The sequence below is a fragment of the Taudactylus pleione genome, unplaced genomic scaffold (assembly GCF_031769625.1).
Source record: "Taudactylus pleione unplaced genomic scaffold, aTauple2 ptg000454l, whole genome shotgun sequence".
Taxonomy (NCBI): Eukaryota; Metazoa; Chordata; class Amphibia; order Anura; family Myobatrachidae; genus Taudactylus; species Taudactylus pleione.
This window is the reverse complement of record NW_028284856.1, coordinates 8,413,583-8,484,347: the sequence shown is the minus strand read 5'-3', so window position 1 is coordinate 8,484,347 and position 70,765 is coordinate 8,413,583. Positions and strand designations below refer to the sequence as shown.

Below are 70,765 nucleotides of genomic sequence, written 5' to 3'. Positions count from 1 at the left end.
GCACTGGGGTTCTGGATTTACAGGGACAAATTTGCGAAGGGTCTCCCTGTAAATCACAGAACCAGCCCTGGACCCTTTCTAATGGGGGACTGATGCCACAGCCAGGCAAGCCCTATCACCGGGCCCCCCAGCCACAGCATCAGCCCTGACCGCTAGTTAGCCCAGGCCAGGGATCCCTGGGGAGTTGGAGACCCCTTAAAAAAAGGGGTCTCCCTCTATAGGGCACCCCTGGCCTAAGCTGATAGCCCGGGGCTATCCCCGCCACCCCTGGTCGGTGGGTGGTGGGTTGATTGTGTGAGTGATGTGTAAAAATAGAAGTAATAAAACATTGTCTTTCCAGTAGAACTGCAGGTCCCAGCAAGCCTCCCCCGCATGCTGGTACTTGGAGAACCACAAGTACCAGCATGCGGGGCATTAAGGGCCCACTGGGACCTGTAGTTCACCTGTAAAGAAATGTGGAAAAAAACACACACACCTTACACAGTATAAGTTTAATACATACATACACACTCACACATACTCATCTATATTACCTCGAGTGGTCCCCTTGTCCAGAAGGCATCCATGGGTTAAAATAAGAAAACAAGAACCCCGACCATCGCACTAAGGAATAATCATTCTAACCAGAATGATTGTTCCTTCCTGAATGAAGCGCACAAACGCGGCTTCCTCCTTTGAAGCTCCGTGTCTGTGCGTTCATTGGCTGAGAGAGGTCAGGCCCTGCCTCTCAGTCACTGAACGCACAGACACGGAGCTTTTCCCTGTAAATCCAGAACCAGCCCTGCTTCCCATAGCCCAGTGCTGGTTGTAATGAGTACAGGGAGACCCTATGTAATTTTTTCCCTGTACTTAGTCAACCAGACCTGGGTTTCAGCAGTCCGGGGCTGGTTCTGATTTGGGGGGGGACTTCACGTCAATTTTTTTTTTTCTTTTAACTGTTTAATTACTTTTTCCAGTCAGATACATGCAGGCATCTCACTGATGTTTGCATGTATCTGTGACAATCTGACCTGCTCATGCTCAAATCGAAAGCATGAAGCAGGTCTATTCTATTGGGGATTGAAGTTCTATTTGAACTCCGATTTTGAGGTCGATTTCAAATCGAATTATAGTAAATAAAGGTTTTGTGTGTTTGGCTATGTAAAAGTACCAATGTTTTTCCAATGGTCGATTTGAGGCCGATTTGACTCAAAATTCTATTTGAAGTCCAATTTTACATTCAATTTGGCCTTTAGTAAATACCCAAAAGCAAAATCAAATACAAATCAAATGAAAACCGCACCTCAAATCACTCAAAATGCCAAATCGACCTTTAGTAAATTTACCCCTAGTATATGTTGCTTTCAAACTAAACACACAGAAGAAATGCCTATATATTGACCCATAGAAGAAAATACCCTAGCGCTTGAATACAACACTGAAACCTATGTCAAGGACAGACCTGCAGCGGTGTGATAAAGGGGAATAATTGCAACCCCACAACACTAAACAAATACAAAAGCACGCACACCGCGCTGGCATGAAATAAATATGAATATGAATAGAAATATAATAGAAATTTAATATAGGCAAAAAATATGCAAATGAGATGGTAATAAATAGAACATATATCAGAATGAACACATATAAATGACAAAAAATCAAGGATAAAAATAGTAAAAAGGTGAATAACTAGCACATGTACACATAATAATAATGGTTGTACTGGTTTGGAATCAGAATTGACGATTCCTGCATTGAAAAGTTCTAAAATGAGCATATGAAGGATGTTTTGACACACTTGGCTAGTTAATCCATAATTTTGAAATTAAGTAACGCTTGTCTGCAAACAATGGCCCTGATTCAGAGCCGTTCGTTAGAGGCAGTACGCTCGTTGCGTTCCGATGTTGAGTAACCGCGCATGCGTCGGTGTTACACTGCGCATGTGCGTACGGCAGATTGCGAGTTTTTTTTGTCTCGTTCGTCAAATAGCGTACAGGAAGTGACATGTCAAATGTGATTGACAGAACAGGCCGTTTTTGGGCGTTGACGGGGGTGGAGATGGAAAAACGCAGGCGCGGCGAGGCGTTTTTGGGGCGTACATACATTAACAAATGCGAACGTCAAATGTGTTCGTACCAACTCATACGTCACTGGATGATCCTCTTTCCCTTCAAAATGCTTGCACAGCTTAGGGGCTGGATAACTCGACCACAGTGGCGATGGCCTTCTCCTCCGTCCCGGCACTCCACGATGTTGCATCGATTAATCACGGCTTGTCAGAAACTCAATTAGTGTTGGATTGAAAACCGGCTTGGTATGTGTTTGGAAAGCAGTTTTTTGGATAGCACAAAACCGAACGCAGGTGGAAATCATAGCTGCTAATGTCAGGATTACACAATCAATTTGCGTACATTTGTGGGGGTGTATTTTGGCCGCAATGTGTTCGTTTTTGGACTATTGTAACAATAATGTCATCATGTTTAGGTTTGGTCCCTCATTTTGTGTTTGCAAGGTGTTTTTTCCTCCTTAGGTAATGTTTTAAACGTTCCTTAACGAGCACTTTTTTTTCAATGTGTAATTTTTTAGTTTGAACGTTGTTGGCTTGTGGGCCCGGATTAAAAGTAACTCATTTTTTCAATAATGTCAGAATACAAAGTCGTACATTTCTGGTAAATTTATTGGTATCCACCCAAAAAAAAATACACATATTGAACTCCAACATTTTGGGCAGTGTTCCACAATATTTATTAATTGTGCAAACAATAATTTTTGGGTAAACGTAAATGCAAAAATTAAAAACAATTCACAAGAAAGGAGAGGGAAGTTTTGGCCAGAAAGGAATATGAGGCAAGCACAGAAGGAGTGTGGGAAAAGTAGCCAATGGTGTCACCGTTTTTTCGCCCGTTTGGCTGGGGGAGGGAGGGCGCCAGACCGGGTCCGGGATGTCATCGGGCTGGCCTGTCCAGAGGCAGATGTTGTGGCCTCTGGACTAGGCACAGGGCTAGGCACATTTGGAGGATTGGCTGATGTTGTGCCAGAGGTGGAGGATCCTGATGTTCCGGCAGGAAGGGAGGTCGGCTCCACCATGTGCTGGCGAACGAGCTGCTCCAGGGCAGTGGCGATGCGGATGTTGGCCCTGGTAATTTCCGCCAGGGCCTGACCAATGGTCACGTTTGCCGCAGCATTTTGCTCCAGGGCCTCAGCCACCCGTACCAGACTGGCGTCCATCCTCTGCAGAATCTCCGTATGGAAATCCGATTTAAAATTGAGTTCTGTGAGGAGGGACACTGCCTGCGAGGGGGATTGCCCTGGACTGGCTTCTGCAGGGTCCTCAGCCGGATGTACTGGTTCCTCCCCTGCAGAGCCAGCAGAAATTCTGCGGCCAAGGCTCCCCTCTGGAGCAGACTCATCCGCCTGTGTCTCTGTTGGAAAAATGAGAAAAGACTCACATTAGAATCTACATATTGGCACAATAACATTTCACAGTTGGTGACATCACAACATTTACCTGGGACAGCATGAGGAGCCGCAAAGTCTGGCATGTCCGTATCCATGTTGGACACGCCAAACACCTCCACAGGCTGCACACACCCCTGTGCCAGCTCTTCTAAATCCGTCAACTCCAATGACACAGGGGTGGGACCTCCACCTGTCCCCCTTGCATGCCTAGCCCTGTCTGCCATTTTTTGTTTCAGGCGATATTTGAAGTCTTGCCATCTGTGGGTTAAATTGGAACCATTACTTTTTATTTGATTTGGTTTTTGGTTTTAGGGTGGTCAAGTGTTTACTTACCGCCGTTTGACAACCCGGGCTAGACGGACATAATCACCCGCCCTATTGACATCCACGGCTACCTCTTCCCACATTCTCCACTTCTGGCTTGCACTCATATTCCTATCTGCCTGTGGCAGGATGTCCACACACTTCTGAATCAAAACTTCCATCTCCTTTCTTGTGAATTGTGGCTGCCTTTTCTTTTTGGCAGCTTTGCCCGGAATACTGGGCCCAGCAGCCTCTTCCATGTCATCCTCCTCACCTATTTGGGTAAATTTGCAGAATTCTCAACTTCACAACTTGCACAATATTATGTTTATAATTAATCATTGAGTCAAAATGCATGAAATACTTACCGCCTGACTGTTGTCCATTGTTTCCCTGGTCTGTAGCCATGTGTGATGTTCAAACTAGAAATACACCAGAATTGTGTTTTTGTCTCGTGACGTATTTATACATGCGTCCTTATTTTGCGGCCGCATCATTGATTGTGCGTTCCTCTGATCCTTCCTTAATTTGGGCGGGAAACGAAACACTATTTATGGCTTGGGGCGTCTCGACTTGAGGTGGCGTTTATTGAATGTTGGAGGTTACGTTGGTTGGAGTTGATTGTTGGCTGGTTTTTCGGAGATTGCGTTTTTTGTGGATTTTTTTTTTTCTTCGGTTTTTCTTTGTTTTCCGTTCTTTTTTTCCATTTTGAATTTTTTGGTCGTTTCCAGTTTTGGTAAGTTTGGGGAAGTATAACTTTGGGTCAATTTGTCTCTCATTCTGGTGTCGATTTTTCTAATAAGTTTTTCCCGTCATTTCATCTCTCTTAGGTTTTATTTTGGCTCTGCCCCAAAGACATTTTGGTCCGGTTTCTTATATATTAGCTCTTGGTAAGTTCATGTGTTAAACTGTTTAGGAAATGTTCTTGTTTGTCTGTACGCAACTTTGGTTGGCCTTCCACATGTAACGTTTTTTTTTGCAAATTCGAACTCTGTGTTTTTTTAACATTATTTATGCGGCGTTATTGTGCCTTGTATTTGCGAACTAATTAGCGCATTTTTACTACTTCCTATTGTGCCATGTATTTGCAAACTAATTAGCGCATTTTTACTACTTCCTATTGTGCCATGTATTTGCGAACTAATTAGCTCATTTTTACTACTTCCTATTGTGCCATGTATTTGCGAACTAATTAGCGCATTTTTACTACTTCCTATTGTGCCATGTATTTGCGAACTAATTAGCGCATTTTTACTACTTCCTATTGTGCCATGTATTTGGGAACTAATTAGCGCATTTTTACTACTTCCTATTGTGCCTTGTATTTGCGAACTAATTAGCGCATTTTTACTACTTCCTATTGTGCCTTGTATTTGCGAAATAATTAGCGCATTATTACTACTTCCTATTGTGCCTTGTATTTGCAAAATAATTAGCGCTTTGTGAAATGTGTATTCATCCCTTAAAAATGTTTTTTTTTGCCTGGAGCATTGGTTGCTTACATTTGGCCTCAATTTGACGTAGTGTGCGCAACGTCGTTTTGCTCTTTGCCCAAATGTGTGTGTGTCCCCTTTTATGTTTTGTCTTGCTTAAATCTGTGATAATGACATGGCCAGCATAAAATGATGTATATTTTTGATGTTATTATTTGCAGTTACAACATATCATGACAATACCCCGGCATGTAAGCATCAATGGATGGTATTTTCAAGCAAAGTTACATGTATTTTTATTGGGTGGGGTAAAAAGGCTGACATTCCAATGTTGTCATTTCAGGTTGATATGGGTCGGATTGTTCTGGCCCTGCTCCCGGAAGCCGACCAACCTCAATCTCGTCCCAGGCGTAGGCATCGTAGGCGTGCAAGGCCCCAGATATTTCGAACACGTGTCACCCTTTTTGGAATGCCAGATGATGAGGTTTTAAGACGATACCGTCTTCCTCCAAAAATCATCATAGACACTTTCTCATTAATAGAGTGATCTTGAGCGGCAAATTGACAATCCTACAGCAATTCCACCACTTACGCAATTTATGGCGGTGTTACATTTCTGTGCCTCAGGATCGTTCCAAACAACGGTGGGAATAGTGGCGGGCATCTCACAATCCTCCTTTTCCCGGATCCTGAGGGCAGTGATGGAGGCACTTTTCAAGCACCTCCATCATTTTTTTCAAATGCCTTTGGATATGGGTGCCCTTAGTGTGGCCAAGGCCAATTTTTACCAAATAGCTGGCTTCCCACACATCATAGGGGTTGTGGATGGTACTCACATACCACTTCAGCCTCCAGCACGGCTGGAGGCAATATTTAGAAACCGGAAACTCCCTCAATGTAATGGTGGTTTGTGATGCCTCCCTCCAGATCCTGTCCTTGAATGCAAAATTACCAGGAAGTGCACATGACTCCTTCGTCATCCGGCAATCAGGAATATGGCACAAATTAACCAACCTACAAGCTGGTGATGCGTGGCTTCTGGGTAAGTGGAGACCTTTAGTACATAACAATGTTAAGATTCATACAGAGTGAGCCTGATGTTGACTTTTCATTTTCACAGGAGACAGTGGCTACCCTTGCACGCCCTGGCTGCTCACTCCTTATTTGGCTCCCACACCAGGGCCACAAAGTGAGTATAATTCCGCACTTACAGCCACCAGGCAAGTGGTGGAGCGCTGTATCGGCCTTTTAAAAGGGCGATTCAGATGCCTCCACCGCTCTGGTGGCGAACTCATGTATTTGCCGGATATGGTTTCGAAAATTGTGGTCCTGTGTGGGATATTTCACAACATCGCCATAAGGAGTGGGGTCAATGCAGCCAGAGGATGCCTTACCTGAGGATGGCCCCCCCGAGGTTGGTCGGAGGTCAGTATGTGGGGGGGCCATACGCAATGATGTGGTGGCCAGATTTTTTAGGTAATTATTTGAAAAAAAACAGTGTTGATACCTAATGTGGTTGGGTTTGTTTGAGAACATCTAATTTTTGGCTAATTTTTTTCTCCCTCTTCTGTTTTTTTACATAATCTTTGGCACTCCAACGATGACTACTTCCTGCTACCCTTACAAAACCTGTATGTGGATATTTTGTCGATATATTCTGGAACCCTTATTGCCACGCCATATATGTGGAATCATGTTGGCATGGTCCTTCGTCAACCAGTTCTTGATTATTTTTTTGTGATGTTGGTTTTTTGGTATGTGTTGTATTTGAGATTATCACTGTGTGTTTTGTTTGTGAGTGACCACTTTGATTTTTCAGTTATGTTGCTAATAAATGTTTTGAGAGTGAAATGTTGTCCCTTTTTTGGAACGTTACCACCAAGTGTAACCAGGTTCACACACGTTACATTTGACTAAGGGGTAATCCAGTACTGACGCCATTTGAGCAAAATTTTTTTCTTTATTCAGGGTCCAAACCAACACCAAAAGGAAGCCTGTACAATCCTTTTGCTTCGTAATATTGCCCTAAGCTGCTTGCACACCAACTAGGAACCTGTAAAATGTAGAAATATCTAATTGTGACTACACCAAAAAAGGGAAATCAGATTTGTACTGTTAGGTGTTTCTTGTGGCTGTTTGACATAAAAATCCAACACACACTCTTATTGACAAAAATTTGAAATCCTTGCAGGAACACTCTACTTATGTCAGGGTAAACAATATGTGGTTTGGAAAAAACGAATGAGCCAGAACGTAACTTCAAACAAAATAATTTATTTACAGAATGGGCAAAAAAAAAACAACTACTCCCTAAGGAGGACCGACATACGGTCAAGGACCACCAGCACCCCGATGATATTGCTGTGCATCTGGGCCACACAGGCGGATAAATTGGCCCGAAGCCTCTGTTCCTCTGTGGGTGAGAAAAGTGTGGGCATTAATACAACAATAGTGAAACCACATTTAAAAAAAATAATAAAAAAAAAAAAAGAACAAAAAACATTTTAATAAAACTGCATTAAAACTCATCACACTAAAATGGCGTAGGGCAAAAATACAAGGCCTATGTCCAAATTCCGACAGGTGTGCTATGTGTATGTTGAAAACAGCAGTAACAGGTTACGGCAATCGCCCAAAACCACTTAATTTTGGAAAATAAACACAAAAAAGAAAAAGAAAAAAGAAAACATACAAACAGTTTGTGACGATAAAAAACTGCAAAAAAAAACTTCCCGGAAGACACAACGCCAGCTACAGAAGGCCCTCCATCGTCCTCCTCGGAGGTGGGTCCATTCCCCAAAGATCGGGGCGGTGTAATGACCGACTCCGGGGAGGGGGTCATTCTAAGAGGGGTGGTTGGAGGAGAGGGGGAATTGGGACGGAGGGGAAGGAGTCCAGAAAAATCTGGCTGAGGGTGTAGGAAGGCTGGGGAGGAGTGGGGAATAGGGGAAGGAGTGGAGTTGGAGTGTTGGCTGGGGATGGGGGAGAGTGGCCGTGATCGTCGTCTGGCGGGACGCTGACGGCATAGTCTTCGCTGGGCCCCTAAAAGATGGGAAACAAATTGGGGTTAGTCCCAACACAAATCCGCGCACAAAAACAATTTCAAATGCACCCCCAAAAACAAAACAAAAAATGATATGAGGAGAATGAATAAATATGAAAGACAGGGAAAACATGGCCATGCAGATATGAGGAGAATGAATAAATATGAAAGACAGGGAAAACATGGCCATGCAGATATGAGGAGAATGAATAAATATGAAAGACAGGGAAAACATGGCCATGCAGATATGAGGAGAATGAATAAATATGAAAGACAGGGAAAACATGGCCATGCAGATATGAGGAGAATGAATAAATATGAAAGACAGGGAAAACCTGGCCATGCAGTTAGGGCCAAAAAGACAAACATGAAAACCACAATCCATTAAACTTACTTTCAGCGATCTGCATGCGAAAGCATGCCAGCAAGCGGGGCGTCCGCCGTTGCAGGTCCGACCACCTGCGCTCCAGCTGCCCGATATGGCGGCGTGAGCCGAAGGAGCGCAGGCGGGCCCGAACCTCCGCATATGCGGATCGCTTCTCGCGGTTGGTGATGGGTGGAGGCTGGCTGGTGATCCGCCTATCCATCACCTCCGTAAGCACCAGCAGCTCGCGCCTGGTGAATGCGGAGGCTCTCATGATGGCAATGGAGTTTTTCATAAAAATCATTTTTGATAAAGTGCTCCCAAATTTTATGATTGGCTAATGTATTTAGGAAATTAACAGGAGCAATTCTATTGGTTAGTGTATGAGTCATGTGTTCGACAGGGCCAGAAATCTGTGGAGACTTATGATAGGCTTAATGCAGTGACATGCGTAAGCACATTTACATAAAGAAATGAACTCCAGGAAATATGCGGGTATCAAAACAAATAGACCAATTATTTAATAGGGGCTAACATGTATTTTGACAATTAAAAGCGAATGTTTAAGCCGTACGTATTCTGCGGGTAAACACAAACACGGACATAAATAAAGTTTATTGCATTGTGTAAAAAAAAAAAAAAAAACAATTAAGCTAATTGATATATTGATTGGCATGTTACGATTGAGGGAGGTAGGCAGAATAAACGAGCAGTTAATCGAAATGTCACAGTCCAACTTCCGGGTAGTACTAGTGCGTGCGTTCCCTTCAAACCACTTCGGGGATGTACGCTCGCTATTTGGCACGCTCGTTAGTTAGAGGAGGGGTCGCCTGAGTTTGGGGAGGATGTTTTGATGCGAACGAAAATACGAGCGTGTGCCTGAATTTAAATATTTTTTTATACGCTCGCCCAACGTACGAACGGCCACTTGCGTCCGGGTCTGAATGAGGGCCAATGTATCAATTAAAATATCCACAATAATAGAAAAATCTGAAACTTGTGTAGCAATAAATGGCTTTGAGTGCTTGAAGTGTTAACCCCGTCGGGCACACAATGCTGAAATAATAAAAGTACTGGCCAGTTCCAAAGGTTTCAATCAATTGCAAGGAAAGAAATAATATAGTGTCTCACCGGCTAGTGTCAGTGTATAGCTGACCAGGTCAGAATAACTCAGAGACGCGTTGTCTCAAAGATCCGGTGCAGTGGCTCTCCGTCCGGCTACATAGTCTGGATACCTGCCGGAAACCAGGACCAAATGAACACTGAGAGGAGATCCAGGTAAATGATTGAGCGCGGCCGCGGCTTGTGGATTCTCCTCACGCCGGGATCAAACACTGCGCGCCGGGATCAGACACTGCGGACACTGGCAGCACTTAGCAGGAACAAGTTGCAGGACAAGACACTTTGAGTAGGTAAGGACAGCAACGCGTTTCGTCCCGTTCCTGGGACATTTTCAAGCTAGAGGTCAATTCTGATTCCAAACCAGTACAACCATTATTATTATGTGTACATGTGCTAGTTATTCACCTTTTTACTATTTTTATCCTTGATTTTTTTGTCATTTATATGTGTTCATTCTGATATATGTTCTATTTATTACCATCTCATTTGCATATTTTTTGCCTATATTAAATTTCTATTATATTTCTATTCATATTCATATTTATTTCATACCAGCGCGGTGTGCGTGCTTTTGTATATATTGACCCATAGTCATCATCATCAGTAGCTTCATCCAATGAGACATTGGCCTAAATTTACTATTAGTCTTGGTTGTATTCCAAAACTGACGGTTAAGCCGGGTACACACTAGTCGGTATGTCATCCGATCTGTCATATAGGAGCGACTTATCGGGCACAACGTCTAGTGTGTACCCGCTATGTCGCCGACGATGCACTTTCCCACGCGTCGTCAGCGACATCGCTGCCGCCATCAGCAAGTGTGTATGCACTTGCTGATGCCAGCACCCCCGCCAGTTGTACACACTAGACATCATCATTAGTGTACCAGCCTTTACCTAGAGATATAGATGGCATGTTGCAGTTTATAAAATGACTATCATCCATCAGGTTCAACTTCAACTTAAACCCGATATCCGTTATTTTTTACAGTTCTAATGTCCATCAGTTTTGACCTTTGCGATCAAAACCGATGGCGAATACAAGTTAAAAAATGTCTGTAAAAATACGGGAAATACTTCCAAACAAAAGACTTGCCTGTGCCCAACGTGTTTTGGAGAAGCACTGCACAAATCACTATGATCTGTGCAGGCTTTGTTAGGTTTTTCGAAAGAGTTACAAACATTTAAAAAGAACTCTGTGTGGTCCCCCCCAAAATCCATAACCAGCCCTGGACCTCTGAGTCTGGTCTGTTTGGGGGTCATGACATAACCCCGTTTAATGACCCCCGATACCCAGCAATCCATGGAGGACCTCTCCCATTTGGTTTGGAAGTGGAACAGACTAAGTCCCATTTTCGATGGAGAAAGGCAGGAAGCCACCTTGTCAAACGCTAGGCTTCTCTGGCTTCTTGGGTCCTGAGCGCCTACTGGACCAGTAAATTTACTTTGCTGTCAGGAAATGGCCTACCTCCGAAAAGTTGAACTCTGTCCACCAGCCTGTCTGAGATGGGTAATTACTGTGACTTGAGCAACAGTGCATGAGAACACATCTGTAACATGGTGTCAGGAATCGTGGTACTGCGCTGCAGATCTCACCTTCACGCTAGTGCACTGGCCCGCACAGGTCATCTATTCAGGCTAGCTCTTTCCGCTTCCTGCTCTGCGCAGCTGTTCTCAGTGTACCCCATCTTCCCCTGGCTGCTGTAACCCCACTGGCATTCCCGCCATCTCCGGACCTGGGCGCCGCCATGACACCTGTGGTCAGCTGACCGCTGATCCTCAAGTCCCTGGACCAGTGGTGATCATTTGACTCTGTGCTCCTTTCAGTGTGGATCGACCTTCGTCCAATCGGACAAATCGTAACGGACACCTGATCCACTCAGCCAATCTGCACAGACCAGGGGGGATAAAAGGATTGCGCACTGACTAGCAGGGCCGTAGCTAGGGTACTGCGGCCAGTGCCATCGCACAGTGCACCACAGGTCAGGGGGCGCTGTTTGGGCCTGTCAAATTTCTGTTTATTATCATTCTTGCTTGTAGCTTCCTTTTATTTCAACCCCAGCATCTCCTGGCCTCTCCTATCTCTTCCCTGGCCCTTCCCCATGAAGCCATGGCCCTTTTTTGGGTGAATTATGTCCCTTTGAAAAATGAGGGGGGCGCCAATGCTCTTTCTGGCACAGGGCACCAAAAAGTCTAGTTACGGCTCTGCTGACTAGTAGTCAGTGCCTTGGACAACATGTTTCACTCCTGTGCTACGTTACTAGGCTCCAGACTTCTCCTTGCTATTATAGTAGAAGTACTTGTACCATTGGTCCATATCCGATACCAGCATCATCGGTTCCTATCCGATACCAGTACTAGGGGTAAATTTACTAAAGTGAGAGTTTTTAGAAGTGAGTTTTAAAAGTGATGTTGCCCATAGCAACCAATCAGATTCTGCTTAACATTTAACTAACACCTTCTAGAAGATAATAGTTAGAATCTGATTGGTTACTATGGGCAACATCAGGGGCTGGCTGGCAACTTTTAGCCTGGGGGGCAAGTCCAAGGCACTGGCCCATAGGTAACAGCGCATCCTTAAATGGAGGTGTTTGGTATAATACATCTTTATTAATATAATAAATATGCCTAGTGATAATTATCCCAAGTGTAAAACAGTGCTGCTAGCATACATATGTGTACATGTAAAATAGCGCTGCTAACATACATAAGTGTAAGTGTAAAATAGTGCTGCTAACATACATAAGTGTAAAATAGTGCTGCTAACATACATAAGTGTAAAATAGTGCTGCTAACATACATAAGTGTAAAATAGTGCTGCTAACATACATAAGTGTAAAATAGCGCTGCTAACATACATAAGTGTAAAATAGCGCTGCTAACATACATAAGTGTAAAATAGTGCTGCTAACATACATAAGTGTAAAATAGTGCTGCTAACATACATAAGTGTAAAATAGCGCTGCTAACATACATAAGTGTAAAATAGTGCTGCTAACATACATATGTGTTAGTGTAAAATAGTGCTGCTAACATGCATATGTGTTAGTGTAAAATAGTGCTGCTAACATACATAAGTGTACGTGTAAAATAGTACTGGTAACATACATAAGTGTACATGTAAAATAGCGCTGCTAACATACATAAGTGTACGTGTAAAATAGCGCTGCTAACATACATAAGTGTATGTGTAAAATAGCCCTGCTAACATACATAAGTGTACGTTTAAAATAGCGCTGCTCCTATATATGTGTGTAAGTGTAAAATAGCGCTGCTAACACACATAAGTGTACGTGTAAAATAGTACAGGTAACATACATAAGTGTACATGTAAAACAGTGCTGTTAACATACATAAGTGTACGTTTAAAATAGCGCTGCTAACATACATATGTGTATGTGTTAGTGTAAAATAGTGCTGCTAACATGCATAAGTGTAAGTGTAAAATAGTACTGCTAACATACATATGTGTTAGTGTAAAATAGCGCTGCTAACATACATAAGTGTATGTGTAAAATAGCGCTGCTAACATACATATGTGTACGTGTAAAATAGCGCTGCTAATATATATGTGTGTAAGTGTAAAATAGCGCTGCTAACATACATACGTTAACGTGTAAAATAGTACTGGTAACATACATAAGTGTAAGTGTAAAATATTGCTGCTAACATACATATGTGTACGTGTAAAATAGTGCTGCTAACACACATAAGTGTACGTGTAAAATAGTACAGGTAACATACATAAGTGTACATGTAAAACAGTGCTGTTAACATACATAAGTGTACGTTTAAAATAGCGCTGCTAACATACATATGTGTATGTGTTAGTGTAAAATAGTGCTGCTAACATGCATAAGTGTAAGTGTAAAATAGTACTGCTAACATACATATGTGTTAGTGTAAAATAGCGCTGCTAACATACATAAGTGTATGTGTAAAATAGCGCTGCTAACATACATATGTGTACGTGTAAAATAGCGCTGCTAATATATATGTGTGTAAGTGTAAAATAGCGCTGCTAACATACATACGTTAACGTGTAAAATAGTACTGGTAACATACATAAGTGTAAGTGTAAAATATTGCTGCTAACATACATATGTGTACGTGTAAAATAGTGCTGCTAACATACATATGTGTAAGTGTAAAATAGTGCTGCTAACATACATATGTGTACGTGTACAATAGCGCTGCTAATATACATGTGTGTAAGTGTAAAATAGCGCTGCTAACATACATAAGTGTATGTGTAAAATAGCACTGCTAGCATACATAAGTGTATGTGTAAAATAGCGCTGCTAACATACATAAGTGTATGTGTAAAATAGCGCTGCTAACATACATATGTGTACGTGTAAAATAGCGCTGCTAATATATATGTGTGTAAGTGTAAAATAGCGCTGCTAACATACATACGTTAACGTGTAAAATAGTACTGGTAACATACTTAAGTGTACATGTAAAATAGTGCTGCTAACATATATAAGTGTACGTGTAAAATAGCGCTGCTAGTATATATGTGTGGAAGTGTAAAATAGCGCTGCTAACATACATAAGTGTACGTGTAAAATAGTACTGGTAACATACATAAGTGTACATGTAAAATAGCGCTGCTAACATACATAAGTGTACGTGTAAAATAGCGCTGCTAACATACATAAGTGTACATGTAAAATAGCGCTGCTAACATACATAAGTGTACGTGTAAAATAGCACTGGTGACATACATAAGTGTACGTGTAAAATAGCGCTGCTCATATATATGTGTGTAAGTGTAAAATAGCACTGCTAACATAGATAAGTGTACGTGTAAAATAGCGCTGCTAATATATATGTGTGTTAGTGTAAAATAGTGCTGCTAACATACATATGTGTACGTGTAAAATAGCGCTGCTAATATATATGTGTGTAAGTGTAAAATAGCACTGCTAACATACATTAGTGTACGTGTAAAATAGTACTGGTAACATACATAAGTTTACATGTAAAACAGTACTGCTAACATACATAAGTGTACTTGTAAAATAGCGCTGCTAATATATATGTGTGTAAGTGTAAAATAGCGCTGCTAACATACATAAGTGTATGTGTAACATAGCGCTGCTAACATACATAAGTGTACGTGTAAAATAGCGCTGCTAACATACATAAGTGTACGTGTAAAATAGCGCTGGTGACATACATATATGTTAGTGTAAAATAGGGCTGCTAACATATATGTGTGTAAATGTAAAATAGCGCTGCTAACATACATAAGTGTACGTGCAAAATAGTGCTGCTAACATACATATGTGTTAGTGTAAAATAGTACTGCTAACATACAGAAGTGTACGTGTAAAATAGTACTGGTAACACACATAAGTAAAAGTGTAAAATAGCGCTGCTTACATACATAAGTGTACGTGTAAAATAGTACTGGTAACATACATAAGTAAAAGTGTAAAATAGCGCTGCTTACATACATAAGTGTACGTGTAAAATAGTACTGGTAACATACATAATTACATAAGTGTACGTGTAAAATAGCACTGGTAACATACATATGTGTTAGTGTAAAATAGCGCTGCTAACATACATAAGTGTACGTGTAAAATAGTGCTGCTAACATACATATGTGTTAGTGTAAAATAGTACTGCTAACATACAGAAGTGAACGTGTAAAATAGTACTGGTAACATACATAAGTAAAAGTGTAAAATAGCGCTGCTTACATACATAAGTGTACGTGTAAAATAGTACTGGTAACATACATAAATGTACGTGTAAAATAGCACTGGTAACATACATATGTGTTAGTGTAAAATAGTACTGGTAACATACATAATTACATAAGTGTAAGTGTAAAATATTGCTGCTAACATACATATGTGTACGTGTAAAATAGTGCTGCTAACATACATAAGTGTAAGTGTAAAATAGCACTGCTAACATACATAAGTGTACGTGTAAAATAGCGCTGCTAATATATATGTGTGCAAGTGTAAAATAGTGCTGCTAACATACATAAGTGTACGTGTAAAATAGCGCTGCTAACATACATAAGTGTATGTGTAAAATAGCGCTGCTAACATACATATGTGTACGTGTAAAATAGCGCTGCTAATATATATGTGTGTAAGTGTAAAATAGCGCTGCTAACATACATACGTTAACGTGTAAAATAGTACTGGTAACATACATAAGTGTACATGTAAAACAGTGCTGCTAACATATATAAGTGTACGTGTAAAATAGCGCTGCTAGTATATATGTGTGGAAGTGTAAAATAGCGCTGCTAACATACATAAGTGTACGTGTAAAATAGTATTGGTAACATACATAAGTGTACATGTAAAATAGCACTGCTAACATACATAAGTGTACATGTAAAATAGCGCTGCTAACATACATAAGTGTACGTGTAAAATAGCACTGGTGACATACATAAGTGTACGTGTAAAATAGCGCTGCTCATATATATGTGTGTAAGTGTAAAATAGCACTGCTAACATAGATAAGTGTACGTGTAAAATAGCGCTGCTAACATACATAAGTGTACGTGTAAAATAGCACTGGTGACATACATAAGTGTACGTGTAAAATAGCGCTGCTCATATATATGTGTGTAAGTGTAAAATAGCACTGCTAACATAGATAAGTGTACGTGTAAAATAGTACTGTAACATACATAAGTTTACATGTAAAACAGTACTGCTAACATACATAAGTGTACGTGTAAAATAGCGCTGCTAATATATATGTGTGTAAGTGTAAAATAGCACTGCTAACATACATAAGTGTACGTGTAAAATAGTATTGGTAACATACATAAGTGTACATGTAAAATAGCGCTGCTAACATACATAAGTGTACGTGTAACATAGCGCTGCTAACATACATAAGTGTACGTGTAAAATAGCGCTGCTAACATACATAAGTGTACGTGTAAAATAGCGCTGGTGACATACATGTGTTAGTGTAAAATAGGGCTGCTAACATATATGTGTGTAAATGTAAAATAGCGCTGCTAACATACATAAGTGTACGTGTAAAATAGTATTGGTAACATACATAAGTGTACATGTAAAATAGCGCTGCTAACATACATAAGTGTACGTGTAACATAGCGCTGCTAACATACATAAGTGTACGTGTAAAATAGCGCTGGTGACATACATATGTGTTAGTGTAAAATAGGGCTGCTAACATACATATGTGTTAGTGTAAAATAGTACTGCTAACATACAGAAGTGTACGTGTAAAATAGTACTGGTAACACACATAAGTAAAAGTGTAAAATAGTACTGCTAACATACATAAGTGTACGTGTAAAATAGTACTGGTAACATAAATAAGTAAAAGTGTAAAATAGCGCTGCTTACATACATAAGTGTACGTGTAACATAGCGCTGCTAACATACATAAGTGTACGTGTAAAATAGTACTGGTAACATAAATAAGTAAAAGTGTAAAATAGCGCTGCTTACATACATAAGTGTACGTGTAACATAGCGCTGCTTACATACATAAGTGTACGTGTAAAATAGTACTGGTAACATACATAATTACATAAGTGTACGTGTAAAATAGCACTGGTAACATACATATGTGTTAGTGTAAAATAGCGCTGCTAACATACATAAGTGTACGTGTAAAATAGTGCTGCTAACATACATATGTGTTAGTGTAAAATAGTACTGCTAACATACAGAAGTGAACGTGTAAAATAGTACTGGTAACATACATAAGTAAAAGTGTAAAATAGCGCTGCTTACATACATATGTGTACGTGTAAAATAGTACTGGTAACATACATAAATGTACGTGTAAAATAGCACTGGTAACATACATATGTGTTAGTGTAAAATAGTGCTGCTAATATACAGAAGTGTACGTGTAAAATAGCGCTGCTAACATACATAAGTGCACGTGTAAAATAGCGCTGCTAACATACATAAGTGCACGTGTACAATAGTGCTGGTTAAAGCGCATTTGTCACTTGGCTCCTTGTACATATTCCCCAAAGGTCAGTGTAGAGAGAAATATATTACATACAGGAACTCCCACAATATTTTTTTTTCAAAAGAAAAAAAAAAGAGTATATAAACAATACTTAAACATACACTTACCTTGAGTTCTTCTTTGACTGTTTTTCTCTGCTTTTCTCTCTCTCCACTATCTTTTCTTTTAATTGGGTTCTTCTCCTTCTTTCCTTCAGCTCCTCTTCCCTTGCTTATTTTTCCCTCCACTTCCTGTCATACTCATGGTGCAGGCAAGGGTGCACTTTCAATGGCCCTGCCTATTTATCAGTTGCATGTCCTCCCAGAGGTGGGTTATAATAAGCTGCCCTTTAGCTGCTAGTAAACTACACATCCCAGCATGCCTTTTCAGGATGCTCTTGTAGAAAAACTGTGGCAGGGCATGTAGAGATGTGTAGTCCCAAAGCTGAAGGGCTGCTTATTTATTTATTTTTAAATAGCCAATCATGGGAGCCTCTTATTAAGAATAAGGCTCCCATTTTTGCAACTCTTATTTTCATTTGTGGGCGGGGTAGGTCTTAATGGGCACCAAATAAATCTGTGGGGGCGGGGGGAGTGGTCCGGCGTGACACGGCCAATAGCAGCAGGGTGGCCGTGTCACTCATATAATGAATAACCTCCGCCTAAGCCCCCCCATCCCCCCTGCTGCCACTCGCTTGCTGTGTACGGCCGCCTATGCATGACGAGACGGCCGGGGTTGGTAATGCCTTATTGAATATGTACCTACAGGGCTTCTGTAGCCCTGGAGGACAACCAAGAACAGCATGTGACCGCGGGAACAGCATGTGACCGCTTCTGCCTCGGAACGCCGCCACGGCAGAAGTAGTGAGCTACACACTGGTCCACCTCCACGGCCCTTTGCTAGGAGGAGGTGGCCCACGATGCTTGATAATAGAGCGGCCCGGGGGGCACATGGCACCCTGCCCCCCGGCCCAGCCCGCCACTGGGCAACATCACTTTTAAAACTCACTTCTAAAAACTCTCACTTTAGTAAATATACCCCCTAGTGTCTATATGGGTGTGTAGTACTTTTAGTAAATGCAGTACTAAAATGGTAGTTAAAATTAGCTTAAAAAAGTTAATTTTAAGAACACATATAAAAACACATGTTAAAGATGTTTTAGATTTTTTGTAAGGGTAAGAGGTGCTTGCTAGTCTATGCAACAGGTGTCTTTCTCTGTCTTACCCTAACCACTGTCCTCCGGTTGCCTTCTTGCTGCTCTTTGGATGTCAGCTGTGCTGCAGTTGGTGTTCAGGTCTTCAACTTGTCAGGCTGTTTCCGCTGCAAACATGCAGGCATGCAGCTTGATCTCTGGGCCTGATTCAGAGCCGGACGCTCTGACAGAGCGCTCACTCTGAATCAGGGCCGGCCCTCTGTTTTTTTAGAGCGGCCTCCTGGCCGCTCGCATAGCTGTGGGTGACCACCCACAGCTATAGCGAGCGGCCAGGAAGATGGTCGCGATGGTCAAGCCATCGCGACCATCGGGCTTGCGACGAGACCCTTTTGGTAGGGTCTCGTTGCCGCAAGCCCAAGAGTGCTTTCGGCTCAAACAGACCAGTGCTTTCGGCTCAAACACTTGTGATGTCAGTGGGGCCGGCCCCAGACGGTAGGCGTTCCCATGGGAACTCCTCTGTCTGGGCAGCCACGCCCACCAAAGGGGGCGTGCTGTCACTCAACATCGACAGCACGCCCCCTTTGGTACGAGACCCGGAGCGACGGCTTGGCCGTCGCTATCCGGGTCTCGCGCATGTGCACGACGGAGCCGGCTCCGTCGTACGCATGCGCACTGGGCCACCATCGACCCGCTTGCAAGCGGGTCTGAATCAGGCCCTCTGTGCACTAAGGGTCCGTGAGGCTGGCAGTTGTAACAAGCGTGGCTCTGGTTGTCTGGCGTCACTTAGCACTGTGATTGTCCAGACTTGTCGGTGGCAGCGCTGATGGCTCCAACACGTTTCATCTTTCTAAACACAACGTAGCCTGTCCTCCATTTGCACTCCTTCCTTATATCCTGGGATCACCGGCCCTAATTTGTTTCCAGTGTGGGTGAACTAAAGTAAATTTTATTGGTTTGTTCTAAAAACTTTAGTTTGCTTCAATAAATTTTTGTATTCAGTTAGTTAAGTATAATTTATCATCAATAAGTTAATTACCTTTTTTAACAAATTTATGTGATACTTACAGATTTTTGGCTTGTGAACACGAAAATGACTCCCAATTTGCATATCACATCACGTGTTTCTGCAAAACGTGTATTTATGAATAACTAATTTTTTTCATATTCTTTAAAGTAATAAATGTATTCTGCCGACATTTATTGCAACACATTGTCTTAAATGAATTCAGTCGGTAGTATAGACCGTGCAATTCAGTTCTCGTCATAAAACTTCCCCCCGCCCAGTGCCAGATTAAGGTCCACATGGGCCTGGAGCTGAAATTTCCAAAGGGCCTAAACCCCATACTGTATAAAGGAACATTGCACACACACAGCAACTACAACTACAAGGTGAGCTGGCGAAGGTGGAACCAAATACAACAGATGCAACACAGTTTTGCCCTGTGCCAGCTCATTTTAACCCCTGCCTACCACCACATACACACACAGTACACACTACACTACACTACGCTACACTACAGTGAAGACATGGGTGAACGGTTCCACCAAGACGTTAAAGATGTAGAAGAAGATACCAGGGTCATTGGGACGTCAGCATGATGGCTGACTACTGCTGGATGATACACAGAGACAACACAGAAAAAGCTTATAAGCGAAAAGCGACAAAAGGAAGTTTGAAGACAAAAAAACCCAAGATATTAACGGTTTTTTTCAATAACTATGGTTTTCTTTCTATTATTGTTTGATTTTATTGTTATTTTATTATGTAATTAAGACAAAAACACAGTGATATCATCTACACTTCTTTAAATTTCACAATAAATATGTCAAAAAAAAAATTAAACTTCTTGTTTTTTCTTAAAAATGTATGTAACCCCCTTATAGGTAAATGTGATGTGGTAATTTTTTTTTAATATACTATTTCTTCATGTACACAGGAGTATAATTAAGAATATAAAAGTATTATTTAAAAAAGCTTTCAATACCATACATTTTGCAGACCTGTGTTATTTATTTACTTAAGTTTTTATCAGTCCTCACACAGCACTTGCATCTCTACCCCCAGGCCCAGCCCACCCCTAGTCAGCAGTTGCATCCATGATCAACTGTTTTTGGTCCTCACAGTCACCACTTGCATCCCTGATCCTTGACCCTTGACACAGCCCATCCCTGGTACTCTCACTAAGTATTTTCATCCCTTCTCCCTTCCACTGTAATATATATGGGTGATGTGCATCCTTATTAGGCTCTGGCCAAACAGATATCCAAACTACATGCAGTATAAGCAATTTTAGCCAGCCAGATCCAATTTTTGGAAAAAATTACTGCTGAGTTTGGCTTTTCATAACCGCTAAATCATAATCCTTAAGGTTTGTAGGGAAAAATATTTCTTATAGTGTTTCCGTATTTATTAAAGCTGCAATGAGGTAACAAGGAATTGGTTTCAAAATCAAAAGGTGCGTACACATTAGACGATGTGCTCACTATGCAATATTGTGAGCCAGGGCCGGCTCCAGGGGTCTGAGCACCCTGTGCCGGTCCGGTACATAGCGCCCTGTAATTGAGTCCGGCACAGCCGCGCACGGCTGAAATAGGGGCGTGGCCTCATTTCCACAGGCCATGCCGCCTGCGTGACATTGTTTGAAGGTGTGCCCGCATTCACACTTCGGGGGCCCGGCACTGCCGTACAGCTGCGGTGGTGGGGGTCCACTTCGGCCCACGGGTGGAACAGCGGGACAGTACTGTCCGGCTGAAATCGGGATGTCAGGGAGGGGTGCGCCCTCTATGGGTGGCGCCCTGTGCGACCACACTGGTCGAACACCCCTAGAGCCGGCCCTGTTGTGAGCGATTTCCCTTGAACTCTCCCCGGCAGCAACCCGGCACTCCAGGACACTATATAGTGCTAAACAGTGTACAATTTCACCAACAATCTATCATGCATCCTTAACGATATCCAGTGCGTCGTGTACGAGATTGGCAGATCTTGCCTGCTGTAGGCAAGATCTGAAGATGCGATGTACGACCCGCGGTTTGTCGTTCCGATGCGTCGAAATCGGGCAAATCGTGCAAAATATCGTCTAATGTGTAGGCACCTTTACACTTATGTACTGTATGTATAAAATGGAACAAAAAATATCTAAAAAAAACCCCCTTAAAATGTGAATATTTTTTTTATTAATGGAACATAAAAAATAAAATTGTTATTACATTATATATTTGATTTTGTATTGAGCAATATCCAATTATGGATAGAGGCCCTGATTCAGACCCGGACGCTATGACAGAGCGCTCGCTCTGAATCAGGGCCGTCCCTGCTCCTTTTTGGCTCACATAGCTGTGGGTCAAGACCATCGCGACCATTGGGCTTGCGACGAGACCCTGCGGTAGGATCTCGCTGCTGCAAGCCCTGGGGTGCTTTTGGCTCTATCAGAGCCAAAAGCACTCCCACTGACATCACCCATGGGAATGCCTCCGTCTGGGCAGCCACGCCCCCGGCACGCCCACCAAAGGAGGCGTGCTGTAAATCACCATCGACAGCTCGCCCCGTTTGCTGCGAGACCCATAACGACGGCTTGGCCGCCGTTATTCGGGTCCAGCGCATGCGCACGACGGAGCCGGCTCCCTCGTGCGCATGTGAACGGGTCTGAATCAGGCCCAGAGATCACATTTGCACAAAAGGATTGTCATGAGATTATGATGGAAATATATAAAAAAATGTCTGTGATGGTTTCAAACTGCCACACAAATAGTCGCATAATGCTATCTGTTTTCACTTCTAAACAGCTGGATTCACTGTTCAGCAGTGTAGGAGGTTGCATCTAAAAATGCTGGCAATGTGTGGCAGTTTAGAGTCCCTTAAATGGCACATGGCTTAGCCCAAAACGCCTGCAGCTTATAGGAAACCAGGATTACTGTCAGAAAATATAGGGGGCGCAAAATGTCTTTACAATAAAGTAAATTGAGATAGAACTAAATTATATATTAAGGGGCACTTTATTGACTACTCATATATTAAGGGGCAATGTATTAAATAATTATATATAGGGAAAATATTATGAGTCAGAAAGACTCTCATTGACTGCTGTGCCTACTGCCGCAGTGGGTGATGGGAGAGACGTCATGACGTTTCTCCCATAGTGCAGAGCGGGCTGGCCCGGGAGGACGGAGGAGCCGATGGCGGTGAGCGCAGGATAAGGGGATTCAGGCAGGTGTTGGGTTTTTGTGTGTGTGTGTGTGTGTGTTTGTCCTTATATATATAAGGAGCACTACTGAGGGCACCACTGGGGGGCCACTACTGGGGGCATTGTATAGGGGGGACTACTACTGGGGGCAATATATAAGGGGCCCTGCATAGGGGGGACCACTACTGGGGACACTGCATAGGGGGGACCACTACTGGGGGCACTGCATAGTGGGGACTACTACTGGGGGCACTGCATAGGGGGGACCACTTCTGGGGGCACTGCATAGGGGAGACTACTACTGGGGGCACTATATAAGGGGCACTACTGGGGGCAGTGCATAGGGGGGACCACTACTGGGGGAACTGCATAGGGAGACTACTACTGGGGGCTCTGCATGGGGGGCTACTACTGGGGGCACTATATAAGGGGCACTACTTTGGGCTCTGTATGGGGGGGCTACTACTGGGGGCACAACTGGGGGCACTGATGGGAGGACTGCTACTTGGGGCACTGCATAGGGGGGACTACTACTGGGGGCACTATATAAGGAGCTACTACAGGGCAGTGCATAAGGGGCACTGCTACTGGGGATTTTGCAAAAGGGGCACTACTACAGTGGGAATTGGAAGAGGGGCACTGCTACTTGGGGCATTAAGGTGCATATGGAATGGAAAAAAATGTTACCAGAGGGATGAGAAACGGTGGTGTCATGTTGCCACGCCCCCATTTTCTAGTGACCATGCCCCTTGTGGAATGTGACCACGCCCACTTTTTCAGCGCGCGCCAATAATGTTGAAAACAATATTATAAAATGTGAGGTGTTATTGAGGTTAATAATACTCTAGGAAGAAAAAAAAGACCAATTTATGTGATTTTAGCTTTTTTTTGTAAATTTTTGTAAAAAAATCCAAATCCAAATCCAAAGTCAGTCACCGCAGTTTGGCAATCCAAATCCAAAGCCGGACGAGGAATTAGAACCAAATCCAAATCCGGCAAAAATGGTCCGGCGCACATCCCTAATTTTTAATAATGTATGTGTTTTTAAGATACTACAAACATAAAAACAAAACTTTTTTTGTTACAAACATTATGTCTATGTATAGTAATTCCGTTTTAAAATGTGAAGGATTGAGGTAATAGTTATTAACTGCAATACTCATTTCTGTAGAATGAGAACACAGCCTGTGTGCCTGAAGCAGGTCAGACATTTTCCTGCCAATGTAATCTGTGTGACTCCTACATGAATAAAATGAAAGGTCACCTTGGTTTGATAGGGCGGGACTGACAGTCTGGTTGGCAGATGATTGCATCACAATGATACATGGGTGTCTTTTCCACAGATTCAGTCATTCTATGAGACTGAGGGCCTGATTCAGACCCACTCGCGAGCGGCTGTCCGCTCGCAAGTGGGTCGATGTTATGCACTGAGCATGCGCACGACGGAGGGAGCTCCGTCGTGCGCATGCACCAGACGCGACGAGCGAAGGAAAGTCCTTCGCTCGTTGTGTCCGATCAAAGGGGGCGTGCTGTCAATGTTGATTGACAGCACGCCCCCTTTGGTGGGCGTGCCGGGGGCGTGCCGGGGGCGTGCCTCCCTGACGGGGGCGTTCCCACGGGAACGCCTCCCGTCAGAAGCCGGCCCACTGACATCACTAGTGATGTCAGTGGGAGTGATTTTGGCTCTGATAGAGCCAAAATCACTCCGGAGCTTGCGGTTGAAAACCTCAACCGCAGGCTCCGGCTCGCAATTTCGATGGTCGCGATGGTCTCGACCATCGCGGCCATCACAAAGCACGCTCGTATAGCCTGTGGGTGGTGACCCACAGCTATACGAGCGTCCAGGAGGACGCTCCATTTTCATGGAGCCCGGCCCTCATTCAGAGCGTGCGCTCTGCTCAGAGCGTACGGCTCTGAATGAGGGCCTGAGTCAGCTAGTTTACATGCTATATGCTGAAACACACATGATCAGCAAACTTGGTCAAGGATAGCTTTGATGTCATTATCTTCAGAACTTAGTGAAAAATAAACATCCTGCCCACCAAACAAAGTAAAGGACACATATACTCTGTGTGTACATATATATATGTATATATATATATATATATATATATATATATAAAACACACACATACATACATGCACAGTATACAGTATATATATCAAATACAAAATTATTATAAAAAAAGAAAACAATCATTTCGGGGATTATGATTTTGTAGAACATTCCCCAAATATTCATTATTTTTATCATAAAATACTATTATGAGAGAGCAAGCACTGTAAATGTTATATCAATTCATACTTTTCAAATGCAGTACACATTATTCCTTCAAAACTGTGTATATGGGCCAAAAGCTGCTATACTTGTGCTCTGTCTACTAATCATTACTTTACAGTACCATGGAATTTCAGTAAAAAGTATTGTGTAGTCTGTGTAGAGTTATACAGCAATTAGAACTTTGAAAAATATTTCAAGATTGGAATTTTTCACATTAGTTCTTTGGTTGTCTCTTCTTGCTTAAAGCCCTGTATCAAAGAGAATAATAAAAACAATGTCATTAGATTATATTACTTACAATGTAGTTTCTTTATTTCATATAATGACCAATTTTCATACAGTATGGTAAATACAAGGGTTGTTCAAAAAGTAATGCCTAAATGCTCACAACTCAAATACTTTGAAGTCTTAGTAACAAAATGACTCTACTCAAAAAATTCACCATCTGCCCTCAAACATTTTCTCCACCTCTCAACCCAAGCTGTGAATCCACTTTGGAAAAATTCCAATGGTTGGTGGTTGACCCAGGAACGTATGGCGTTTTTAACAACCTCTATGTCTTCAAAATGTTGACCACGGTAACAGTTTTTGAGAGGGCAGAAAGGGCCAAATCAGGACTGTATGGTGGATGTGGCATTATTGCCCACCCCATTTTGGCAATGGCCACAGACGTTGCCATCGAAGTGTGAGGTCTGGCATTGTCGTGGTGTAAGATGACATTTGACATTCAAAATTGTTGACCTTTTTTTGCGGATGGCTTCTTTCAGCTTCTTAAGTGTAATAATGTATCGATCACTGTTGATTGATTGGTTTTGTTCCAAGGAATCGATGAGCATAGCACCTCGGCAATCCCAGAAGAGTGTGGCCATGACTTTAAGGATCTCTGTGATTTAAACTTTTTTGGCCTAGGTGAACTTAGGTGTTTCCATTGCTTTCATTGGGCCTTTGTTTCTGGGTCATAAAGGAATACCCAGGTCTCATCTCCTGTAATGACATTTTCCAAAAACGTCTCAGGGTTGGCTTCAAAGTTGGTCAAAAGGTCATTGCACACTTCCACCCTCTAGGCCTTATGGTCCCTGGTTAATTGCTTTGGAACCCATTTAGCACACACTTTACGATATCCCAAATCATTGATTAGTGTTTCTACAGTGCCATGGCTACATTCTAGTTCATCACTGATATCTCTGATGGTCACACAATGGTCTTTCTGAATCATGGCATCGACTTTGTGTCAGTTCTCTGCTGTCACTGCAGTTGATGGTCTGCCACCACGAGGTTTGTCGCACACGGACTATTCTCCCAATTGAAAACGCTTCATCCACCTTCTGACATTGCTATAGTCAATTGTACGCTCACCATACACTTTTTTCAGGCTTCGGGGATTTCTGTAGCACTGCAGCCTTTTTTTTCCAGAAATTCAATGACGGCTCTTTGTTTCATCTTGGATTCCATGGTATTTCTTGGACTACCTAAACAAAACTACATATATAGTTAGCAGACATATTAAACTACAAACTGACAAAGTTTCAAATAAATGTTGCATATTATTTCAGAGTTATGAGCATTTAGGCATTACTTTTTGAACAACCCTCGTATTTGTGCATTTGGACATAGGGCCTGATTCAGAGATGTATGCTAACCCGATGGTCATTAAACATCTCAGATGGTGGGAGGACTGCTAATACGCAGGATGTATACTGCACGGGATGTAGTCGGCCTAAATATCGGCGCCGGAATCCCGGCAGTTTCGGGATCCCGGCTCCAGTATCCTGACCGCCCATAGGCAAGCACAGGGGGGGTTTCCGTCTGCCTGGAAACCCCCCCCCTAGCACACACTACGACTACAATAGAAATAATAATATTATAGAATGTTACTAGTGCTGCATGTTCTTCTCAGTATCACTAATGAAATGATTAGCACCACCTGTGGATCTTTCAAAATGTGTCAGCCAGTAATAAATATATCTGTGCACCAACTAGAAGATGTGGAAAAAATGCACTGTTAGGGGTGCACTGCAATAGACCATCAATAGGGTTAATTATTAATACTGTATAATAATACACTATCCAGTACCAGGGGTGGATCTAGACATTTAATTTAGGGGGGGGCGCTTTAATGATAATAACTATGACTCCACCTCTCTCTTATCCTGGCACCTCCCCTTTTCGGTATCGGTGGGAGCACACCTTATTGCAAATGTGCACAGGTGCATTGAAAGCACCTATGTATACATACTGGTAGGTAGAAATGCGCTCAAGAATATCAACCTTGTGATATGTGTCTATTACTAAATTATTACCAACAACTTGATTTAGAAATTTTTAAATATAGAATGTTTATTCATAAAAAACGCGGCTCAATAAATTAATGGTAGTATTATGATAGCAAATATCAATAATCTCTTTGGTAAATGGGAAGATGCTGTTTATCTTATAAAGATACTAATCAAAAGTACAACCTATATTGATTGTGCCAGGTACATGAATACTTTGACATCCAATATCCCTATGTCACTGTGGGAAATCAGCCTCTCCTGTAGGGATTGGCTCTCCGTATGTTCTCTGCTTCCCTGCTTATAACATACGTACCCCAATATTGCTGCTATGCAGTCGTCAGTGAATATAGATGTAAATGGATATGTAGTAGAAATACAGATGGATAACCACCTCTAGCTCTAACTCACTGCGGGAGGTCAGCTTCTCCTTTAGGGATTGGCTCTTCGTATGGTCTCTGCTCTAGGCTTATACCATACGTCTCCCAGGAGACCGCTATGCAGCTGTCAGTGAGTTTGGCTATGTTGGTGGACAGTGAGGTGTAATAGTAGGTGGCGTCCCGCACTCTTACTAACCCCACTTCGGTGATAAAACCCTCTGTAATAACAATGTCCTCTGGTCCTTATCACAGGATATGTTCAAAATCCATGCATTGAGGTACTCCTGTGTACCTTACGTGCTTATTGTCCCGGCTAGTGCAGAGAACTCGGACTGCTGTGGTGGACTCATGTGCGTCCTCGTGTGCCGGGCCGCCCGCCTGGTGCGGCGCAGACTTAATCCGGAGGTCTGTCCGTGTAGAAGCCACTCTCTGGCTTCCAAGTCGGCTTGCACTATGGTAACTCGTGTAGCTGCTTCTGGGAATGTCAGGTGGAGATACGTCAGTGAAGAGTCATGCGGGGTTCCCAATGCGTATCGGCCTCTGATTGGCCTTCCTCAGGGGGGGTGTGTGTATCTGATAGATCTGTGAACTCTAAATAGTGCAATCTCTAATACTATTGGTTAATGAAAACGCTATTGGTATATAGCTGCATTGCCACCTAATTCTCTAATTCCTGTATGTAACAATGCTGGGCAATCATCCATAAGACCTATATTTAATACAAATCAACCCCTCTTCTTAAAAATCCTCCCTTCTTTGGTAAACCTCCTTTTTACATTAATTAAATCTCTACTACTGTATATTTACTGTATAAATGGTTCCTGTCATGAGCATAATATCTAATTAGTTAAACCAGCTTATAGTCTGGTCCAGGTTATTAAAATATATAGTCGGCTGTTTGTTTATTCAATCTTAAGCTGTAATGACAGAATTGATCTCATTATCAATATTTAATCCTTGTGGTGCCATGGTTTTAAGGGTATAAATCCATTTTAATTCCTCTCTGTTAATTTTGTGGATATAATTACCTCCTCTCCAGTTCTTATTGACCAATTGTATCCCTATTATTTTTAACCCTTTTGGGTTACAATTGTGTTCCATTTTAAAGTGATTGGAAAGGCTGTCTCCAATCCATTACGGATATTCCTCATGTGTTCTGCAGTTCTAGTCTTCAGCGTGCGAATGGTCCTGCCAACATACTGTTTGCCACAAGGGCATTCTGCTAGATATATGACTCCTGCCTCTTGAGCATGTCATAAAATCAGTGATTTTGAATTCTTCATTCGTTTGGTGAGAGAGAAAGGAATCATGGGCCTTTAATGTATATGTCAATATTTTACAGCTCTGGCATTTCCCACAATGGTAAAAACCTACAGGGGATTTATTGCCATCTAATGTTTGTTGAACCTTGGTAGTGGGTGCCACACAGCTTGATATCAGTTTACTTTTTATATCTGGCGCTTTCCTGTACGTTATCAATGGCCTTGATGTTAAATGGTCTGCGAGTACTTGATCTTGAAGTAGGATATGCCAGTGTTTCCTTATTATTTTGGTTAACGTCCTATTGTCTCTATTATACTGTGTAATAAAGGCAATTTTACTTCTCTTATTACTTCTATTGGTGTGTTCCAAACTTCCAACAGTTCAGACCTATCTACTTTTGCTGTCTCAGCAAATGCTGCTTCTACTAGTTGTTCATCGCATTTTTTCTCTAAAAATTGTGTTCTCATTTGCAGTCCCTGTTCTCTATATGTGTTGATGTCTGAACAGTTGCGTCTTATTCTCAAGATCAAGGAAATTAATTACTGTTTGACTGTATGTGGTTGTGAATGCTAGTTTACTGTCATTGATATTCATGTACTGAGTAAAATCAATGAGTAATTTCCTTGATCTCTCAATATATATACAACAGGGACAACTCAAAACTAGAACATATCAAAAGAAGGTGGATGTGAACAGTTTTATTTTTTCAGATAGTGGACATCATCCAAACTGGCTGCGTAACATTCCTGAAAGTCAATTTAAGAGAATACGAAGGTAAGTATCGAGGGTTAGGGAAGGGTTAGGTTTAGGGGTTAGGGTTGGGCACTAGGGGGAGGGTTAGGCACTAAGGGGGAGGGTTAGGCACTAACGGGGAGGGTTAGGTTTAGGGTGCAGGGAGTGGGAGGTTAGGTTTAGGCACTAGAGGGAGAAGTTAGGTTTAGGCACCGGAAAGTGAGTGTTGCGCTTAGGGTTGGGGAGGCGGAAGTTAGGTTTAGGCACCGGGGAGGGAGGGATATGGTTAAGGTAGGGGTAAGGGTTAGTGGTAATATACTTACCTACCGCTGTCGGGATTTTCACTATCAGGATGCCGCTGTCGATATTCTGACCAGCGTCATCCCGACCGCCGGGAACTCATACCCAACCCGTACTGCACATGTGCAGTCCCCCATCTGCGAGTTAGCTTGAAGTGTCTCCATGCTACAGCCTAATTGACAGGCTGTGTTATTTGGGGGGCAGAGTATTGGCGTTCCTGCCAACGTTCCCGGAAAAGGGGAACACACCTTTTCCAGGAGTTACGAAACCAGGGTCTGCATTGGCTACATGTATACCGAAACAGGTTATTATAAGAAAAAACTCAGATATAGATAGATATAATGGTACAGTAACTGCATCCTTCTGCAGCACAGGTATTACTAACTTCTCTCCTGAAGTCTCGTAGGTAATCTATCCTGTACTCAGTATGCACTGGTCACACCCAAAACATAAGTGCTCCTATGTAAAGTGCATAGGGCACTGAAATAACTATGTGTATCTGTGAAGCAGCTCCAAGCTTCTCTGAGTTCCTTACTACATCTTTTAAAACATGGGTGTGGTGCAGAGTTGGCCACAATTCTGCCCTAAACCATAGGTGCAATTTGAAAAAGAGATGCAATTGTATGTAAAGCTAAAATGTGAGCAGGTTATCACTAGTATCATATGCAGTGGTGACACCCGGTGCAGCACTTTGGCGCGTGCAATAGGGGGCATGGCTTCATGTCTGTGAGGCCATGCTCCCTGTTCTGTGAAGTTTCATGTCGTGCTGGGGACTTGCACAACCGCTGGTGGAGGGTGCCGCTGAACTGTCTTATCAACAGTAGGGATGTGCGCCGGACCATTTTTGCCGGATTTGGATTTGGTTCTACTTCATCGTCTGGCTTCGGATTTGGATTTGTCAAACTGCGGTAACTGGATTTGGATTTTGATTTTTTTACAAAAATTGACAAAAAAAACTAAAATCACATAAATTGTTTTTTTTTTTTTCTTCCTAGAGTATTAACCTCAATAACATTAATTTCCAGTCATTTACAGTCAATTTAGACCACCTCACAGTTTAAATGATAGTTTTCACCATTATTGGCCAAAGGTTGCAGTGAGCTGACTGGTTACCAAGCAACAGAGCAGCGGCGCAGCGACACAGACACCACAGTTTAAAGCACATCTATGACACATTGCCACACACCAGTGGCAGAAATTATAGGTAGACCATCGCGACCCTTGCGGTAAGGTCTCATTGCCGCAAGCCCCAGTGGACTTCCTGCTCTAATAGAGCAGGAAGTCCACCTACTGACATCACGCCCACAAATGGCAGGCACACCTGCAGGCACACCGGCAGGCACACCTGCAGGAACGCCTCCATTTGCCCAGCCACCCCCCCCCCCCGCCCCGCCTTCCAAATGGGGCGAGCTGTCGATCAACAACGACAGCCGCCCCTTTTGGATGCGAGCACCGGAGCGAGTGCATTTTGCGCTCGCTCCGGGGCTCACGCACGCGCAGTTCGCATGCCGAGCATGCGCACTGCCTAACAATCAACCCACTTGTGAGCGGGTCTGAATCAGGCCCATAGTGCCCCTGATTCACATTACACCATAAAGTAGCCTCTTATTTATGTTACGACACACAGTAGTGCCCCTTTTACACAATGCCAACAGTAGTGCCCCTTTTACACAATGCCCACAGTAGTGCCCCTTTACACAATGTCCACATTAGTGACCCTTATACACAAAGCCCACAGTAGTAATGCCCCTTATACAATGATCACAGTAGTAGTGCCCCTTATACAATGCCCACAGAAACAGTGTCCCTTACACAATGCCCCCAGCAGTGGTGTCCCTTACACAATGCTCTCAGTAGTAGTGCCCCCTATGCAGTGCCCCTAGTTGTATGCCCCCAGTAGTATGCCCCCATTAGTAGTGCCCCCATTAGTAGTGCCCTCAGTAGTATGCCCCTAGTAGTATGCCCCTAGTACTATGCCCCCATTACAAGTGCCCCTAATAGTATGCCCCCATTACAAGTGTCCCCAGCAGTTGTGCCCCTTGTAGTATGCCCCCATTAGAAGTGCCCCTAGTAGTATGCCCCCATTACAAGTGCCCCTAGTAGTATGCCCCCATTAGAAGTGCCCCCAGTAGTAGTGCCCCTTGTAGTATGCCCCCATTACAAGTGTCCCCAGCAGTTGTGCCCCTTGTAATATGCCCCCATTAGAAGTGCCCCTAGTAGTATGCCCCCATTACAAGTGCCCCTAGTAGTATGCCCCCATTAGAAGTGCCCCCAGTAGTTGTGCCCCTTGTAGTATGCCCCCATTACAAGTGCCCCCAGTAGTTGTGCCACCATTAGTTATGCCTCTTGTAGTATGCCCCCATTACAAGTGCCCCCTGTAGTTGTGCCCCTTGTAGTATGCCCCCAGTAGCGCCGCCTAACACAGAAAAAAAAAACTTACCTGAATCCCCGCTCCTGCTATGACTGTAGCCATCCGATCCTCTCTGCGCTATGGGAGAGACGTCACTCGTGACATCTCTCCCATCACCCACAGCAGGGGGAGCCGGAAGACGGAGCTCATGAGTGAGCTCCAATCGGCTCCCTCCGTGCAGTAGCCAATGAGAGTATGTGTGACTCTCATTGGCTGCTAAAACACAGACAGCTGCCGCTGGTGGCTGTGTGTTTGTTTCTGTGTAGGGCAGACCGCTATCACTGCGTTCTGTCCTACACTAGAGAAGCCCTGACGTTGGATTCTCTCGCGAGAATCCGACATCAGGAGGCCGCCGTTCGGCCTCGAAGGGGGATCCAAGTCAGGCGGGGAATACTTGAACAGCGTTCGGATGGACTCGGATCCCCTATGTTCGGAGTGGTTCGGATTCCACAGAATCCAAACCTCTGATCTCTAATCAGCAGTGGTCGCTGCATTGCAGACACTGGGGGAGGTAGCAAGGACGCAGCTGTGCCGGGAGATCCCTCTGAGACTGGCGGATGCTGGAAAATGATTGTCCAACAACCGCCCAGTGGGCCTTATTCAGAGCCGGACGCTATTTGCGCTCGCTCGTTCAGAAAAAGGGGCTGGCTATTTAAATTGAGCGCTCGCTCTTTGCGGTCTGTTGACGCCTCTATGTCTGAGCGAGCGAACAAAACATGCGCTCGCTATTTTGTAAAGACGCCCCCTGGCCGCTCGCATCCTACGTCATCTCCGCTATTTATTTGATTAATCGAGTACATTGAAAGGCATCTGAACTGCTCGCAGTGCTTGTGGTAGGATTTTCCTACCGCAATCATGCGAACAGTTCAGGCTAAGAAACAACCAAGTGACGTGGTCGATGACGCTGCTTTGTTAATTATGCACACCCTTAAAACGCCCATTTTGACCGTTTGGCACGCCTGCGTTCACATCTCCACTCCCCGTTTTCAAGCACCTTCCCCTGTTACCACCCACAAACGCCTCATCCTGTCACTCAAATTAGCAGGCACTCGCTATTTTGCAAGCGCTCGATTTCCGACCGCAATGACTGGTTGGCGCATGCGAATTACGACCCATACGCATGCGCAGATGTGCGAACATCGCTCGGAGCGAACGAGCAGCCGCTTACAAGCGGCTCTGAATCAGGCCCTGTGGTCGCTTCTGACTGGTCACATGTCAGGGAATGCATAACCTGATGTGGTCACACACAATGCTACCACACCAGGCAAATGGCTACCTAGAGGCTTTAAAAGGAAAAAAATATTTTATGCTTAGTACTTCTGTATAATGCCCTCTCTTTTAATCAATGGGGTGTTGGATAAAATATTTTAACTGCAGTTAACCTTAAAAGCATGAAATCACAGTATAATACAGCAGGTCATGATGAAGTTAGCGAAAAATACCTCTGGAGAATATGATTAATAATAGGCTTCACCCATTTGGCTTCCGGATTTACACAGTTCACATTGCCGTTCTTTAAAGTCACACTACAAGAGGGAGAAAATATGGCAAAAGTCATTAAGTTTTTATGTTATTTTTGCACAACATGGCCACATTACATGCCAAAGTTTATTGGTGAGTATGGTGGTGTAGTTTGACCAGGATTAGGTTTTTGCCTAGGTATGAACTTCGTCAGGGCCACACACTGTCACACAATCCCATAAAACTGAGACACTCTTAAATTACACAGGTTTTGGGGCTGAGGTGCTGGCTTCATACACACACTGTCACACTCTGGCAGGCTCATGAGCAGCTCAGCACTCGATGCTTTCAGACTGTGACAGCATAATCAATCCACAATCTTTGATCCTGGCAAAACTCAGCATAAGGAGATTACAAACAACAGGGGAGATTGATTGCAGCCACACAGTGCCAATGCAGACGGGCTCACTGGACCCCAGTCCCGGCATTCCACCCCTGATGGCAGCCTTGCTAGACGTGGTCTTCAATGTTGGCCTGCAGAGTGATTTCAGGGGGTGATTCAGCTGCAGACGCAGTGACAGGGATCATGCAGATTCCCGATTATCAGGAATCTGTGCATGTGCCTGACCCATACTGCGCATGTGCAGAACGTGTCTGCGATCCTGCACGCAGTCCGGCAGCAGACTGTCAGTGATTGACAGTCTGCTGACGTTTTTGGGTCCCCCTGCCATAACATTAGCCACAAACTGGTCAGCCCAGGGCTTAAATCCTATGAAACATCGGGACCCCTCAAAAATGGGGTCCTCCTCCTGAGGGACAACCATAGAGCATCACCCCTAGTTTAGCCCAGGGGTGGATTGGGCCACCGGGACAGCGGGAAGGTTCCCGCTGGGCCAGTCCCATCCTCCCCCCTGCAGGGCCAGTTCACATAACCTGCCGGGCCAGCTCACACTGCATGCCGTCCCGGGCTAGCTGCCATGCTTACGGAATTTGCGCTTCAGTCGAGAGTGCAAACCGGAAGCTGCACCCTTCCTGCCCGCCTCTCAGGACCATTGGCCGTCCAGCGCAGCAGCTCCCCTGTACCCGTGGCGGCATCAGCAGCAGCGTCTGGAGCCGGGTGACACAAAGGGCCTGATTCAGAGCCGGACGCTATTTGCGCTCACTCAGAAAAAGGGGTTGGATATTTAAATAGAGCGCTCGCTCTTTGCGGTCTATTGACGCCTCTATGCCTGATCGAGCGAACGAAACATGCGCTCGCTTTTTTTTTAAAACGTCCCCTGGCCGCTGGCATCCTACGTCATCTACGCTATTTATTAGATTAATCGAGTACATCGAAAGGCGTATGAACTGCTCGCAGAGCTTGTGGTAGGATTTTCCTACCGCAATCATGCGAGCAGTTCAGACTAAAAGACAACCAAGTGACGTGGTCGATGACGCTGCTTTGTTAATTATGCACACCCTTAAAACGCCCATTTTGACCGTTTGGCACGCCTGCGTTCGGATCACCACTCCCCGTTTTCAAGCACCTTCCCCTGTTACAACCCACAAACGCCTCATTCTGTCACTCAAATTAGCAGGCATTCGCTATTTTGCGAGCACACAATTTTCGATTGGTTCGCGTATGCGTAATACAAGTTACAACCCATACGCATGCGCAGTTGTGCGAACATCGCTCGGAGCAAACGAGCGGCCGCTTACGAGCGGCTCTGAATCAGGCCCAAAGTCAGCAGAAGCCATCACTCCCATAAATGGTACTGTGCCCTTGCCCTCATGCTGCACTGAGCATCACCCTCCCCTCACTGCACTCTGTCTCCATGCTGGGGTCTATTGTTAGGGAGTATGAGTATATCTATCTATCTATCTATCTATCTATCTATCTATCTATATATATATATATATATATACATACATATATATATGTGTGTATGTAGATATGTATGTATGTATATATATATATATATATATGTAGAAAAAGTGAGTGGGTACGGCGCCCACAGGTGTATGTAATTCAAGTGTATTGTAATTTAACAATTACTCTAATAGAGCAACAATTCCCAATCTATACGGGCGTCAGCTCAATGTCAAAAGAGAAAATACTGGTAAAAGTATTAAAATAAATATAGAAATTAGATTGACTGTAGAGCGACTAAGTTGCTAAAATGTGCTCATAACGTGAATTCAATAAATATTAATAAGTGAACAAACCCAAGATAAAATTCATACAAAATAAAGTGCCAGTGCATAAATACGTAGAAATCAATAAAAAACAATTTATTAAGAGACACAAATGCACATAATGGAAAAAATAGGGGATTGGGGGGAGGGAAGGAACATAGGGAATATACAATGTTATAAGAGTAAGCAATATATGCTATTCAAATGGATATCCTAGTACAGGAATATAAAAGAAGGATCAGAATAAAAGATATTTCATGCTGTTTAAAAAAGGGAGCATTCCTTTAAAAAAAAAAAAAAAAAAAAAATATAATAAATAAATTAGAAGCTTAACTGAGTGAACAAAGGGGAGGTGGATTATTTCATAGGTCCAAAAAGGCAAGGTCTGGTTACCACCAACGCGTTTCGTCCATAAGACTTCATCAAGGGGATGATATATATATATATGTGTGTGTGTGTATATATATGTATATATATATATATATATGTGTGTGTGTATATGTGTGTGTGTGTATGTGTATATATATATATATATATATATATATATATACTTCCCAAATGGTGCAGCACTCCTGGACTTTCAAAGAATATTGAAGCAATGGCAGGTGCGGCAATGTTTCAGTGCCTGGTTTTAATAGTACGGCACTTTCATCAGACCAATAGTGCCGTGCTATTAAAACCAGGCACTGAAACATTGCCGTACCTGCCATTGCTTCAATATTCTTTGAAAATCCAGGAGTGCTGCACCATTTGGGAAGTATCTATTCATTCATTTGTGCAGGCACCTGATGTAGTTTATTATACTATAGGGAGAGCCGGACCACATGTGCATTATATATATATATATCTATATATATAAATTATGTATGCAGCCCGGCACCGGCACTCTCTCCAATGTAATACAATGTACCTTACTCCGGTGCCAGTTAAATTCACCCAATATGCAGTCCATAAAGAGAGGCGGCACTCAGGAGATGTTCCCCAAAACGTTGGAATGACTTAAAGAACATTTTTTTCTTCATTGAAAATCTCCTGAGTGCTGCATCTCTTTATGGACTGTATGTTTTGTTTTATATATATATATATATATATATATATGTATATATATATATTATATCTCCATTCACTGTAGCTACCATTTATCTATATAGTACTGAATGCGACCTATATCCATCTATATAGTATATGCTGAATCTATATAGAGCATGTATTAATCTATATAGTCATCTATATAGTATACATAAGTCTATATATAATCTATCTAAACAGATGGCACATAGCTTAGGGTACATGGTGTCCGAAAAATGTCTGATTGAAATAATGGGGAATTTACATTTTATTTTATCAGGCTCATTTGTTCATGCAATATTTTACCTTATTTTTTTTTTTTTTTTTGGTTTTGGACCAATTTGTTTGTTTTTTCCTATTAAGGCCAATGTGTTTAGTTTTTTTTCTGTAGGGGCCAGTGTTTGTGTTTGTTTGTTTTTTCCTGTGAAGGCCAGTGTGTTTTATGGTTTACCTGTGCAATGTTTTACGTCTGGGATGCTCCGTGCATGTAGTCTTGTGGTGTTCGTACAGAGCCGCAGGACAGATTCAGACGCAAGCACAAAGAAGTGTATTAGAAATGTTTTGGACATTCCTGGGCAGTTACATGGGGCTGGCTAATCAGACGCAGATATAGCATAGTATGGGTGTGTTATAGTAGTGACACAGACGTGTTGCTGAAAGTGGTTGGGTATAGAGACCCTGAATTGCTCACACTGGAGGTCATACTCAGGTCAGATGATCTGCACCTAGCGTAGGGCTGGTGAATGTTTCAATGGTGTGACTGATGGTAGCGTCTAAAGATGCACAAAGCATGATTGCAGTGTCTTCAGACACTGACAGTGGGCGTCTCAGTCCTTTACACCAGGGAAGGGCATTGTAGTAGTATTAGCATAAAGTCCCTCACACAACTGCAGGGGAGGCCGTGACTGCCTCAGACTCAGAATCAGGCTCTATGAGGATCAATCCCGCCCCCTTAACAAACCACACCCCCTCAAAAGACCCCGCCTCCATTTGAGCTGCTTTCAGATATTTCGCGGGCTGGTTTTCCATCACAATCCGCCCCTGGTTTAGCCTAATGTTGGCTATTGGAAAATAGGGGCAAAGCCAAGCCATTTCCCCCCCTATTTCCCAATATCAGACCAGGCTCAGAGATCCAAGGTTGGTTATGGATTTGGGAGGAACCACACACTTTTTTTTTTTTTTTAAAGAAACCATTTCTTTATTATTAACAGTTACTTAGAGGGGACGGAGCATGGGTGCCGGGGCCAGGGAAGAAGTCAGCACTGAGAATTAGGAGCGGGGCAAAAGATGCGGGACAGAGCAAAGGACTGGAGACAGGAAAATTAGCACACAGCACAGAGAATAGGAGGCAGGGTCCGTGCTGGGACGGAGCAGAGAAGACAAGTCTCCGCCGATGTGCCCGGATGGGGCCAACCCTAGGGCGCACACTGCATACATGGATTTGGTTGACGGCAGGGAGGAAAGGCCAATAATCCTGCCTGGCTGCTCTCATTGTGTTATAGCATAGAGTGACTGGGGAGCATCCTCTGCCTGCCTCCCGCAGCTAGCTATGTATATGTAGAGCGCAGGTGCGGGCGGCCCTGGATCACAAAAATTGTACTGGCCCGGGCGGCAAATGGCACCTTGCCTCTCAGCCCAGCCCGCCCCTGGCTGTATGACCAACTGACACAGAGGATGTGAGAGAGAAGAAAGAGTGAAGAAATAGAAAAAGAGAAAATGTCTTCTATTTTTAATACATAATTAAAAGCATGCACAGATCATACTGATTTGTGCAGTGCTTTCAGCAAACCCACAAAGACAGAGATGCTTCAGGGAGGAGTAGGAAGCAGCATTGGAATATGAGAGGGAGGGGACTTATATACACACAAGATCCTACATTTCTGGGATTATGACATTTTGCCTCATTTTGAAAGCTGAATTTGTTGGGAGGAACCAAACCATGCCTCGGTACAACTCGGAAACCCAAAATACGGTTCAGATGGATTTCTCAGAATCAGAAAAGCTGAACTCTAATTAAAACATTCAACAATTTCTGAGCTTGATCACTTTAGTGGCAGAGGAGGAGTGTTCTCTCTTCAATGTAACCCTTCACTGCTGGAACAAGTGAGTGCCTATAAATGGTGTAAATGGTGTATTTGTCTACCTGAACAAGCTGTAGATTTTATGGTCTCTGATCATGTTCTAACCCAAATTCTTGTCACATATTCCTATAAAATTATTTTAGAATTGATTTAATTTATACTTCTTTTCACATAATACAAGTTTGCTTGAATAATATTCGTGTTATTTCTGACACATATATTGTCATTGTGGACCTGCCCTGCCCCCGCTATGCAATGACACAAGCAGCAGCCATGAGCAGCTTGGTGCATGGCCATGATCATATGAATCATTGCACCTCCCACCTTATCCTCCTCTCTAGTACTAGGGGAGAATTACAATATCAGTACGTATGGTATACTGGAAAAAAGGTTTTAATATCCAGAGAGAACCTCATCACATATAATTTAGAAAGTGTATCTAAATAGCACTATTATGACATGCATACTTACATGACTTCTGCTCTGGAACAATAGGGGCCACTATTAATAAGCTCCACACTTGAAATCTGTTTGGTGTTGATGGGTTTTGACACAGTTTTGATACATTGACAGCGCAGATCAGGGATGCCTGTTTTTGACAAATATTAATTATTCATTATGAATAATTTCCTCAGATATAAAACCTGTCCCCAATAACACAAAGTTTTTGTATGTGTATGCCATTTAATTACATATTCTCAAACCATAATATCCTTACACAATTTAGCATTTTGAATGCAGGGTAAATATTTACATCATGGTAATTATTTAGACAGAGGCAACCCATTCCTAATTATTTTGGTAAACAAATATAGATCTTGGTGTCCCATAGTGGAATAAACTATGCTATAATTTGGAAATTCAGACTCCTCCACATGCCACTTTTATGCCATCACACTTCTTCACATCCACATATGCTATCACCTTTCACCCTTCACATCCCTACAGACCCTTCAGTCCCACTATATGCCCTTATGTGCCATCAGAACCCTCCACATGTCTACATGTGACAACATACCCCTCTACATGCCTTTCAAGTTCTATCAGTCCCCTCCATATGCTGCATATGTTTGACCAACTAGCGCACGCTGGGGGGTTTCTGAGTACCAGAAGCCAGAAACCCCCGCTGACAGACTGGAGAGCAGGCACCATCTTCTTAAGCCCTGCTCCTTTGCGGCGATTTGCGGGTCAATCAGGAGGAGGTGGAGCCAATATGACGTGATTCAATTAGAATCGCATCATTTGGCTCCGCCCACTCCCGATTGACCCTCGAATCGCGCTTTTTTGTCGCTAGCAGGAGGGGCCTAATGACATGGTTCCAGCCTGCCAGGTCCCATCCTTATCAGGTCTACAACCCGCAGCTGCTGCAAGGTAAGTTTGTAACTAATGTAAGTGTGACATACAGTAGGTGTGTGTGACATATGTATGTGTGTGTATGCATTATATATATATATATATATATATATATCTATATATGACACATAGAGGCGGCACTGAAGAAGGAACGGGAGGTCCCGAAACGTTGATGGATTAAACTTTTCGCTTTTGCATACTCCATTTGAAAGTCTCTGAGTGCCGCCTCTATGTGTCATATGTATCGGGGGCGCCATTCCCCGTAAGGAGGGCACCGGGAGCAGGTATATTTATATCATCCATTGGGAGTGCCGGATCAGCTGTGTTTCACTATACTATGCCCGTGTTTGCTCTAGGATAGGGCACCGGGGGACAAGATCAAGGCACCCTTTTCTTCAGTTCACCAGTCCAGGACGCTATTTTGTTTTATATTCATTTTTTACGTTTAATATTTTTTTGATTGATTGACACTGTGGAAAAGTTTTTTAGTATATTATTGAAACCGTTTATTCACATCGGCATTCTATTTTCTTGTAACGCATGATTATGGCCACAGCACCTGATCCTATAGAGATTACATCTCATATGCTGCAATGTGATACATCCCACACCTTCAGCTTCTCTGATGCGGAGGCTGAGGGAATTTTGCTCAAAGAAGCGGTTTTTGATGCAGTTGGCAATATCTCTAATGATGATATTTTTAGAGATTTGCTCAAAATGAAAAAAAAGAGAATTAGATTACATTTTACATGGACATACATTATCGGATTACTACAGAGCCAAGCAGATCCCCAGAGGGTTACGCATCCACAATACTCCGACTATAGGCAGACACAGCATCCCTTTCTGTAAACGATGGATATCGATACTAAATAAATGTTCGATGGACTTGATGCTTTTGATCATTGAGGAGTCCACACGAGAGGTGAATGCTGTTCGTGACAAGATCACAACATTTGAATTGGAATATAAACCCATTCTCTTTGCTGATGTCGCCGTAGATTGGAATGAGAAACTCATTAGACAAATGGAACAGTACAAGGTTGATTTACTTAGGTACAAGAAACAAAAGCTTACCAAAGTACAACAAGATTACGAATTTCACAGAATGTATTCGTGGTTGGGATCCAGTACCAACATCCAGAGAACTGGCTATAGCCAACAGTCATGCCAGTATCGAACAGTCAAACAACATTCCAGTACTTCAGCCAGTGAAACGGAAGATTCGCATCAGTCCCAGAGATCATCCAACATACAAGAATCCCCTTTAGGGGTTGGCCCCATGCAGGGCATGACTACAAGAAGAAGAAAAGACCAAATCGACGGGGAGGCCAAACGTGGAGGCAGAAGCGCAGGAAGACCTCCGAGAGGAAGGAGGATTTAATATTTAATTTGTCTTCAGCAGTTCTATCCCCAGCTGAAATCAGTGTTCTCAGCAAGGGTCTCTCATTTATCCCCACGAAGGGCCTGGATGATTTCAAATGAAAAATTGACAAGTACAAATTTCAAAGAACTTTAAAATTAAAGTAGAAATGAATCGTTAACATCGGATCCAGGTTCCCTTTGTAAGATCGGTACTAGATCTATGTTCGAACCGGGTTCAAATAATGCCTCTATAAAGACATTCCACAGGATGATGGAGTCCCTTCCGACAGAGATGCATAATTCCGTTCCCTATGTTCAGCCCAACTTGTCCAAAGATGAGCACATGGCTCTCAAATCATTGGGAAAACGACAAGACATTGTCATAAGAGGAGTGGATAAAGGGGGTTCCATCGTGGTGATGGACATTACATTTTATAGAGAGGAATGTCTTAGATTGTTGGGAGATGTTAATACATATTGTGTTTTGTCTGGTGACCCCACCGTGGAATATAAAGATCATATTGATGCTTTGCTATTACAAGCAGAAATGGAGGGTATCATTTCTAAGGCTTTGTGTAAAAGATTGGTAACAGAGTTTCCTGTGGTGCCTCTATTTTATGCCATTCCCAAGATCCACAAGGATCCACAGAGACCTCCTGGCAGACCTATTATCTCTGCCAGGGGGTCTCTGTGTGAGTCCATTGCTGTTTATGTTGATTCATATTTGCAGCCATGTATTCAAAACATGTCTTCATATTTAAAAGATTCCACAGCATTGTTAAGACACTTTGCTCTGATTGAGTCACTCCCGTCTGATATAGTGTTGGTCACATGTGATGTGACCAGCCTATATACCTGCATTCCGCACGAGGCAGGCATTCGGGCTGTGGAAAGACTATTGGTGAATAACATCAAGTACACAGGCCCAGACTTAAAATTCTCCCTAACCCTGTTGGAATTCACGTTGAATTACAATTACTTTTTGTTTGACGGCATATTTTATAGGAAAGGGCGGGATGCGCCATGGGCTCTGCAGCAGCCCCGTCCTTTGCCAATGCCTTTATGGGTGAGGTAGAAAGCAATTTGTTTTTTTCTGATCCAACAATATCGGAACGTATATTTTATATTACCGATATATCGACGATTTGTTAATTTTTTGGCGGGGTGACATTATGGTATTGTTACATAACATAGAGAGTCATAATATGTCATCCAGCCCGGTCAAACTGACAGTCCAATACAGTCACAATGAGATCCACTTTCTTGATATTTCCATCAAAGTCGAAAATGCTAAGATTATCACTTCATTATATGTTAAACCCGCAGATAGAAAAAATCTTTTGCGGTACAACAGTTTCCATCCTTGTAATACCATTTATGGGTTACCATACTCTCAATATTAGAGAGTTTGTAGGATCACCAGGGATGCAACAGAGACCTGTAAACAGTTAGACATCATGACTAATAAATTTTTGGGACTGGGGCTACCCATTAAAGGTACTCATAAGGGCAAAAACAATGGCCCTTTCATGTAACAGGAGTGAATTATTACAACCTAAAATTAAGGAAAGTCTTTCACATAAGATACCTTGGATCAATGAATTTAATGTAAAGAGCAAAGTCTTGGCACCAAGGGCTAAACGATCGTGGCCGATGGTCGCTTTAGACCCAGATATATCCTTACTTCGCGACACCTCTCTGATGCCCAGCTACACACGTAGTGCTAACATCAGGGACATTGTCGTTAAGTCTGATATTTCAACATTTAAGACACCAGTTTCAAATTCTCTCAGTAAAAAAAAGGGTTGTTACAAATGTTTGGGTTGTACCACCTGCAGTTACATGCAGGTGGGCCCTTACATATTACATCCTTACTCAGGCAAAAGATTTAGCATCAATTGGTTGTTATCATGCAACTCCCGTTTTGTGGTGTATATTCTGTCTTGCCCATGTGGGTTACACTACGTGGGCAAGACAGAGCGCCAATTTAAAGAACGGATGGTGCAGCACCGCGCAGCCATCAGAGCAGCTTTAACATCTGGCCATAGCGAACAGCCGGTGGCGAGGCATTTTGCCTTTATAAAACATAGCATTGCCACGGTTCGTTATAAGGCCATCGATCACGTGCCAGCCTCATTGAGGGGCGGCAATCGATCTAAAAAACTTTTGCAGCTTGAGTCAGCATGGATACATAGGTTGGACACCTTAACACCACGAGGGCTTAACGAATCCCTGGGGCTCAATTGTTTCCTGTAAATTTAAATTTAATTGTTTTGTCCATTCGGCCTCTATCAGAGGCCAGTAAGTTGTATATATTCAATAAATGGTTCTATATGCATAGATTATTGTCATTCTATGGCCTGTTAGTTGAATATTGTTATAGTATTGAGTTCAGCAGATGTTTATAGGTTTCCACATTTATTTAACTTATTATTGATAGTTTGTCTTTAAATTTATGCAGGCATGAGTACCATTTATATCGTCAGACACATTTCATCTTTGATGTGTTATATTATCTTTCACTTATAGATTAAGCTTTAAAAAGGTTTTTTACTTATTTTGCTGGTTTTTGTGCACATTAGGTCACATTTACACTCACATAAGTAGCATTACAGACATACACTTTTTATTCAGCAGCTTTTTTATTTTACTCACATCTTCATAATGTTTTGGCATATTTTTTTCATCAATTCATCATACACATTTTTTCACAAATTTTTTCACGTTTTTCACACTGTTTTTCCGACACATTATGTTTTTTTCACAAATTTTTTTACACTGATTTATCTTTATTTTTTTACTTTGTACTCAAGCTACCATATATGACAGCTCTTCATACTTTGGTACGGTGTCAAGCTATTTTAAATTTTTTTTTTTTAATATAATGTATTTTTCATATTTTTTTAAGCTCACAAGTAGTTGCAACCTGTGCCATTAGCAGACCTTTATGGCCTGTTGTTCTTAGGCATTTGAGATCACTGTTATTTATGTTTTGATGTATGTTCATATTCATTGTTTTGTTTATGTATTTTTAGTGGGTTGCCATGGCAACTACTGGGCTGCGGGCTGCCTCCATCAGCCGCCGTGTCAGGGGTGATCACATGGGCACATGACATGCGGAGAACTTCCGGTGCGTGACACGCACAGAACTTCCGGGTGACATTGTTGCCCGTGTTCCGGTCTGGTCCCCGGCGTGACGAACAGGAGGAACATCATGCGTCCAGATTGGTAAGCTATTTATTGTTGTTCTGTGTTTGTATGTCTTTCATTCTGTACTGTACATCCTGAGGAAGGGTCGGGAGGTCCCGAAACGTTGATCGATTAAACTTTTCGCTTTTGCATACTCCATTTGAAAGTCTCTGAGTGCCGCCTCTATGTGTCATATGTATCGGGGGCGCCGTTCCCCGTAAGGAGGGCACCGGGAGCAGGTATATTTATATCATCCATTGGGAGTGCCGGATCAGCTGTGTTTCACTATATATATATATATATATATATATTGAGCGGGTTCGGTTTTACTCGGTTTTACCCGGATCTTTTTATTGGCTATCACCGAACATGTGTTTTGGATAGCGAATAAAATCGAGCCAAATTTGCGGTAAAGTGGCGATAAGAACCGAGTAAAACCGAGTAAAACCGAACCCGCTCACCCTATATATATATATATATATATATATATATATATATTTATACACACACACACATTAGACATGTGTGCAGACCCTCGTGTTTTGGTTTTGGATCTGAATCTGGTTTTGTATTTATTTCCCTTGGTGTTTTGTTTTCGTGTTTTGGTTTTGGATCTGGATTTTTTTCTTAAAAAACCATAAAAACAGCTAAAATCACATAAAATGGGCCTGTTTTTGTTCCTACAGTATAATTAACCTGAATAACATTTACTTCCAGTAATTTCCAATCAATTTTGACCACCTCACAATATTATTTGCTTCATCTAGTTAAGGCCAAAAGGTTGCATCCAGCTAGCTGGCTGACTAAGCTAAGTGACACAGTGGGCGGCACTAACATGTGGCAGTTCAGCTTCTAATTTCCAACACGGATACAGTGTGTTATACAGCGTGGTTTGGATACACCAATAGTGCACTTACTGTGACAGCAGTGTTGGCACAGCGGGGTTGTTGACGGTGTCCTTAGTACATGGAATGGCATGCTGCGGTGCTGGCAGTGTCCTCAGTGAAGGGTACCGGTGATGTCAGCAGTGCGGGGGTGCCAGCGTTGTCTTTAGTGCAGGTTTGCTGTGTCGGCAGTGCGGGGGTGCCAGCAGTGTCTATAGTGCAGGTTTGCTGGCTGTGTCGGCAGTGCGGGGGTGCCAGCAGTGTCTTTAGTGCAGGTTTTCTAGCTGTGTTGGCAGTGCGGGGGTGCCAGTGGTGTCTTTAGTTCAGGATTGCTGGCTGTGTCGGTAGTACGGGGGTTGCTGGCGGTGTCCTCAGTACATGGAATGGCAGTGCGGGGGTGCCAGCGGTGTCTTTAGTGCAGGTTTACTGGCTGTGTCGGCAGAGCAGGGGTGCCAGCGGTGTCCTCAGTGAAGGTTTGCTGACTGTGTCGGCAGTGCAGGGGTGTTGTCAATGCAGGGTGCCGGCGGTGTCGGCAGAGCGGGGGTGCCAGCGGTGTCTTTAGTGCAGGTTTGCTGACTGTGTCGGTAGTGCAGGGGTTGCTGGCGATGTCCTCAGTGTGGGAGTGTCGGCAGTTTGGGGCTCACTGATGGTATCCTCAGTACGTAGGGCAGCAGTGCAGGAGTGTCGGCAGCTGTGGTGTTGGCAGCGGGGGATGCTGCCAGTGGGGGTGCCAGCAGTGTCAGCAGCGTGTGGGGGGGTGCCGGTGGTGTCAGGCGGCGAAGGATGGTGGGCGCCATCTTTTTCTCTCTCCTAGTGCATTTTCAATGGGCTTAACGCTGATTGGCTGAGAGCCGTGATAGACGGCTCTCTCAGCCAATCAGCGTTAAGCCAGCTCAAAACAAAACCTTGTGACCCAACAGCGGGGTCGCAAGGTTTTGCCTCGGGTGAGGGATCTTGGGCAGGCAGGGAGATCCGAGCTGCACTCGGATTGCCCCGGATCCCCGAAATTCGGGTGGGTTCGGTTCTCTGAGATCTGAACCCGTTCATCTCTAATATACATACAGTATATATGTGTGTGTTTGAAATCCCCCCTGTAAAAATCCTGTGTTTGCCAATGCCACCAGTAAATTACAAATGCACCTAATGTTCCATCAGTATCCTCCACATGCAAATTTTGTGCTGTCAGTCCCACCACATGCCCTTATGTGCCATCAGTGAAAGTACTGTAAATTCATGGGGACTTATTACACAAAGATAAAAATCACAATGTGTAGATTGGACTGTGTCTGGGGAAGGAGAGGGTAGGATCGCTTGATAGCACTTTTAAAAGACTAGCCACATTGTCACACTTGCTTCTCCAGTGGAGTACACTCTTACTAATAACAAAATATAGGTAGAATGGACAATGCTATCTCAAGCCCAGGGAACTAAAATGCTAGCTATGGCTCTGGTGCAAAAAAAAAGAGTGTGCAGTCTCATAGAGACTCATGATCGCTGTTTTCACTTACTGTACCTTATATTCAGAAAGAGAGGCACAAAACACACACACGCACTATATACAAATTGGACACCACAAAATTAGATAATACATTCTGCACATTTCTCCAGGGCTAATAGTTTCAGAATGACTGTTGACAAAAATAAAATAATATAACAAAAAAAATGGAGGACAATGGAAAAAATGTATGAAGCAATAAACACTTGTAAAAAATACAATGGTTGTGATAATAAAATCATCACTTAATGATATTTCCAATAATGTAATTATGTTTACATGATTTATTACTTTATTTATAGCATGGTCATCCTAAAGCCTCCTTACACCAAAAGCAGGTGCCTCTTTAGCTCTCCTATCTTCTACCTTAGCTCATTGCTCAAAAATCATAGGACAATAGTCAAGAAAAGTAATTTATGAACTGCATATCTGTGGAACCATAATCCTGCATCTATTGGTCTGTATACTGTATTTCCTAGTTTTTGTGGACCAGCGGATGCTCTGAAAAATGAACAGGATGGAAGCAGCAAACAAATGACATGAAAGTACAACGCACTGCCACTAAAGGGCCTATTTATCATTATATATTTGCAGAATATTCCCCCAAAACACCCTTATTTGGGAGATACCTGAAAATATTTAGTATCACCTCAAAATATGACGGAGGGACTGAAGCAGATACCGCTGATACCAGCTGTGGTCCCTCCATTTCTGACAGCAGTTGCAACCCCCATAGGTTTCTATGGGGGATGTGATCCTGTCGAATTCACCCAGCAAGTTTGGTCCCCGCAGCTACAGTCATCTGAAGATGGTGTTGTGCTGCTGTAGCCTACACTTCATAATATTTACCGGGAGAGGGTTTCTCTGGTAAGGAATGGCTGCCATGCATGCCTGGACAGTAGAACGCACATGCGCAGTAGTCCGGGCACACTTCACTCTCAGCACATCGCAGTGACTGGCTGTCCCTGTGGGTGTTATTTATACATCTGGATGGTATAATCTCATCCTGCAATGCGATTTTGAGAGCTAATATCGCACCTAAATGGACCCCTTACAGCTGTAAGTAATCATGAAAATGAGAGGACATTGCAACTGTCTTTATTACATCATCACTTTCTGAATTTGAATATAGGGCCTAATTCATTAAGGATCGCTATTACGATCACAGCTGCAATTACGCATGCAGACGCACTGCGACAATTTGCGTATGGCATTGCAGTGGGTAATTTATGCACTCCCCCCTAGTGGTGTCCTAACACACTGGCACGCCTGCATTTCTCCTACCACCCCCCGTCACCACCCCCAAACGCTCACTTTCTGTCCATCACTCTGTGATGGGTCTGTGCAGTCCAATCGCAATGAGACCTTTGTGCACTGTGATGCATATGCATGCACAGAACGCAACAAACGGCCGTCTGCGTGCATAATTGCAGTTGCGATCGGTACTTAATCAGGCCCATTGTCCTGTGGAGAGGAAACTTCTGTGTACCCTATAAGTAACTAAAGCCTACTAGCCCTCATCTTAGGTCCTCACTCTTTCCCTATAGCTCTACCACCAGTCGTCTTCCCAGTTTATCATCTAACTGTTCACCATCTCCCTTTGGAAAGTAAGCTCGCAGGCGCAGTTGTGCAAAGTTGGCCACAAAAGTGTATGCACCTTAAGCTTTTGCATGTTTGCCATTTAGCTCCTTCTGTTGTTTGCAGGTGTCACAATCACAATGTAGTTGACTTACTTGTACATGTATTCTGTGGTCAAATAAGCAGGCTGAACAACAAGCATATGGATTAATTCAGACAAAAATCTGTACATAGAGCAGGCATCTAAAAATCAATAGGTAATAAAATGCTTCTTACCACTGCAGATGGTCACCCATGCTGGTAAGAAGAGCAGTATAGCAACCATAGATGAAGAGGTGATTTTGCATTGCATACTTTATGCTGTAGAAAGGTGGATACTGTACTGTATATCTGTCAAGAATCTGTATTTCCTAGTGTTCTGATCTTTCTCCTTCTTCCTTTGTCTGTGCCTCTTCATGGCTATCTCTTCTCCTTTTATCCTTCCAGACTGACCATTAGTCACGTCACAGCCCAAAGGAGAAAAAAAACAATTGTACAAAGCTTTGCAGAATGTTACATTAGTTGGTGAGGATGTCAAAACTTAGAAAATCCCACATGCATTTCATGGTTTAACAGGATCTGTTCCAGCTTAGGAGAAAGGTACGTGCTGAAGGTGAGGATGGGCAGAATTGCTTAGAAGCTGTTGAATATTTTCCTCAGGTACACTAAAAGGAAGTATAAACTGACATACCCCACACATACAGAGGACACGTTTAATAGTTTCAAAGTGACAATAGTTTCTCTTTTGTGTAGTTTATTGTGCAAATAAATAATTTGCAATTCTTAAAAAAGGCTATAAAAAGTATTAGGAGAAATATTTATTGTTTTCATCCAAGTTATCTGAGACATTAGCAGCTAAAATAAATCTTTGTTGAATGAGTTTGCATCTAGTGAAAAGGAGATGAAACTAGTCAGCCTAGTGTAGAGTTTTTCAGATATTATATGCTTGTGTTTTCACACTGCGTACATGGGCAAAATTAAGTATATTCGTCCAGGGGATGGCTGGCAACTTTCAGCCTATGCGGGGGCAACACATCCAAGTGGGCCCCCCCGGCTTTCAGTAAATAAAAAAAAAATCTGTGATGGAAAAACGGGCATCATGTGTATGATTATTTATTGTGCAAATCCTCCTCATCTGTATACACTTTATTGAGACATCCTCCCTATCTGTATACCCATTATTGTTGCCCCCTTTTCATCTGTATATGCTTTATTGTGCCCCTTCCCCATCTGTATACCCATTATTGTGGCCTCCTCCCCTTCTGTATACCCTTTATTGTGCCCCTTCCCATCTGTATACCCATTATTGTGCTGCCCTTCCCATCTGTATATGCTTTATTGTGCCCCTTCCCCATCTGTATACCCATTATTGTGCCCCTTCCCATCTGTATATGCTTTATTGTGCCCCTTCCCCATCTGTATACCCATTATTGTGGCCTCCTCCCCTTCTGTATACCCTTTATTGTGCCCCTTCCCATCTGTATACCTATTATTGTGCTGCCTTTCCCATCTGTATACTAATTACTGTGCCCCCTCCCCATCTGTATACCCATGATTGTGCACCCCTCCCCACCTGTATACCCATTGCTGTGCACCCCTCCCTACCTGTATACACATTGCTGTGTACTCCTCCCCATGTATATAGCCATTATTATGTCCCCCTCCACCTCTGAGTATTTTTAATTTACTGCTCCTTCCCCTGCAGGAGTTAACTTACCTGATTTCTTCTGGAGCTTTCCTCCCTGTTTCAATGCTGCAGCTTGGCGGCTCCTCCAATCCACTCTCACTCCAGCAGCAGCTACAGTTTCTCTCCAGACTGTGCAGGGTGCCGCTGGCAGCTGCTAACATTGCAACATCTTATTTGATGTCCGCAGCATTGCTGGCAATAGCAAGTGGTGCCGGCGGTGGGAAAGGGAGCCCATGCAGGAGGAGGACCAGTCGCCATCGGGGCAGGCAAGTACAAGTGGCCGTCGTGACACCCACACAGGGCCCTGAAACCTGGGTGACCAGCCTAGACACATCTGGCTGGTCACCCAGGACCAGACAGTTTGTTAAAAGGATAATCAGCGTGGCCGGTCATGATTACTCCTGTAACACAACCAAGCAGCCTCTGCATGTCTCCCGGCCACCAGATGCATATGGAGCATACAATGGCTGACAACTGGCGGCCCCACAACACAGAAATCGTACCAGCCTAGGGGGCAGCTGGCACCCTGCCCCCCGGCCCACCCCGCCCCTGTATTCGTCCATGTGCAGAGCAATACGTATCTTGCTATGCCCTCGCCACCTAGGTGTACACTTGGTTTGCTACTGCTCATTATCAGCAGTGTGCACATGCAGCTTCCATATACCCAGGGGCGCTGAGAGGAGGTGGGGGGGGAGAAACTAATTACCCAGGTTTGCTGGAGGGGCCCAGGTCCTCCCCCTTAGCTTTAAGCTACTGTGTGCTGGACTGCAGTGGGAGACTTCTCGGTGCAGAAGCAGTCTCATCTGCCTGTAGGGGGGAGCGATCACACTGATCGCCCCCCCCACCCCTGATTTGCGCTGGGTTGAGGGGCTCACGGCGCCCCCCTCACAAGCACGTGGCCATGCTTCTCGTGATTAGGTCACGCCCCCTTCCCAGGGCCTGGGATGGCTCTCTATGCCCCATCATATACCAAGTGCAAAAGATTATGATACGTCTGGAAAAATGCATATTGCCGCTTAAAGTGACCCATACATCTGAGGCACATTTCCCCAATCCGTTTTGCTGATCACAAATGCTGATTAGCAGCTATAGATGATTGGCGATCCGTCGGGGAAACAGAAAAATTCTGCATGTTAAAATTCCCCAGTTTGACAATTCCGGGTAGTTTCTGTTCACACATAGCAATAACCCGGGTTGATGCACGTTCACGTCCAAAAACCTGGGTTTTTGCTGAATTTCTGAAAGGGGTATGAATTAAACACTGCTTACATGCTAATGTCTCTTTATAGCCCAGATGTGCCTCTTCAGCTGCTATTACTGTATAGATTACGTACGACTCTGCATCCCGGTACTTGCGTATGCTCAGTTTTGGAATATGCGCAGTGCAAAAACAAGCAATACATGCTTCATAATCAGGTGTACTATGCTTAGTTGTCTGCTAAGTTATACCTGAGGACAAGCCCTATTTTCTGCTACAAAGCTTTGGGATTATATAATCAAGTGCTACACTATATTATTTTTGTTTGAATGTTCCATTTGAATGTGAATGTATACTGTTTTAAACTTGATTGAAATCTCAATATATCTTTGAGCAAGTGATTTTGCTGACTATTAGAGCAACACTAATCTACTGTTTCACACTGTTCATGCATACTAATTTAGCATCCCTGCTTCAATGATGGCAATGAGGTTAGATACATGAACTATGACCTTATTGGATGTGGAAGTATTTTTATAGCTGCCCTTAATGGTGATAGACACATGATTAGGTTTATGGCATTGCTCGTTATATATATTTGCTAGTGCTACATACCACTATTGCTACATGAAACCCGATATATTTAGCTGCAACACTATTACAAGCTAACATACTATCATTGGGGCAGGTATTGTCACTACTGTTACTAGTCCTAGAGCCTTAAACCATATACAAACTCCATATAGAAGATAAAACACATTAAGGTCTCTTTTCCGATTGATATTTTCACGCAGTGCCTTTCAGGGAATTTCCTTGTCATTGCAAATCCTGGACTGTGAATTTAATATACGGCAAAAGATTTCATGGATTTCCTGTAGATTAGGATACTTTGTTTTTTTCCCACATACTGTATGTGCCAGCTGTAGGATAGCTGACATAACTTTCATTTTGGATTTATAAATTAAGGATACCAGTATTAATATTTTCACCTCAATATTAGTCATATATGACGATATATCCTTAAATATGGACCTGTGCTAGCTATTATTATTAATAAGCACACCTTATTATACAATTGTCTATCTTTTTCTACACTAATGTATGTTGTGTCTGTTTATACTTCTGTGTTTCTAATACCCCTTTTACAGGAAACAGTGTTTATACTTCTGTGTCTCTAATACCCCTTTTACAGGAAACAGTGTTTATACTTCTGTGTCTCTAATACCCCTTTTACGGGAAACAGTCGGGAAGCCGATGGACAGAATCCTGACTGCTGGCTTCCCAACTGTATAATCCCGGCAAGGGTTAAATGACAGGCTTCGATATCCTGACGCCTGTAATTTTCCCCACGCCAGGAGACTGACACCCGGCTTACCGATCAAAGGTAAGCCAGGCGACGGGCGTGTTAGGTTTACGGTTCCTGGGGAGTTCGAGTGACCCAGCAATCCAACCCAGGTAACTAGCAGGGTTTAGCCCGTAGCCCGTGAAACCCTGCTTTGAGAACAGCGCACTCCGGGTCACGATGATCTGGAGTGCGCTGCTAGCCGGCCGATTGGTCCGGCTTCAGTGGCGCTTGGAGATGATGTAATCTCCAAGCGACCACTTTCACTCCGGAAAAGCCGGGTCTATGCAGACCCGACTCCGGTGTGTATGGCGCCGAATCGGGAATATTCCGGGTCTGATCCGAATAGGAACTTTGTTCGAACTCCGGGTCAGACCCGGAATTTAGGTGGAAAAGGGGTATAAATGGTGTCTGACCTGGGTTGGAACCATGTCTGAAAACCCAGGTCGAACCCGGGTTTTTGGTGGAAAAGAGGTATAAGTGAGGAACATCTCTGGTTATTTCACCTTTAGGAATATCATTCCCACCTATATTTTAAGAAATTAGATAATCTACTAATTTTAAGGAATTCACATGCTATAAACATAACATATTGCCTGACATATTGCCATCTACAAGTGTGCCCCCAATAAGAGTTTTGTCTTTATTTTTTGCCCTATGCAAACAATTCCCCTTTGTCTGTGTACTTTCATCCAATGTGTGTCAGATCACATACTGAAAGATAGAATTTTAATGATAAAGGTTAATTGACCATTTTTCCAAATTTGCTGAGTAGACGGGGTGAACAACATGTCACAGACATGTTTATCTCAAACGTGTTTAAATTCCATTATTCATACCTCTAAAATCTACATCTGCTGGGAATCTTGTCCAAGTGTTTAGTGATTACACAACATTTTCTTGGAATATTATTCAACTTCCTCCTAACAGTTTGGCTGAGCACCCACTTTTTCTATTTTCTTTTCTCTATTTCTAATTTATTAACATTTACTTATACAGGTCCAGCATATTCTGGTCTAGTTGGATGCTTGGAAAGATAATCATAAAGTGTATGGCCAGCTTTACTGTATACTAGAGTATACTAGGATTTATTTGCACCAGCAATACAAGAGATATAGGGCCATATTCAATTAAACGCGAAAAGCTGGTTTCTGCAAAAAAGTTTAGCCGATTACGGCTTTTCGCGTTGTCGGAACTTATCTCCAAATTCAATTCCAGCCGGTTTTCGCCTACGCAGAAAGTCAATGCAATGTAATAGGCGAAAAAGATTTGCCTCTGAATAGGATATGAAAAGAAGTGCATTTTTTTGGGGGGTGCAAAGATGGGGAAACAGCTCAGAACCCTTGGGATACTCCCCCAACGGACAACTGTGTCAAAAAATCCTGGAAAAAAACACCCCAAAAAAGTACTTTAATTTTGGGGGCGAAAAAGCACAAAGAGGGTGAACAAGCATAAATGCTAGCAAAATAGACTTCTTTGGGGTCTGCAAGGATGGGTCAGATGTTTTATGATTGAAGGTGAATGCAACAGGTGCGGTTCATGTTTTTTAAAACTTCACTTAAAATATGCTAGCACCCATTTTCAAGTACCCCAAATTTGACAGGACTACTTATTTTCACCAAAAATACTGCTTAATGCCATTCTTCACCACTTGTGCAAAGACGCTAATAAGAAGCTATTGAAACAACTTAAGCACCCCAAACAGCTTTATTAGGGCTATTCGGACACATCTACATTGATCCCCAATGTTAGTGCATCTTTTTGGGGGGTTCAGGCTGATTTCCCCAATTCTGACAGCACTTTCCACCTCTTCTGAATTCGCCGCTTGCCGTTTTTGCGTGGTTTGTAATTGAATACGGCGAATAGCAGGGACGCGAACGATAAGTTTCCGCATCCAAAACACACAATGTCGGCGAAAAGTCGGGCAGGTGAAACTTTTGCGTGGATGCGAAACTAATTGAATACGGCCCATAGTCTCTGACTCTCCTGTGACTCCAAAATTTTTCCCCCAGGTTAAAAACATTAATACTGAAATAACAAATAAAAAAAGTAAAAGAAAACTGCTTAAAATCAATAAATAAATTCCATTCCCAGTTTATGATGTCAAATCTTCTATAAAGTACAAATATTTGGAGTTACTACACTCAGGGCAACTGATTAAGTAAAGTTTTAGGTACAGTACTGTATATTAATATACAGGGGCAGAACTATGGGAGACAATGGAGGAGCCTTCCGCGGGCTCCAGCACTGAAGGGGCACCTCCTCCAGTGCCCACAATATATTCACCCCACTTAAGGCTGTAGCTATGTACCCGAGCGTACCGTCATGGCCGCCCAATACATGGCACCACTTTTTCCCTTCAAATGCATCTTATTCGCACACGCGAGAGACTACATTCTAGTGTCAGTGGCTGTGACGGGGGGGCACCAAATTATAACTTGCCTCCAGGCATCTGGGATGAACTTACACCACTGGTTTAGATGCATTCTGTGAAAGTGTCTCCATACGTTGTCAGAGTAAGACAATTTTTGCTTAATACAAAAAAAAAGTATAACATTTGTTCGAGTAGAGAAAAAATATTACAAAACATTTATTTCATTTGATCTAGGTGCATTGATAATATTAATCTAGACATTAAGACACAATTACACATTGGGTGATCAGGAAAGGCAGTACGATTACGACATTGTAATCGTACCGTCATTCCTGATCACCTGTAGTGTATGCACTGAACGATCAGTCGTTCAGTGCAGGCACAGTCCATCATTCCTGAACATGCCAATCTGTTGTTATCGGTAGCTTGGCCTGCATGTTCAGGCGATGGACAATGTCGGAAACGACCAGCGGACGCACGCATCGCTGGTCGTTTTCTGACATAAAAGTGGGCGATTGCACGATTACGATGTCATAATCGTCAGGGCCGTAGCTAGGGTAGTGCGGCCGGTGCCATGGCACAGGGCACCACAGGTCAGGGGGCGCTGTTTGGGCCTGTCAAATTTCTGTTTATTATCATTCTCACTTGTAGCTCCCTCTTATTTCATCCCCAGCATTTCCTGGCCTCCCCTATCTCTTCCCCATGAGGCCATTCCCATTTTTTGGGTGCATTATGTCCCTTTGAAAAATGAGGGGGGCACTAATGCTCTTTTGGCACAGGGCACCAAAAAGTCTAGTAACGGCTCTGATAATCGTGCAATCACTCAGTAATATTGGCAAGTGTGTACACACCATTAGGCCTTTAATGGGTTAATCAGAACCAAAGCTCTATCTTTATTGCCGCTGACAGCAAATGAGGTGCACGCTGAATGTAACTTTGATGCAATTATATTAAATCTATGTCAGATGTCTCATCTGGTTCCAATTAGCAGAGTGTAAGCAAAGTACGCTCCTTGAAAATATAAAGTTACTAAATGACATTCATTTGTCCAGCAAATGTTTTGCAGACTGCATGTCCACTTCCTGCTTTGGAAACACATCCGGGAAATCAGTACATTCCTTTATTTGCAAGTTTGTGGATACTGAGGAAAATATGCAAGGGGAAGAAGCAAAACATCACTACAAAGTCCATCCTATATATGACCACAGCTTTCATTCTTTTTTTGTTTCTGTTCTTTTTTCTTCTAAAGGGGCAGATGTAATAAGCTCTGGAAAGTGATAAATTGTACCCCTTTCACATCTGTAAGCCAAGTTGCACCATACTTGCCTACTTTTGAAAATGAGTTTCAGGAAGATTATAGTCGGTTGTAGTATATGCCATCGAGGGGGGTGTGCCATGCTCCGCCCTAAGGGCGTGTCTATCTTTTCCTATGGGCGTATCTATTTGGTAGTGGATAGATCCCATTCAGTAGATGTACCCTGACGTCACCCATATCTATATCTACTCAGGGGTGAGACACTGGCAATAACAGGAGATCAGGTTTAGATACTGCAAAATGCGGTTGTGGGTAAGAGTCACGGCTGTCCAGTTGCTGTGCGTTGGCTGGTGTCTCAATGCTGTTGCAGCGGTGCAGGATGTGTCATATGTACAGTCTTCTCCCCTCTATATAATAATACCACATATCAGTGTGTGCTGGGAGCTGTGTCCTCCTCCCCTCATATACCACTACAAAGCCCCCTATATTGTAAATAATAAAAATAATACTGTATGTCAGTGTTCCGGGAGCTGTGTTCCCTCCCCTCATATATCACTACAAAGCGCCCCTCTATTGTAAATAATAGAAATAATACCCCATGTCAGTGTGTACTCCGAGTGAACTGACTCCCTCAACTATTCCTTCCTGGGCCTGTGTCCAGTCTCCACAGTTTTTCACTTACCAGGTATTTATGACTCTGCACAATTCTGACTGTTCCTGCAATGATAGCGTGGCTGCCATGGAGCGAAGGAAGAGCGGAGGAAGTGGGTCCCGCAGCAATGTGAAGAGGAGGTAAGGGCATTGTAGCCGTACAGGCTGCGCTGCCAACCACCCGCCCTTCTACCGCTTATGATTTCACACACAGCCGTCCATGCTGTAATCGGGCTCTGGGGAGCCAGTGACTGTGTGCCGGGCTAAGTGGCCGGCCACCGCTACTCACAACCCAGCGGTGGCCGGCCTATAGTATTAATTGTGACATCATCAAGCCCCGCCCCCGTCACATCCGGACTCGCGCATGCGCAGTCCGGATTTTTGATGGGGTAGTGGAGAAAGCGGGGGATTCACTGTATATTTCGGGGTAGCGGCTGCTCCCACCTTAAAGCAGGAGTCTCCCGCGGAATTCGGGAGGGTAGGCAGGTATGAGTTGCACCCGTAATTTTGTTGAAGCGCCCATCCCAGGTGCGACCCGGCTGAGACCCCTTTCAGACTGGTGTTCCGACCTGGCATTAGTGCCGGCTCTGCATGTGCAATGGACCTGGACCTTGGTGGCATCGTCCCGGGTTACCCATTCACACTGCACTGGGTAAAACTGAACACCTCACTAATACCCCTTTCAGATTGCGATGCCAGGTCGCACCCGGGATTTTGTTCACGCATCCATCCTGGGTGAGACCCATCTGAGACCCCTTTCAGACTGGCGGCTTGACCATCACGTGGTGAGCTGGCCCTTGGAGATGATCTCATCTCCAAGCACCGGCTCTTCCTGTGCATTGAACGGGACCCAGGTCACATCGACCCGGGTTACCCATTCACACTGCACTGCGAGTCAGGTTGAATACACGTTCAACCCTTCTCGTGACTTCGGTTTAAATGCCAAGTCTGTCGACCCAGCTTATTTCAACCTGTCCTTTTCACACTGCAAAGTAACCCGGGTTGCTGCGCGTTCATGTGCTATAACCCGGGTTATTGCTTGTAGTGTGATAGGGGTATTGGAGAGTGATATACTACCAACCAGGGCGAGCCCACCCGTTACGCCGACTATGCATGCGCGTAGGGCGCCAGTGGGCAGAGGGCGCCGTGAAACTGCCGGGCTGCAGTTCCGTTCCCGGCACGGTCACAGACACTGAAGTGGTGTAGAGAGATGATGAACCCTGAGTTGATCTTTGTACTGTCTGTAGCAAAACTAATGGGTATTCCGGATGTTCACTGGACCACCCTTTAGCCAGACTGCCGATCCACAAATACCGCTAATTAAGGTCAGGAGTAGATTTACTGACCACTGTGACCGTACGGACTATAGCTTCTTTTTAATGCAGCTCCGCCTCCTCTGGCTGCGCAACGTGGCGTGGTGATGTCATGCCGGCGCCGCCCACCTGCTCGCCTGCTGCTGTGCCAGTGATGAGGCGCTGCACACTAATGCTCCTCCTAGGACGCCCACATACAGTAGAAGTCAAGGTGAGTAGTGATCACTCCTGTGAGGCTGCCTGTCACTGCCTTAGATCCTGGAGGACATTGCAGCCTTGGGGGAGGGGGGAAAGAGAAGGGGGGAGGGGGTGCACCATATAAAGTGTTTTAGCTTTATTACTCAGTTTAATGTTTCTCCAAAGTAATTGTAAGATATATATATATATATATTTTAAACTCCCAAATGTGTAGCGTGTGTGTGTACATATATACATATACACACACATATATATATATATATGTGTGTGTGTGTGTGTGTATATGTGTATATATATATATGTGTGTGTGTGTGTGTATATGTGTATATATATATATGTGTATATATATATATATATATATATATATATATACTCCTTATAGCTTTTTTTTGCACTAAATATGTTAATGCCCGGTCTAACATGTGTGTGTGTATATATATATATATATATATATATATATGTGTATAAGTACAAGTGCGGCACTCAGGACTAAATAAACGTGCCGGGGGCATGGCTGCCAGACGGAGGCGTTCCCATGGGAACGCCTACCGTCTGGGTCCGGCCCCACTGACATCACTAGTGATGTCAGTGGGAGTGATTTTGGCTCTGATAGAGCCAAAATCACTCCTGGGCTTGCGGCAGCGAGACCCTACTGCAGGGTCTCGTCGCAAGCCCGATGGTCGCGATGGTCTTGACCATCGCGACCATCATCATGGACGCTCGCAAAAGCTGTGGGTGGTAACCCACAGCTATGCGAGCGTCCAGGAGGCCGCTCCAATGTTAGGTAGGAGGGCCCTGACACACATACTGTACACAGACACGCATATTGCTATATCTTTATAATCTTTTTAAAGACCAGGCAGTAACATATTTCCTGGGTGAAAAAGCTATTGGGAGTTTATAAAAATGCATGTGTACACACACACACACACACACATTTATATATATATATATATATATAAAAATCTATATGTAAATATATATATTTATTTACATATATAATTTTATCTGCCCTTTCTTTTTTCGGACTTGTGACTTGGGTACATGTAAAGTCCACCAAGGGGCACTGAAATCTATCTTCGCTTACCAAAAAATATGGCTTGGGCCGGCCCTGCTACCAACCAATCAGCTCCTAGCAGTAATAGTAATAAACATGACAATTTATCACTTTCCAGAGCTTAGTACATCTCTCCCAAAGTACCTTAAACTAATATATGTATTTTTTATTATATTGTGTGAAGTGTTTTTTGCATCAGAATTGAAGCTGGAAGGCGGTCGGCTTTGGTATCTGGCACCTCTGAGCAGCTGGAGACCTCATTGGACAGAAAAGGTATGTGTGCTTACTTGTAAAACAGGGAACACCTCACTAAGGGGTCAATCCTATTAGGTGCGAATTGCGAGTTGCGATTTTCACTTCGAATTCGCATAGCGAATTAATTTTGCAATCCAATTAGCAACTCGCACTGATCAGTTTGACTGAATTCGCAACTTTCCACTCATACCTCCCTGAGGGTGAGGGATGGAAAGGATAATTCTTATTTTAAGGTTAAAATGTTGGGACACTGTGCGGAACCCCTTGGACACCTCCTAATGTCTAATTATGCATTTGTAAGTTTCCAATTAGCTTATTTAGTCCAATAATTACATGTCATTTTTTGGGGTAAAAAAAAAAAATATGTCCTTAAATTACTCCAAAATCAACTTTTCCGTTAGTATAGGCAGCCCAAATTTAATTACAATAATTTTATAGTTGAAAAATAATTGTTTTTATAATTTTTTTCAATTTTTCAAGATGCCCCTCAAAGTACCACAAAATCACCCTTTTTCCTATTTTTTTGGGGCATTTCCCGTTGAATTCGTTTGAGGATAAATGAAAAAAGTTTGTTTTTTATCATGTTCTTGCATTTAAAAAAAGAAGCACATTTGACACCATTTCAAAACCTACAGTAACTTCCTAATGGCCACAAACAGCTGTCTATACAGTCTTGCTAACGAAATTATCCATTTTGGAAGCTCCAGGATGCAGTGGCGTCACAAGGGGGTGCACGGGGTGTGGGCCTCACCCGACACTCCCCCACAGTGACAGGAGCCGGGTGCTGCACTGTAGTATTAAGTGCAGCACCCGGCTCCTGACACTGTGGGGACCCGGGCACTGCAAGACAAGGCAGTCAGCACGCACCCCCTGCAACCCCCCAATAATATTAAGAACAGGACCACGGGGATTCGGGCCACGAGGCTATGTCCACGTCCCGTGATGCCACGCCACTTCTTACAATGCCACGCCCCCTTTTCGGGGCTGGAGCGGCTACGCCACGCTCACAACGTCCCTCCCTGCACCGGGTGACACCACGGGGAAGGACGCCACTGCCAGGATGGTCTCCCCACATTTTCATGCATATTTCGCAAATGTCATTTGGCAGTCAATTCGCTCCACTCCACTGCGAGTAGTGCGAAAAGGCATTTTTAATTGGATTGGAGAATTATCGGGAGCCCGCTTCGCGGCGAAGTGTGCGAGTTTTAAGAAACAAACTCGCTACTCGCACCTAATAGGATTGACCCCTAATTCCCCTTTCAGATTGCAATGCCGGGTCGCACCTGGGATTTTGTTCATGCAACCATTCTGGTTGCGACCCGGCTGAGACCCCTTTCAGACTGGCAGTCTGACCTGGCTTATTGCCGGGTTGATGATGTCACTACCATCACATGGTGAGCCGGTCCTTGGCTTTGCATGCAGTGAAAGGTACTTCGTTTGCATTTACCTGGGTTACCCGTTCACACTGTATCGCAATTCGCAAGCCGGGTTGAACAGGTGTTCAACCCTAATCGGAACCTGGGTTGAAAATAATGCAAGGTTGCTCAACCTGGTTTATTTCAGCCTGGCCCTTTTACACTGCACACTAACCCAGGTTGCTGCACGTTCACGTGCAAAAACCCGGGTTATTGCAGCAAGTGTGAAAGGAGTACTAATGTATTTGTTATTCCTCTTATACAAACTTATGTGAATCATACTGGCTGTGCCCAACACAGTTGGTGTAGTGGTTAGCATTACTGCCTCACAGCACCGTGGTCATATTTTCAATTGGTGATAATGGCAATAGTATGTTTTCCCTGTTTACCTGTGTTCGATCCCACACTGCAAAAACATACTGTAGGGTAAATTTACTAAAGTGAGAGTTTTTAAAAGTGGAGATGATGCCCATAGCAACCAATTAGATTCTAGCTATTATCTTCTATAAGGTGCTAGTTAAATGTTAAGTAGAATCTGATTGGTTGCTATGGACAACATCTCCATTTCTAAAAACTCTCACTTTAGTAAATATACCCCTGTGAGGTTAAATGGCTGCTGAAAAAAAAATAACTTTATTCAATAGAGTTAATTTTTTGTAGTACAATAGTATTGTCATACTACTTTCTCTTAATCCTCCCTGGGAGAAGCCTGGAGAGGAGCAGCAGTTGGGGGATAACAGGGGCGAGGCCAGATGGTTTGTGTCATCAAGCACCACTCTCTCTTGGTGAAAATGCCACGATTACTGCTTATTTAAATAGAGGGCAAGGCCAAATAGGGTTCCTTAGCCTCCGATCACTTCAGAGGCCAGCGTTCACATTGCAGTGGGGAAGCAACGGCCCCCAGGTGCCTCCGGACACCTTTGCCACCTGGAGCTTCCGCTCCACTGGAACCGCCCTCCCTACGCCCCTGCCCACACCGCAGACCTGACTGTTAGTGTGTACCCAGCTTTACCCATAAAACCTGGTATATAATAACAAAAAAATACATCCATGACATCACAAAATAATGTTTTTCTATATTTCACCACTAGATGGAGGTATAGGCACTATTTGTTTTACAATGCACTGATTTGTTTTATTTGGAGTTTTCATAACAATATACTGCAGCTCAAAACAATAACCCTACAATCCTGAAACATATTCTAAATACTGTAGTAATAGTAGTAGTAGTAATAGTAGTAGTAGTAGTAATAATAAAATAATATGTTTTTGCATCCTAAAGCATGGGAATCGGTATTAAAACCCGGAAGTCGGGATGCCTGCTGTCAATATACCGACAGCGGCATCCCGATGCTCAGGATCCCGACAAGGGCCGGTAATGCTGCCCATCCATTACATGATGCGGGGGACGACGGCACGATTACTCCCGTTCAGACGTTCAGTGTATGCAGATCAATCATCCCCGAACATGGCAACCTGACGGCGGTCTTCAGGTTGACCGTCATGTTCGGGCGATGAGATTGATGTTAAAAACGACCAGCGGGCGCGCGCATTGCTGGTCATTTTTAACCTTTTACTGCCCGATTTGCAGGCGATTACCAAGCGATGGAGCTATAACGACCGGCATTATCGCTCCATCGCCCCACACCATAACCCTCTATTCCTGCATCCTAACACTAACCCTCCCCATCCCACACCCTAACTGTCCCGTTAGTACCTAAACCTAACCCTCACCCCTTGGTGCCTAAACCTAACCCCCGCAGTGTTGCCTAACCCTAACCCACCCTGGGGGTATCTAACCCTAACCGCCCCTGTGATGCCTAAACCTACCCCCTCCACCACCCCTCACGGCTAAGACCTAACCAGCCCCGCTATACTTAAGATCGCCATTCAGGCTGTCGGGATTCTGGCCCCGCCATTTCCACTACTGTCGGTATTCTGGCTATGGTCTTCTGGCCGGATAGTGGCATTCCGGCGGCGGGATTTCATCAGCCGAGATGCCGGCTGTTGGTATAATAACTGCATCCTAAAGCATGTACAGCCGTGGCCAAAAGTTTTGGGAATGACAAGTATTGGTTTTAACAGTTTGCTGCTTCAGTGTTTTTAGACCTTTTTGTCAGATGTTACTATGGTATACTGAAGTAAAATTACAAGCATTTCATAAGTGTCAAAGGCTTTTATTGACAATTACATTAAGTTTATGCAAAGAGTCAATATTTGCAGTGTTGACCCTTCTTTTTCAAGACCTCTGCAATTCGCCCTGGCATGCTGTCACTCAAATTCTGGGCCACATACTGACTGATGGCCGCCCATTCTTGCCTGATCAATGCTTGGAGTTTGTCAGAATTTGGGGGTTTTCGTTTGTCCATCCGCCTCTTGAGAACTTGTGGTCAATCCTCAAGAGGCGAATGGACAAACGAAAATTATGGCAAGGTGCTCCATCATGCTGGAAAAGGCATTGTTCGTCACCAAACTGTTCTTGGATGGTTAGGAGAAGTTGCTCTTGGAGAATGTTTTGGTACCATTGTTTATTCATGGCTGTGTTCTTAGGCAAAATTATGAGTGATCCCACTCCCTTGGCTGAGAAGCAACCCCACACATGAATGGTCTCAGAATGCTTTACTGTTGGTGTACACTATTAGTGTTGCAAACCCAGACTTGTTGCTTGCAGTAACAATGGTTATGAAAAAGGGACTCCAAATAGTGTTAGTTCTACAATATGCCTTCTCTGTAGAGTTGTTTATCTTAAATGATTGAACTAGTCCGACATCCTTTAATGCTTGTGGGGGTGAATCTTTTGTGGATGCAATATAAATAATGCTAGTAACAACACACTTTTATATAATAAGTCTATAACATAGTTATAAAGATATCTATTCTTTGATAGCTTTATTTTGAGCTTTGAGCTGTTTGAGAGAATGTTGCACTGTAGCACATATTTATCCACGTAGGCTCAGATGTTATTAGAGCTACATAAGGTTTCTTTCTACTGTACCTGTAGAGTCTAGTAACAGTATAACAGTATATGGGTTGGATGTACTAAAGGTGAAAATGCAGTAAAACCCCAAAAATGCATTTTTTTTGGGTTTTCCCTCATTCCCCAAATCGGATCCCTCCTATCACCCCCTGCAGGCGGCGCCCTTCTGTGCATGCGCTGAGGGATGCCAGAGGGACTTCTGGGTGTTAAACCCGGAAGTCCCTTTGTCCGTAGCCATCGCAAATGACAGCTCTTATTGGGAGAGCTGTCCTTTGAGATAGTCTTGGTACATACCGCGGTAATGAATCGCAGTATGTACCTAAAAACAGATGGGATGTACCACATCGCAGATGCGATGCTTGACATATCCCGCCCTATCTGAGATAACTAGAACTGTCTGTCATATGAATGTACTTATATCTTCTTGACTAAGTTTCAATTATGCCAAGGTATGATGTTATTCCTACTTTAGCAATGCCTGAGTATCAGGGTTAGTTGTTATAGCCATGGCCATAGAGACCTAATCGTGGAGGCATGGCCAAGTCCCCTACAAAAAATATGGAAAATATTGTTATCAACATCAGGTAGCGGTGCCACTGCTACACAGGGGGACACCTTACATCCCTTGGCAAGGGGAAGATCCCAGGCCTAATTATTTTGGTAAGTGAATAAAATATTGGAAACCAAAGAGGAGAAATATGGTATGTAAACTCTAGGGATCAATGTGAGGGAACATGGTAAGGTAGACACTAGAAATAAATGTGGGAGGACATGGTTAGGAAGACACCAAAGAACAATGTGAGGTAACATGGTAAGGAAAACACCAGAGATTAATGTTTGGGATTGTGGTTAGGAAGATACGAGAGATAAATGTGAGAGAACCATGGTTAGGAAGACACCAGTGAACAACGTGAGTTAACATGTTTAGGGAGACACTGCAAATAAATGTGAGGAATATGGCAAGGAAAACACCAGAGAACAAAATAAGTTAACATGGTAAGGAAGACACCAGAGATCAATGTTTGGGAATGTGGTTACGATGACACTGGAGATAAATGTGGGGAGTATGGTAAGGAAGACACCAGAGAATGTTTAGGAATGTGGTTAGGATGACACTGCAGATAAATGTGGGGAATATGGTAAGGAAGACACCAGAAATCAATGTTTGGGAATGTAGTTAGGATGACACTGGATATAAATATGGGAAATATGGTAACGAAGATACCAGAGATCAATGTTTGGGAATGTGGTTAGGATGAAACTGGAGATAAATGTGGGGAATGTGGTAAGGAAGACACCAGAGATCAATGTTTGGGAATGTGGTTAGGATGACACAGGAGATAAATGTGGGGAATGTGGTAAGGAAGACACCAGAGATCAATGTTTGGGAATGTGGTTAGGATGACACAGGAGATAAATGTGGGGAATATGGTAAGGAAGACACCAGAGATCAATGTTTGGGAATGTGGTTAGGATGACACTGGATATTAATGTGGGGAATATGGTAACGAAGACACCAGAGATCAATGTTTGGAAATGTGGTTAGGTTGACACTGGAGATAAATGTGGGGAATATGGTAAGGAAGACACCAGAGATCAATGTTTGGGAATGTGGTTAGGATGACAAGGGAGATAAATGTGGGGAATGTGGTAAGGAAGACACCACATATCAATGTTTGGGAATGTGGTTAGGATGACACTGGAGATAAATGTGGGGAATGTGGTAAGGAAGACACCAGAGATCAATGTTTGGGAATGTGGTTAGGATGACAATGGAGATAAATGTGGGGAATGTGGTAAGGAAGACACCAGAGATCAATGTTTGGGAACGTGGTTAGGATGACACTGGAGATAAATGTGGGGAATGTGGTAATGAAGACACCAGAGATCAATGTTTGGGAATGTAGTTAGGATGACACAGGAGATAAATGTGGGGAATATGGTAATGAAGACACCAGAGTGTGTTTTGATGGCAATTTTGCAGCAGTTTTTGCCTTAGTAAATCTGCAGATAGCAAAAGCGCCGCCAAACCACAGTTAAAACACATTTTAGAATAGAATAGAACAGGGCTGTCATTTAGAAACTGCTGCAAAACCGCCACCAAACCCCCAGGGTTTAGAACAGAATAGAACCTGCCGCCAAACCCCCGGGGTTTAGAATAGAATAGAAACCAATGTCAAACCGCCGCTGGATCTTCTGCTGCCCCTCACCCACCTGCTCCATAAGCAAATGCGGGGGGAGGGTTCTAGTTGCCTGGAAACCCCCCTCCCCAGCCCACACCATGATGACCACAATATAAATAGCATATAACACTAAAGTTACATGTTTTAAGATCCCCTCAGTGTTACAAATGAAATAATTAGCACCACCTGTTGATCTTTTAAAATGTGTGAGCTAGTAGTGAATACACCTGTCTACCAACTAGTGGATCTGGAAAACGTCCACTAACAGTGTACTGATATAGACCATCTATAGGGTTAATTATTAATACTAATCCAGTGCATAAGGAGACCGATCAGTACATACAGTATATGTCCAGGGCGGTGCAATGTTCTTTTGCTGCTCCCCCAGACTAGCAGAATTGCTCAAATGATGTGGAATAGAGGCCACATCTATTATATAAGAGTGAAAATTTGTCCTTGTGTCCTTCTATACAAATCCACAGCTTACAAGCCAAGATAGTGAAATTTTACATACGAGCGTATTAAACCACGGCGGAGGCAACTAAAAAAATTTGAAATCCAAATGAATTACTGTTCATTTTTAATTAATTAAAAAACACAATTTTTGCATAGCATTGGCCCTTTACAGGTCAGGTCCGGAATTAGATAAGGTTTTCGCTTATCTACTAATTTTTCTTTTCTATCTTCTTCTCTACTAAATAAAAGCAAAAATTTGTCCTTCTGTCTTTCTATACAAATCCACAGTTTACAAGCGAAGATCGTCAAATTTTACATACGAGCGTATTACAAGACGACGGAGGCAACTAAAAAAATGTGAAATCGAAATTACTGTTAATTTAATTAATTAAAAAATAAAATTTTTGCTGTACGCTCATTGTGGGGCCTCACGACATATGGGTAGGGCCTCGGAGCAAGCGTTTTCTGTTGTCATGTTTTGTCATGATATTAATGTGTATTATCGAAGAGAGCTTTGGAAGGCTTTGCCAGCATTCTCAGCTCTCTGACTATACCAAATTACGCAACAACATTGACTTCTTTCTTCAAACTGTGTCAAAATTATGACTTTGCAAGGACCCTGCTGTACTGTGAGCTACCAAAATATTACACATGGAATGCTTCTCAAAAAGTTTTTCTGCGCAGAAAACAGGGAGTCGCTGTAGATAGTCATCCTGGTATCAGAGCAACAGAAGCTCTTGCTTCTGCTCTTGCTTATAATGTATATTATAGCTGGTTATGTGCTAATTATGTCCTCTTCATGAACTGGCCACACTTGCTTAAAAATCAAGCATTTGGAGACACCTCTCTAGAAATCCTGCGTTTGCCACTGTGATCAATAGGAAAGGGAGTGGCATGCCATGTGTGTGTTTACTGTGTGTCAACCTCGCAGTATTAAAACTTCATGAAACCCTAGACACAATTCTGGTTTGGGGCCCCCTCTTCCAACTGCACCATGTTCCTCTATTTATTTATACTTTTTGTGATGATCACTATAAACTAAAGATGAGTGGTTTGATTTCCCTGGAAAGCGAACACACCTGGGTGCCATTTCACACATGTTACACTTATTTGGGGTATTGAGATGGGGAAAATGTGAGGTTTAAGGGAGAGTATCATATGTATATAATATAAATGTACTATGTTATTCCAATGTGTGTATATTGTAGAGGTGCTGTTCTCACATAGGGCCAGATGTACTTATCTCTGAAAAGTGATAAACTGGACAGTGATAAACCACCAGCCAATCAGCTCCTAACTGTAATTTTTCAAATACAGCCTGTGACATGACAGTTAGGAGATAAGTGGCTGGTGGTTTATCACTCTCCAGTTTATCACTTTTCAGAGCTTAGTACATCTCCCAGGAGCTGAGTGGCTGCCAGTTTATCACTTTCCAGTGCAGAGGGACCGAGAGAAAGTGACAGCTGGAGGGAGGGGTCATTACAGCTGGGTTGGCCCTGAGGTAATGGCTAAAAGAGGAGAGAGCGAGTTGGAGTCAGGTACCGGATTAGGGGTCTATTTACTAAGCTGATTGGCTGGCACCTTATCACTTTTCACTCTGTCTCCTAACACTGCTTAGTAAATAGACTCCTAAGAGAGACGGAGCCCATGCTCTCTAGTGTGAGGAGTCTGATGACAGACAGCCCGGAGCTGTTTCATGGAAGAAATAAGTGGTTGGAATTGAGCAGGTGGGGGGGGGGGGGGCAGAGCAGAGTCCTACCCCCTTGAAGCGAAGAGAGAAGCAGAGACTTAAAAATAGGAAAGGGGAGATGAGAGTGCTGTGTTGCCTGACACACACACTGCCCAACTCACAGATCACAGTGCCCCCACACACAGGAAACCCCTCAAAGATCACACTGCCCCCACAGCACAGATCATACTGGCCCTACACCAGTGTTGGACTGGGGCATGAAGGGCCCACTGGGGAATGCAGTGATAGGGGACATACATAGGGGTTTGGTCAGCCTCCACAGAGGCATTGTAGAAAATACACCATAGTCCTGTGCAGTATAATGTAACATACAGTATGCATAATGTATAATTCAAGTGCACAGTCTAGAACCTGATCCTTAGAGGAGGGGGTGGGCCATTAGGCAATGGGGTCCACTGGGGGTTTCCCCTTTACCCCTGTGGGCAGGTCCGACCCTGGCCACTACAGTTTGTTGTTCTATATTTAAGGGATGCATGCTTTTTCATTTTGCAACAGTAGGAGGATATCTCCTAATTGTGTGCAGTACTAGCTTTTATATCACTACTCCAGCACCTCCTTCTCCAGGAATGTGCAGTCAGAGTAGGCTGAGATTTGATATAAAAACGATTCTAACTTGTAAACATATTTTTTGTTTATTGTAATCATTTTTATAGTTAACACTCACCAGCTTTGTGGAGCTCCCTTGGATTGCAGGGAGATGAGTGATGAGGTAGCAACAGCTCTTCCTCACTTATGTATAGTCATGCACTGCTTGCAGAGTTGGGGCGGGGCCACACCATAGGCAGTAAACTGCACAGAAAGAGAGCTAATGGAGGCATGCCTCTGAGTATGGGTGGCAAGCCTTGAGCACTGATGGACACCTTGGATGTGTCATGTGACCAGGAAGTGCACTGCAGTGTTTATAGATCGGAGCCCCATAAGCAGCAGCAAGAGAAGACACATATGATACAGTTAAGAGAATAAATGGACACTGAAGCTTAGTGTAGTGAGGGGAAAGTTACAGTGAGTGTGGGGGGGGGGTGAGATAGGTTCCCATCACTCATACCAGTGGCGGGCTGGGCCGAGGGGCAGGGTGCCATCTGCCCCCGGGCCGGTACAATTCTAGTATTTCAGGGCCGGCAGGCACTGGCGGACAGGCACAGAATGCGATGCTCTGGATCCCATGCTGCTGCTCAGAGAGATCCGATTCAGGTAACAGAGACTAAAATAAAATGGCTGCCCCCATATCAGGCTACAAAAAGATGGCCGCTGTCAACCAATGGGGAGCCAGGTTTCTCTACCCACAATTCCAAGATGCTGAAGAAT

At 43.4% G+C, this 70,765-nt stretch overlaps 1 protein-coding gene across 1 annotated transcript; it reads right to left on the bottom strand.

Moving 5' to 3' along the window:
* Positions 1-25,511: 25,511 nt before the first annotated feature.
* LOC148505410 (interleukin-8-like) lies at positions 25,512-49,734 on the bottom strand. Its single transcript, XM_088448253.1, has 4 exons — positions 49,587-49,734; positions 39,918-40,035; positions 34,104-34,187; positions 25,512-25,551 (listed from the first exon to the last, which is right to left on the bottom strand). The coding sequence occupies exons 1-4, from the start codon at positions 49,660-49,662 to the stop codon at positions 25,518-25,520; spliced, it is 312 nt and encodes a 103-aa protein (XP_088304379.1). The 5' UTR covers positions 49,663-49,734; the 3' UTR covers positions 25,512-25,517.
* Positions 49,735-70,765: the final 21,031 nt, after the last annotated feature.

Coding starts and splice junctions, on each gene's coding strand:
- LOC148505410 (XM_088448253.1), bottom strand. CDS start 49,662: ATGCAATGCAAAATCACCTCTTCATCTATGGTTGCTATACTGCTCTTC. Junction 34,188..39,917: donor TGTTCCAGAGCAGAAGTCAT/GTAAGTATGCAT, acceptor TCCCTCTTGTAG/TGTGACTTTAAAGAACGGCA. Junction 25,552..34,103: donor ATTAATCATATTCTCCAGAG/GTATTTTTCGCT, acceptor TCTTTGATACAG/GGCTTTAAGCAAGAAGAGAC.